Here is a 72,089-nt window from a genome sequence, read left to right on the forward strand (position 1 = left end):
GCATTTTTAATAATTTTTCTTTTGTAATTGAGATCTAATCTTACTGCACTGTTGTCAGAAAAGGTGACTGGAATGATTTCAATTTTTCTGAATTTACCAAGACTAGATTTATGGCCCAGGATGTGATCTATTCTGGAGAAGGTTCCGTGTGCACTTGAGAAAAAGGTGAAGTTGATTGTTTTGGGGCAAAACATCCTATAGATGTCAATTAGGTCTAGCTGGTCCATTGTGTCATTTAAAGTTTGTGTTTCCTTGTTAATTTTCTGTTTAGTTGATCTATCCATTATTGTGAGTGGAGTATTAAAGTCTCCCACTCTTATTGTGTTACTATTAATTTCCTCTTCCATACTCGTTAGCGTTTGCCTTACATATTGCAGTGCTCCTATGTTGGGTGTATATATATTTATAATTGTTATATCTTCTTTTTGGATTGATCCCTTGATCATTATGTAGTGTCCTTCTTTGTCTCTTTTAACAGTCTTTATTTTAAAGTCTATTTTGTCTGATATGAGTATTGCAACTCCTGCTTTCTTTTGGTCTCCATTTCCTTGAAATATTTTTTTCCAGCCCTTCACTTTCAGTCTGTATGTGTCCCTTGTTTTGAGGTGGGTCTTTTGTAGACAGCATATATAGGGGTCTTGCTTTTGTATCCATTCAGCCAGTCTTTGTCTTTTGGTTGGGGCATTCAACCCATTTACATTTAAGGTAATTATTGATAGGTATGGTCCTGTTTCCATTTACTTTGTTGTTTTGGGTTCACGTTTATACAACGTTTCTGTGTTTCCTGTCTAGAGAAGATTCTTTAGCATTTGTTGAAGAGCTGGTTTGGTGGTGCTGAATTCTCTTAGGTTTTGCTTGTCTGTAAAGCTTTTGATTTCTCCTCCATATCTGAATGAGATCCTTGCTGGGTACAGTAATATAGGTTGTAGGTTATTCTCTTTCACTACTCTAAGTATGTCCTGCCATTCCCTTCTGGCCTGAAGGGTTTCTATTGATAGATCAGCTGTTATCCTTATGGCAATCCCTTTGTGTCTTATTTGTTGCTTCTCCCTTGCTGTTTTTAATATTTGTTCTTTGTGTTTGATCTTTGTTAATTTGATTAATATGTGCCTTGTGGTGTTTTGCCTTGGGTTTATCCTGTTTGGGACTCTCTGCGTTTTTTGGACTTGGGTGGCTATATCCTTCCCCATTTTAGGGAAGTTTTCAACTATTATCTCCTCAGGTACTTTCTCATGGCCTTCCTTTTTGTCTTCTTCTGGGACTCCTATGATCGAATGTTGGGGTGTTTCACATTGTCCCAGAGGTCCCTGAGGTTGTCCTCATTTCTTTTGATTCTTTTTTTCTTTTCACCTCTCTGCTTCATTTATTTCCACCATTTTATCATCTACCTCACTTATCCTATCTTCTGTCTGCATTATTCTACTCATGGTTCCCTCTAGAGTGTTTTTGATCTCATTTATTGCATTATTCATTTTTAATTGACTCTTTTTTATTTCTTCTAGGTCCTTGTTAAACATTTCTTGCACTTCTCAATCTTTGTCTCCAGGCTATTTATCTGTAACTCCATTTTGTTTTCAACAGTTTGGATCATTTTTATTATCATTACTCTAAATTCTTTTTCAGGTAGATTCCCTATCTCCTCCTCTTTTGTTTGACTTGGTGGGAATTTTTTCATGTTCCTTTACCTGTTGGGTATTTCTCTGCCTTTTCATCTTGTTAGATTGCTGTGTCTGGAGTGGGCTTTCTGTATTCTGGTGGTCTGTGGTTCCTTTTTATTGTGGAGGTTTCACCCAGTGGGTGGGGTTGGACGATTGGCTTGTCAAGGTTTCCTGGTTAGGGAAGCTTGTGTCGGTGTTCTGGTGCATGGAACTGGATTTCTTCTCTCTGGAGTGCAATGGAGTGTCCAGTAGTGAGTTTTGAGATGGGTCTATGTGTTAGGTGTGACTGGGCAGCCTGTATGTTGACACTCAGGGCTGTGTTCCTGCATTGCTGGAGAATTTGCGTGGTATGTCTTGCTCTGAAACTTACTGGCTCTTGGGTGGTGGTTGGTTTCAGTGTAGGTATGGAGGCTTTTGGACGGTCTCTTATTACTTAATGTTCCATGTAGTCAGGAGTTTTCTGGTGTTCTCAGGTTTTGGGCTTAAGTCTCCTGCCTCTGGATTTCAGTTTTATTCTTCCAGTAGTCTCAAGACTTCTCCAACTATACAGCACTGATAATAAAACTTCTAGGTTAATGGTGAAAAGATTCTCCACCGTGAGGGACACCCAGAGAGGTTCACAGAGTTACATGAAAAAGAGGAGAGGGAGGAGGGAGATAGAGATGAGCAGGAGGAGAAAAAGGGGGACTCAAGAGGAGAGAGACAGATCTACGCAGTTATCTGTTCCCAGAGTGTTCTCCGTAGCCCAGACACACCCAAAGATTCACAGAATTGGATTGGGAAGAGAAGGGGTAGGGAGGAAATAGAGGTCTTCTGAGGTAGAAAACAGAGAGTAAAAAGTGGGAGAGAGTAATCAACACACTCCTGAATAGAAATGGGAACTGAATATTGGATTCTTAAATGTCCAAAATTTATATCACATACTGAAAAACAAAGATTAAAAATCTAGCATAGAGGTTAGACTCTTTAAAATACAATATTAAAAACAAAAACAAAAACACCAAAAAAAAAAATTAGAAATATATATGAAGTTCAGTTTAAAAATAGGGCTTCTCTCCTTTTTTTTTTGCAAGGTTATAGTGAAATGAAAATGAAAATTATGGAATAATAGAGGAGTATTAGAGGACTTTAAAAGAAAATAAGAGAGAAAAACAAGAAAAAGAAAAAAAGCAAAAAAGAAAAAAAAACAAGAAAAAAATTTTTTTTCCTAATTAAAAAATCATAAAAATATATGAAAATGAAAGTTAAGGAGTAATGGGGGAGTAATAGGGAATTTTAAAAGAAAATAAAAGAGAAAAAAATAAAAAGAAAAGGAAAGAAAAAAAATTAGGAATATCTCTGGAGCTGCTGTGGTCAGTGTGGGTTCAGTTCAGTTTCAGATAGCTCTTCATTCCAGCTTACACTTCTCGACATCTACAGGCCCCTTCCGATGTAGTCGGTGTTACCTACAGGGATTTTAATCTGTTGCACCGGTCCTTTCTGAAGCGGTTCCCTTTGTTTATTTGGCTTCTGTTTGCCGTCTCTTCGGAGTCTAATTTCCGCCCTGACACAGGCGGGCGGAGGTGATCTCTTATTTAGGTTCGCTAGTTCAGTTCAGTCCTGCTACGGGGAGGGCGGGGCGCTGCAGACAGATATCGCTGTGTGTGGGTAGCACTCACCGTGTTCCGGCCACACTGGGTTTGCCCCTGCTCACGGGTGTCTGTGCTTTCCCCGTCTACACTGCTCAGGCTCCCGGCTGCTCTATAGGGAGCGTGCCCTGCGTTGCGTGCGGTTCCAGTTTTCGGGTACTCCACAAAAGCGTGGCTCAGGCAGCCAGGAGCTTGACAGGCGCACTCTCCCCAGGTGCGGTGCACCCTCTCCCCTCTGCAGCCCCAGCCTCAGTTTCTGCGCGCGCCTGTCGGGTGCCAGCGGCTTGTGTTTGTTCTCAGGAGCTGGCCTCTAGCCGCGACCCTCCCGGCGGCGGATGTCGACCATCCAGAATCTCAGGGAGTCTTTGGATAGAAACTGGAGGCCTGTTTGCAGTGTGGGAGGGGATGCCGTCTCTGGGGCCGAGTTTGCCCCTTTCCCCTCCCCCCTGCCTCCTGCCTCCGGCGGGGATGGGCCAGTCTGCCGCAGGCTAGCTCTTCTCTGGAGTTTCTCAGTCCCTTTGTTTTGCGAACGGCCGGCAGTGTGTTTGGCCCGGTCAGTTTTCTCCCTTGCTATCCCACAGTTTAAAAGAGCTCCGTCCGATTGCTCTCAGGGCCTTTGGGCCTTGTCCTTACCCTAAGCAATGCCTCTGCCCCTCTCCGTTCCGCCCCCACTTGCTGGTGGTGGATGCGGGCGTCTGGGGTACTTTTCTGCTGGGAGTTGCTTTTAGGCACGTAATCTGTGGGCCTTATTTAATTTTTCCTCCCAGTTAGGTTGCCCTCCAAGATTCGAAAACTTCCCCCAGACCCGCCAGTGCGAGGGTTTCCTGGTGTTTGGAAACTTCCTCTATTAAGACTCCCTTCCCGGGACAGGTCTCCATCCCTAGCTCTTGTTGTCTCTCTTTTTATCTTTTATATTTTGCCTACCTCCTTTCAAAGACAATGGGTTGCTTTTCCGGGCACCTGATGTCCTCTGCTAGTGATGATATATGATGTGTTTTTACAACAGAAAAAGATACAAGAAAAGTTACATAGCTGATGGAAAGCTGGTGTTCAGTAACGATAAATCAAAGAAGGAAGGATATGTCATTTGAAAATAGTAAAAATGTAAGAGCATTGTTTTCAGTGGGATCTATTTCCTCTCCTTCCACCAGAGAATAGGAAATGGTCAACTGTTGGAGGAATACAGTGGGACAATGTATATGGGAGATGTAGTAAAAATCTCTAAGGTTAGAGAGTATAGCAGAGTCACCCCATTATGTTCTAGATTGACACAGGAAACTGCACATTTGACTAGCTTATTCAGGTATGGAATCATAAACAAAATGATTCCTGCTAAATTTCAGCAATTAGTTAATACCAATGCCTGCTTATTTAACTTCTATGCAGAGTACATCATGAGAAATGCTGGGTTGGAAGAAGCACAAGCTGGAATCAAGATTGCTGGGAGAAATATCAATAACCTCAGATATGCAGATGACACCACCCTTATGGCAGAAAGTGAAGAAGAACTAAAGAGCCTCTTGATGAAAGTGAAAGAGGAGAGTGAAAATGTTGGCTTAAAGTTCAACATTTAGAAAACTAAGATCATGGCATCTGGTCCCATCAGTTCTTGGCAAATAGATGGGGAAACAGTGGAAGCAGTGGCTGACTTTATTGTTTTGGGCTCCAAAATCACTGCAGATGGTGACTGCAGCCATGAAATTAAATACACTTACTCCTTGGAAGGAAAGTTATGACCAACCTAAATAGCATATTCAAAAGCAGAGCCATTACTTTGCCAACAAAGGTCTGTCTAGTCAAGGCTATGGTTTTTCCAGTGGTCATGTGAGGATGTGAGAGTTGGACTGTGAAGAAACTGAGTGCCGAAAAGTTGATGCTTTTGAGCTGTCGTGGTTGGAGAAGACTCTTGAGAGTCCCTTGGACTGCAAGGAGATCCAACCAGTCCATCCTAAAGGAGATCAGTCCTGGGTGTTCATTGGAAGGACTGATGCTGAAGCTGAAACTCCAATACTTTGGCCACTTCATGCGAAGAGTTGACTCATTGGAAAAGACCCTGATGCTGGGAGGGATTGGGGGCAGGAGGAGAAGGGGACAACAGAGGATGAGATGGCTGGATGGCATCACTGACTCGATGGACATGAGTTTGAGTAAACTCTGGGAGTTGGTGATGGACAGGGAGGCCTGGCATGCTGTGATTCATGGGGTCGCAAAGAGTTGGACACGACTGAGCGACTGAACTGAACTGAACTGAATGCCTTCTAAGAAAAAATTTAAATATTATAAGTTTAGATGTGGTTTCAGAGACGATAAATACACCTTAACCATTGAAGAATTCATCATTTGACTATAGATTATCACTTTGCATGACCTGCTCACTCATTAGCATATAGCTGTACTGCTTAAGTATCAATTTTTGGTGTAAGTCTCAGTACTTCATTGTAAAATCAAATATATTTTATCCTTTCTTCCTCCGCATTCCTATGGTATTATCAAACTATGTCTGTTTATCTACTAAAAGGAACTTTTCTCTGGAACCATGACTGTTTTCTAATGCCAGAGAATAAGTTTAACAAGAGAGCAAACGTGACTTCGAATTGGATCTATTCTTTATGCTCTAACCTCTATGTCCGGTTGCTTGTGCCTATTAATGTGAGCTCTGTACCTCTGTAAAAGAATGTTGCCTGAAGAACAGCCCTTTCTCAAGGACTGCCGGCCGGTTTTGGTCTTTAACGCCACAGCAGTTTTCATAGGTATGGAGATTAAAAGTTACAAAACAGAAAGTAACAATAGTCTTGTTGGAGGTTTCGAGGAGCATTATGATCAGACCCATGCAGACAGCGAGTGCAAAAACAAAGAATTGTCACATGGTCTCTGAGTTCTGGCCAGCACCAAGAAGTCTTCAGCAAACAGCCATAGCTGCTCCACTTTTTGCATAAAAGAAGTCTCATATCCAATTAGGGCAAGAGGCTTCTCTCAGACATTAGTCCTCCATCTTCTCAAACAGTTCATTTTCCAAAGTCACTATTCCTTGCTCCAACACTTCATCTCTTGATTTATTGGCCTGTTGTATAGTGAACAGTACAAGCTTATACTCAGTATCATGATTACATGGATATATACTAAAGGAATAAATGAATGTTTGATGTAGTTTAGTCTTCACATTCTTGGCTTCCCAGGTGGCACTAAAGGTAAAGAACCCACCTGTCAATGCAGGTTAGACATAAGAGATGTGGGTTCGAACCCTGGGTCAGGAAGATCCCCTGGAGGAGGGCTTGGCAAGCCACTCCAGTATTCTTGCCTGGAGAATTCCATGGACAGAGGAGTCTGGGAAGCTGTAGTCCATAGGATCACAAAGAGTGGTACATGACTGAAGCAACTTATCACATATGCATGCTTCTTATTTGCACTGGGGAGGAAATCACATTGCAAAAATTAAAGTCTTCTGAACACCAACGGAACCTCCTGATTAACACAAGACCAAATACAAACTCTTCTAAACAGTCAATGCATTCTCTAGCTTGTTTCAGAATGAATTATACCAATATTCAAAACATTTTCAACATGACAATGAGAAAAAAGTACTGCAGAGATTTTGTGTCTGTGTGTGTGTTTAAGGTTCAAAAATTTCCACTGCAACAGAATTAGGCCAGTTAACTTTGTGCACGGGAAATACTTACTATAAATATCTTCCTAGATACTTTTAAGTATTTGCAGTTATGGTCAATAAGTGTGTCAGCTAACAGAGTCCTAATTTAACATTTGTCTAAAGTTCAATCACTAAAATGTGTATCAACATTGCTAAAAATAACTTTTACAATATAAAATTGCTTTTATTTTGATGATAACACTGTAACGGCAGAAAGTTAAGAGGAACAAAAGAGCCTCTTAATGAGGGTGAAGAGTGGAAAAAGTTGGTTTGAAACTCAACATTCTAAAAACTAAGATCATGGCATCCAGTCCCATCACTTCATGGCAAATAAGGGGGAAAAGTGGAAACAGTGACAGATTTTCTTTTCTTGGACTCCAAAATCACTGCAGACAGTGACTTCAGCCATGAAATTAAAAGACACTTGCTCCTTGGAAGGGAAGCTGTAACAAACTGAGACAGCATGTTAAAAATCTGAGACATCACTTTGCTAGCACAGGTCCATGTCACCAAAGCTATGGTTTTTCCAGTAGTCATGTAAGATGTGAAAGATGGATCATAGATAAGGTTGAGCAGAGAAGCATTGATGCTTTCGAGCTGCGGTGCTGGACAAGAATCTTGAGAGTCCCTTGGACTTCAAAGAGATCTAACCAGGCAATCCTAAAGGAGATCAACCCTGAATATACATTGGAAGGACTGATGCTGAAGCTGAAGCCCCAATACTTTGGCCACTGTATGCAAAGAGCTGTGTCTTTGGGAAAGACCCTGATGATGGGAAATATTGAGAGCAGGAAGAGAAGTGGGCAACAGAGGGTGAGATGCTTAGATAGCATTGCTCAGTATGAGCAAACTCTGGGAGATGGTGAAAGACAAGGAAACCGGGCATGGTTGCAGAGTCGGACACAACAACAAGGGAAAATATAAAGAGTTTTTGTTTGTTTTTAAAAATTTTGACTTTGAATGCTAGACTCAACAAAATTATCAAGCTGTCAATAGACTTAATAAAGTATGCTACATAACATCTTTCCTGGAAAAAAAAAATCATCATTTGATACACTTCCTTCTTCTTGGTAACACTTCTTCACTTGCCCAGCAGGACACTGGCCTCTGTGGTTTTCCTTCACCTCAATGGTGTTGTATCCACAGTATTTTTTGTTGATCCCTTCAATTCTCCCCAATTTTGCAGTATTGGGGGTACCACCAGGGTTAAGTCTAATGCCACTTGTCCATCAACATTCTCTCTCTTAATAATCTCATTTAGTTCCTTAATTTTATATGCTATTGAAGTGAAGTGAAGTGAAAGTCACCCAGTCATGTCTGACTCTTTGCAACCCCAGACTGTAGCCAGCCAGGCTCCTCTGTCCATGGAATTCTCCAGTCTAGAATACTGGAGTGGGTAGTCGCTCCCTTCTCCAGGGAATCTTCTCAACCCAGGATTGAACCCAGGTCTCCCGCATTGCAGGCAGATTCTTTACCATCTGAGCCACAAGGGAAGCCCAGAATACTGAAGTGGGTAGTTTATCCCTTCTCCAGTGGATTTTCCCGACTCAAGAATTGAACTGAGATTTCCTGCATTGCAGGAGGATTCTTTACCAGTTGAGCTATATTAATCCCCATAAACTCACCTGTAGCCCAGAGCTTTCTCTCTAATTGCATTGAGTTACATCCTAGGAATCTGGAGTTGGATATCTAATGGATATCTTGATTTCATTCATCCAAAATGGAGGTGTTAACGTATCTCCAAAACTGCTTTATCCAAAGTCTTTCCACATTTCACTTGATAAGTCTCCCTTTCTCCTGCTCCATAAAATCTGGAGTCACTCTCAGCTGTCCATTATCTCTCATATCCCACACCAGTCTGTCAGCAAATGTTAATTTCGTCTTCAAAATACACCCATAACCCAGGTACCTCTGATGATCCCCAAGGCTATCACACTGCTTGGAACCTCCATCATCTCCTCCTTATTTTATTATTATTGCATCCTAAATTTCATCTTGATTCTTTTTTGTTGTTGTTTGTTTGGTCCATGCCACATACCATGTGGGATCTTAGTTCCCTAGAAGGGATGGAACCCCTGTCCTTGCAGTGGGACTGCAGAGTATTAACCACTGGACCCCCAGGGAAGTCCCTAGAGAAGGGAAACCCTACAAATCAAATTTCCCCAGACTTAAGCCCAAATTTGCCCTCCACGGTCCTTTGTCAACACAGAAACCAAACTGATCCTCTAAAACTAAAATACAAGCCAGATCAAGTTCTTCCTCTGTTCTTAAGCCCCACAGGGGTTTTCCATTTTCTTCAGAGGAAAAGCCGAAGTCCTTACAATGACCTACAGGTATCATATGGTCTCACCTGGTCACCTTGCCGTGTCATTTACTCAGCTCCAGTGGTTTTCACCTTCTCACTGTTTCTGGAACATACCAGCCATACTTTTATTTTCATTGGCTCATCCTTCTCCCCAGAACTCTCTTTCATAGGGGGATATTGCCTAACTCTCTTATCTTTTTGATATTCTGTGGGCTAAATCTCTCACCCACTCCTAGTCTTTGCTTACTATGTCTGATCTTCACCATTTTATTTAAGACAACACTCCACACCTCTATCCTTCACATCCTTCACCTTTTCTTACCTTTTTATCTCTCCTTCGTACTTATTTGGGGAAGGAAATGGCAACGCACTCCAGTACTCTTGCCTGGAAAATTCCATGGATGGAGGAGCCTTGTAGGCTACAGTCCATGGTGTCACAAAGAGTTGGACATGACTGAGCAACTTCACTTTCACTTTCATGCTTATTACCTTTTACACATTTACTTATTTTTATTCTTTATTGTTACTCTGTTTGAGAATGTAAACTCTATGAAACCTGGGATCATCCTGTATTCTCTTCACTGATGTATCCCAAGAGACAAAAATATTGGTGGAAATTGTACGTCAATAACTATTCAATGAATAATTGCTTCTGAACTTCAATGGAACACAAGTATAGAGTAAGAGTATCTAAAGAAATGTTGTTCTAAAATATATGTGGGACATGTGGGGACAAAATTATGGTGGGGAGCTTTGCCCTGGCACACATTATACTTGTGAGGTTCACTTGATTAAATATTCACTAGGATATAACAGACTAAACAAATATTAGGGCCGATTTATGAGCTTTGTGAATTGTGCACCTCATAGAACACATAATTTCTTTAAAAAAATACAGAGTTAAATATTTTGTAATTATTTTAGAAATTACTAAAACAGTTTAAATAAAAATCTCAGTAGTTGGAAGAAAGAAAAATCACTTCTCTAAATATTTCTTGAACTGAGAAGAATTTCAAATGATAGCTACAGAGTATTTATATAAAAAAATGATTGTGTCAGCATAATCTAAATGTGTATCTTGTGGCCCAAGTCCTACCCAGAACAAACACCACTGTCTCAAATGCTTTCATTATTGATGAGCAAGCTAAATTTTTAAGAGATCTACACACTTATTTAGGATCACACAGTTCAGGTGGCTGGATTAGGACTTGAACATACTTATCTTCTCATTTCGCTGAGCAAAAGTCAGTAAAGAGACAAGGTTTGTTGAAAGGGAAGTTTGCTTTATTTCAGAGGCCAGCTACCAGGGAGCAGGGGTGGGGATGGGGAGACTCCTATTCAAAGGCTGACTCCTTGTTACTGACAATCAGGGACAAGGGCTTTTATAGATTGAGGGGAAGGTACTACATGTAGGAACAGTGCAGTCAGCTCTGATGGTCATCATGAAATTGGTCACTGACAGTCTGACCAGTGTCACCTTGATTGTTTCAAGGACCATTAATCTTCAATTCCAGGGTTGGATTGTTTCCATTTCCTTGAGGCCATTTTTCAGAACTGTGCCAGCTTACGTCATGACTACAGTCTGTTCCTCATGTAGTTAACTTCTCCACTTGGGGTTTCAGGATATGTAACACAGCTCACAGCATATGGCTTGGAATAATATCTACAGCCTTGGTGGAAGAACTAAGGGTTCTGGGAGGGGAGGACAATAGGGCCCTGCTCCATTTCAGTCTTGCTTATAAGCTTAGACGCTGACTTCCAACAGCAAGCCTCCCAAGAACTTCTCAGTGTAGGTTGAAGCAACACTGGCTTTCATGATCTAGCAAGAGATGTTATGTTGGTTGAAAACATATTCAAGGACAGTGGGCACAGACCTCTGTTCTCAATGGCAAATGTCAAAGAAACTGGAGGTTACATTTTTAAATTGATGCTAAAATTTAAGGAAACAAGTCACTATCCATAATGCAGGACATTCTACAATAAAATTGACGTAGACTCCTTAATACATGAATTCCAAGGTAAATGAGCAAGAGTAGGGGGACAATTCTTTAATAAAACACACCAAAGTTATGTTGGAGACAAGTAAACAAGAATCCAAATGGATTCACTTGTGCTAAGCACCATGTCACTAAACCAAGATTTAATTACAGTTTATTCCTAGGTTTCTTTTAAACAGTGACAGTAACCAAACGCGAAGTGTAAACTTTGATCAGCTCCTGCATTGAGGAGCAAAGGGGTTCTAAAAAACCTTTTGGAAGGACTTGGATGTAAAATATATGTTAGAATATATATTAAAATATTTTGATTTCCTTAGATTTATTTACATATGCAACTTACTAATCACCACATTCAGAAAAAAAGGTAATAGAAAGCAAGTGAGAAGAGGTAAAGGCTATACGGGTAAACTGTAATAATTGTTGGATCTAGGTGAGGAAAACAGTGGTATTGAACAAACTGTTCTTGAAGCTTTTTGTGCATGTGAAACTGCTTTTATTGTTGCACGATAGTCACAAGGTGGCGATAGACTCACTTATGAGTTCGTACAGGAACACTCCTGTGAAAGAGTCCAGAAAGAAATATTTCTCAACATAACATCCTCAAATGCTGGCTCTTAGAGGATAAATGTGAAAATCTCAGAAGGCAAAACTCATTGAGAAAATTCACACCTTATTTGAATAGTTAACATTCAAATAAGTGCTGAAAAGTGGAAGAAACCCTAAAGTAGGAAGAAGCAAGGACTGATAACTTGCTTCAGGGAAAACCTAGCCTCTAGTCCTGGCTTCATCAACGTCTCATTCTGTGACCTTACTCAAGTCGGGAATGAGTAGCTGTCACGTGTATCATGAGGAATATATCTGAAGAAAAACTTGGAGAGCGATTTCTGTTAGAATTGGAATTGCCTTTAAAAATTATGCTTATTAGAGGACTTTGCTTAGAAACTTTTAGCCACGTAGCAGTTACCTAATTCTTATTGTAGAACAATGACAATTTCCCATGAAACACAGAGGGTAAATCCGAAGCACATTCTGATTATGTGGCCTTCAAAGTTTATTTCAAAAGGACCCTTATAGATTGTGTTGATAGAGAGTGCAGTTGGATCCATATACCTGGGTGGGTGTATTTGGGTCCTAACCCTGTTAGTGGCCCGCCTCCTGTGCTCACGTCCTCAGTTGTGTCAGACTCTTTTCAGCTTCATGGAATGTAGCCTCCAGGCACTGCTGTCCGCAGAAATTTTGCAGGCAAGAATACTGGGGTGGGTTGCCATTTCCTCCTCCAGGGGATCTTCCTGACCCAGGGATCAAACCCACATCTCTTGCATCTTCTGCATTGGCAGGTGGATTCTTTATCACTACCACCACATGGAAAGCCTCAGGTCACCTCCTAAATGCTGACACATCATTCTATGCTGCTTATATTATTACTTGAAAAATGGTCCTTTCAGAAAACCGCTCTTGTAACTCAGTCATCCTGAGGTTTCGCGTAATCAGTCACACATATACGAGTAACACAGACTTTGAACTAACCCCAGTCCAGTAACCATCTTACTCCGATTGCACGAGAAACCTCAAGCAGGAATCATCTAGAAGAGCTCACTCACTAAACAAATCCCATCTGATGTGTTTGTTGTTCAGGAAATACTTACTGAACATCTACTATGTGCCAAAACTGTGCATTGACTTACAACACTACAAAGGTACTTGATCTCATGGAGCTCAAATAGCAATATGGTAATAAAATAATAACAATGGTAAAATGAGATATAAATAAAATATCAAATTTCATATGTTATGAAGGAAATAAATAAACTGTGCAAAAGGACAAAACAGATTAACCTCTTCTTATTGATATACAATTTTTTTTCTTTTTTTACTTTGTTTGGTTTTGCTTTGTTGGAAGGGAACAAGCACAGTTACACACACACACACACACACACACACAAAACCAAACCCAGTAAGCGCACAAGAGGACAGAATGGAGTTTATCAAACACCTGCAGATGCAGACCAACCGCTGTCAAGGGGTGAATTAAAAACTATGCCCATTACTCCTGGTTACTTTAGTTGCTTCATGAGTTTCTAGATGTTTAGAATTTAAAACTTTTTAATAATTATCTTGTGCTTTTGGATTTTCTTTTTTTTATTTATTTTTATTAGTTGGAGGCTAATTACAATATTGTAGTGGTTTTTGTCATACATTGACATGAATCAGCCATGGATTTACATGTATTCCCCATCCCGATCCCCGCTCCCACCTCCCTCTCTACCCGATTCCTCTGAGTCTTCCCAGTGCACCATCCCCAAGCACTTGTATCATGCATCCAACCTGGGCTGGTGATCTGTTTCACCCTAGATAATATACATGTTTAGATGCTGTTCTCTCAAAACATCCCACCCTCACCTCCCACAGAGTCCAAAAGTCTGTTCTGTACATCTGTGTCTCTTTTTCTGTTTTGCATATAGGGTTATCATTATCATCTTTCTAAATTCCATATATATGTGTTAGTATACTGTAATGGTCTTTATCTTTCTGGCTTACTTCACCTAGCAATCCCACTTCTGGGCATACACACCTAGGAAACCAGATCTGAAAGAGACACATGCACCCCAATGTTCATCACAGTACTTTTGGATTTTCCTTCCCAACACTGCTTGGTATGAAAGTAAAAACTTATCCTTGTTTATTCATATCTGCATTTTAAAGGAACAGAATTTGATTGGTGGCTACTAACACATCATGGATTGGAAAAAATGGCTTAAAAAAAGCTAGACTAATGCACTATGTTTTATTTTTAATTTTTCCCAGTATAATTTTCTCCATGATAATTGATTTAAAAAAAAAATCGAAATACAGTTACTTTACAATGCTGTTTTAGTTTCCAGTGTACAGCAAAGGGATATACAGCAGGTCCTTGCTATTTATTTTACACATAATAGTGTATATATGTTAACCATGATACCTGCTTTCACACACACTCTATATATTGAGGAGCTCTGTCAGTGGGTAGAACAGGAAGGTAAAATAGTGGGAAATGAATTTCAAATTCAAGCACATGGCATAGAAAATAAACAGAAGATATGTCACTGGTCCAGTCTCAAGGATGATTCAGTGCAACATAAATAGACCATTGTTATGCCCTTACTCTTGTAATTGAATCATAGACTTCCCTTCATTGTTCTATCATATTTGTCCAACTTTAGCCAGGAGAGAAGCAGAGCCAGTCTTACAATCATAAAGAAGATTAATTATATCATAGCAAAGAAGAAACTAAATCCTGTTTTAGAAAAGTGGGGAGAAAAAGTTTAAAAATGGTGAGAACCAGAGAGATTTGAGGGAAAGTTCAGAAAGAAATGAACATTCAATTCATGCTTTCTACAGTTCCTAGGCTTTTTCTAGGCAAAGAATAAAAGGATTATATGAAAGGAGTCTGTCACACATATGGGACAAAAGTGAAATCCTAAAACATCAGGATGTGTTTGGAGAGTGGTCCGGAGCCTGCATCTGAAGCATGGGCTTCACAGAGGAAGTGTAGATGGCCAATCCTGAGTGACATAATAGGTTGACATGACTTGGCTTTGTAGTGAGTTTATTGTCAGGAAACGTTGACTCAAATACTGCAAATTAAAAAAAAAAATTCTCTTATCTGATATTTTTTAATCTGTCTAGAATATGGTTAGACTTGCCTTCCTCCTGGAATTGCATCTTTATAGTTGAGTTTCAGAGATGACCTCAGCCTTATCATATCCAAGAATGAATTCATGTGATTATCTAATAGTGTAATAGCAAATGACAGTGCAAGGACCTAACTTCTTGGGCTTAGTTTCATTGTAAAAGGTTTGTACAGATGTGTGCTTTAGGGGTGCTTGATTTTAGATCTCAGAAGTATAGGAGAATGAAGTTAGCTTTACCCTGATCTGCTTTAGAAGGTTGCTTTGAACGTCATTCCAAGGAGGTAGGAATGTATATTGTCAATTGTGGGAACATATTTTCTAAAGTATCTGTTCTTTACAGATCTTTTCCCCCAAAGTATCAAACATTTCAAACATCTCACTTTTTATCATATATTACTTTGTAATGATACTCTTGTCTAGAAACTTTTCTAAAAACTTATTGATATTCCCTACGTAATTGGCACAAAATGAATTATACTTTGAATTTTTGATGTGTTCAAAATATTATATTAATAATTATTATAAATCAACATGCATGGAAAGCAGAAATTAAAATTTTATTTCGGTCATTATACTATTATTTGAATTATATGATTCAGGTTGGCACTGACTTACTGGAGTAAGTAGATATCTATTTTTTAGGAATTTTATTATGCATCTCCTTAAAGGATAAATTCAATATTACCATTTATTTGATTTCCATAGAAAATTTGGCATGTGTGTTTTTTTTTAAGCTGAATACTCAAGAGATCTATCAGAATAGATTCTGTAGATTCTCTTCTGTAATAGATTCTCTTCTGTAACTTTAGCTTCCCCAACTGTGGAGTTGGAAAAAAAAAATCACATTTTCCACGATAGCAATGAAAATTTTGATTACATATTTCCTATAGCATGAACCACAGAAAGAAGCAAACATAGAAGAAAAATCAAAAAGCATTGAAGAGAAAATCATAATTCAAAAAGATACATGCAGTACAATGTGTGTAGCAGCACTATTTGCAACAGCCAGGACACAGAAACAACCTAAATGTTCATCAACAGAATTGTGAATGAAGAAGATGGGGTACATATTTACAACAGACTATTACTCAGTCATATAAAGGAATAAAGTTGGATTGCTTGTAGAGACATGGATGGACCTAGAGACTGTCATACAGAGTGAAGTAAGTCAGAAAGAGAAAAATAAATATTGTATATTAATGCATACATGTGGAATCTAGAAAAATGGTACAGATGATCTTATTTGCAAAGCAGAAATAGAGACACAGACATAGAGAACAAACGTGTGGACACCAAAGGAGAAAGGGGTTGGTGGGAGGAAATGAGGGATTTGATTGACATATATACACTATTGATACTACATATAAAATAGATAACTAATGAGGATATACAGTATGGCAGGGTCCCCAACATTGTGGATCTAATGCCTGATGATCTGATGTAAAATCAGGTGGAGTTGATATGATAATATAGAAGTAAATAAACAAATGTACAATAAATATCATGCACTTGAATCATCCTGAAACATATCCCCCTCCCTGGTTGGTAGAAAAATTGTCTTCCCGAAATTTGTACCTGGTCGCAAAAAGGTAAAGGACAGTGCATAGCACGTGGAACAGTAATTAACGCACTGTTTAGGACGGAAGTCCTAAAGGGAGGGATATATATATATATATATGTACGGTGGGTTCATTTTGGTGTGCAGTAAAAAGTAACACTGTACAAAAAGATCATCATGCCCCAGATAACCAAGATGGTGTGATCACTCACCTAGAGCCAGTCATCCTGGAATGTGAAGTCAAGTGGGCTTTAGGAAGCATTGCTGTGAACAAAGCTAGTGGAGGTGATGGATTTCCAGCTGAGCTATTTCAAATCCTAAAAATGATGCTGTGAAAGTGCTGCACTCAATATGCCAGCAAATTTGGAAAACTCAGCAGTGGCCACAGGACTGGAAAAGGTCCATTTTCATTCCAATCCCAAAGAAAGGCAATGCCAAAGAATGCTCAAACTATCACACAATTGCACTCATCTCACACACTAGCAAAGTAATGCTCAAAATTCTCCAAGCCAGATTTCAACAGCACGTGAGCCAAGAACATCCAGATATTCAAGCTGTATTTAGAAAAGGCAGAGGAACCAGAGATCAAATTGCCAACATCTGTTGCATTATTGAAAAAGCAAGAGAATTGCAGATTCTACATCTACTTCTGCTTTATTGACTATGCCAAAGCCTTTGACTGTGTGGATCACAACAAACTGGAAAATTCTTCAAGAGATGGGAATACCAGACCACCTGACCTGCCTCCTGAGAAATCTGTATGCAGGTCAAGAAGCAACAGTTAGAACTGGACATGGAACAATGGACTGGTTCCAAATTGGGAAAGGAGTACGTCAAGGCTGTATATTGTCACCCTGCTTATTTAACTTATGTACAGAGTACATCATGTGAAATGCTGAGCTGGATGAAGCACAAGCTGGAATCAAGATTGCAAGAAGAAATATCAATAACCTCAGATATGCAGATGACATCACTCTTATGGCAAAAAGTGAAGAAGAACTAAAGAGCCTCTTGATGAAAGTGAAAGAGGAGAGTGAAAAAGTTGACTTAAAATTCAACATTCAGAAAACAAAGATTATGGCATCCAGTTCCATCACTTCATGGCAAATAGATGGGGAAACAATGGAGGCAGTAAGAGACTTTATTTTCTTGGGCTCACAAATCACTGTGGATGGTGACTGCAGCCATGAAATTAAAAGACTTGTGCTCCTTGGAAGAAAAGCTATGATGAACCTTGAAAGCATGTGAAAAAGCAGAGATGTTACTTTGCCAACAAAGGTCTGTCTAGTCAAAGCTATGGTTTTCCCAGTAGTCATGTATGGATGTGAGAGTTGGACCATAAAGAAAGCTGAGAGCCGAAGAACTGATGCTTTCGAACTGTGGTGTTGGAGAAGACTCTTGAGAGTCTCTTAGACTGCAAGGAGATCAAACCAGTCAATCCTAAAGGTAATCAGTCCTGAATATTCATTGGAAGGACTGAGGCTGAAGCTGAGGTCACAATACTTTGGCCACCTGATACAAAAAACTGACTTACGGAAAAGACCCTGATGCTGGGAAAGATTGAAAGCAGGAGGAGAAGGGGACGACAGAGGATGAGATGGCTGGATGGCATCACTGACTCGATGGACATGAGTTTGAGTAAACTCCAGGAGTTGGTGATGGACAGGGAAGCCTGGTGTGCTGCAGTCCATGGGGTTGCAAAGAGTCGGACACAACTGAGCAACTGAACTGAACTGAGAAACTAACACAACATTATAAAGCAATTATGCTCCAATAAAATTTAATTTAAAAAAAAGCAGGGATAAAATTAAAATGAAAAGGACTTTGCAATGATGGGGAAGAGTTCAATTCCCTTCCCGAAATTACTTTAGTATTAGGTCTCTGATATAAGAGTCCAGAGAATGCATTTTAATCAATGCTCGGCCACAAAACATAAAAGCAAAAAATAGAGGCTGTGGAAGAAGCAGAAGACTTTAGATATGTTGACTAAAACTTTTTGGAGGTGAGATAAGGCACAGAGGGGGATGGATGAAAGCTCCCCAATTAGAAATCATTCCCCTTAGCTGGTTTGGGCTTTTATCCATAGTGCATCACTGTCTCTTAAAATTAGACTTTTTATTAGAATATAATTATTTTACAATGCTGTGTTAGCATCTGCTGTACAATGAAGTGAATCAGCTATAAGTATACATATATATCCTCTCCCTCCTGAGCCTCCCGCCTACCTCCCTCCCCATCAGACTCCTCTAGGTCATCACAGAGCACCGAGCTGAGTTCCCTGTGCTATATAGCAGCTTCCCACTAGCTATCTATTTTACACATGGTAGTGTATATATGTCAAAGGTAACACACCCGTCAGAATGACCACCATGAAAAAATCTACAAGCAAGAAATGCTGGAAAAGATGTGGAGGAAAGGGGACCCTTCTGCACTATTGGTGGGAACTTAAATTGATACAGCCACTATGGAGAACAGTATATGGCAGTTCCTTAAAAAACTGAAAAATAGAACTACCATATGATCCAGTGATCCGACTCCTGAGCACATGCCCTGAGACATCTTTTCTTTAGGTATATGTTTTTTCAGTTATGGAATGAGGAGGCTAGATATGGACTTTTGTAAAATTCACAAAAATTAGAATTCTCAGTGTGTGTTCACTTTGTACCACAAAATGTGCATGGAGCCACTATGACAATATATACAGCTAAAATGACAGAGATCTGAAATGGAAATTATAGAGATGGAGGGGGATGGCAGGTCAACTGGAAGAACATATTACTTTATATCTGGCAGTTTTAGTTCTTTTTGGCAGATCCATCTATTTTCTGAAGCACAGGTATCAGAAATAAATTGTGTCTTTGATATGCAAACGCAGTTGTCTTCTTTAACATCACCATAAACTGGTAATCTGCGGAGCAAAAGAAAAGACTCTCTTTAGTGTTTGTGACTTTCTCACATAATTCTCCTCATCTGGCCAGTATTTTCTGTAACTTTTAGGAAACAACGAGATGCTCAGTTATTAAGCATTGGGTAAGTAAATGGACTGAGGAGCCTGGTAGGCTACAGTCCATGGGGTCGCAAAGAGTCAGACATGACTGAGCGACCTCACTTTCAAGTAAACAGTCTAATGGCAGAAAGTGAAGAGGAACTAAAAAGCATCTGAAAGAGGGTGAAAGAGGAGAGTGAAAAAGTTGGCTTGAAACTCAACATTCAAAAGTTAAGATTTTAGCATCCAGTTCCATCACTTCATGGCAAATAGCAGGGCAAAAAATGCAAGCAGTGACAGATTTTGTTTTCTTGGGCTCCAAAATCTTTGCAGACAATGAGTGAAGACCTGAAATTAAAAGACACTTGCTTCAGGTAATGGCTACCCACTCCATTATTCTTGTCTGGAGAATTCCATTTCCATGGACAGAGAAACCTGGCAGGATACACCCATAGAGTGGGAAAGACTCAGATAGGACTGAGGGACTAACACTTTCACTTTCACTTTTTTCCCCTTATTCTTGGAAGGAAAGCTATGACAAACCTAGACATTCATTGTATTCAAAAGCAAAGACATCATTTTGCCAGCAAATGTCAGTATAGTCACTGCTATGGTTTTTTCTTTTCTTTTTTTTTTGGGGGGGTTTTAAAAATTGTTTTATTTGGGAAAAGTGCGTCTTACAAAAGGGAAGCTGCAAAATACAGAGACCTCTGCAACAATTACTGTTTTGTTTTTATCTTTTTTTCTTTAAGTGAAAAGAACGAGTGATATCCGAGGCATCAGAGCAGTAGATGGACATATCCGGGGCACCTCCAAGTTATTTTCAGGAAATAGCAACAAAACGCAAAGCTAAAATTTCCGATCGAGGAATTCTTCTAACAATTTAACATTAGCTTATCTTGTGGAAACCACCCTCTGTTTCCCCTTTTAGTGGAAAAGCCTGACTTACTATACTGCCAACCAATGACTCCATTATACAGGAAACAGCTTAGAACGTAGTTTTGAATCCCACTGTCTAGCTGCAAAGCTCGGGGATGGAATGAGGCAAATACCCACAAAAAAGGAACACAAAAACCTGACCAAAAACGCCTCAAATGAGGACAAAGGTTTGTCAGAAAGTGCCTGGACTGAGAAGTCTAGGAGATCATACAACATTAAACACAACTGTGGACCCATGCCCTAGGTTGTGTTAATACATGGGATAACCAGAAAGTTTGCACTTCTATGGCTAAGCCCATTTCTCTATTTATACAGACAGAGCTATCACTGCTCTATTAACAGCTACCAATAAACTGCTTTGTCCTTTAAGATCTATTTGCCACACGAGGCTGAAACCACTAAACCAAGTTTTTTTGCTAAGGCTACAAACACTGCATCTATGCAGGGATGGGAAGCTTGTCACACACTCACACTCACATATCCCAAGTCCATGAGCCTTGGGGAGTCAGCTTCCAACTCTAAATTATTTTCTTCCACTCCCATCTCTTTATATGTGTTCTTTCACAATTTTCCTATCACGCTAAAGACGGTAAAAACCTCAAATACATTCACACCTGGTTCTGGTTACCCAGTAGTATTATTACTTGTGTGCAATGAGACAAAGACCAAAACCACAGGCCGAGTGCACAGGGCGGGGATGAAGGACAGGGACCAGACAGAAAAACACACATGTGCAGGTTTTACCAGAAACCAAGTACCCGCCTCCCAAGTCTACAGCAGGAGGAGGCTACTTGCTACAGTTCAGATCCTTCACCCATCACCCCGCTTCCTGGACCCCCAAAGCAGGGGCCAGTGTGGGTACTTCTGAACCTGGGGCCCTCCAAAATAAGTCCTGGAAATCCAGGTATGCTCCCCTCGAACTGTGTGGATCTGGTGGTAAAACGTGACGCGACAAACCTACACTAACTGTCTGACAGTTAAATTCATGTTACAAAAAAACTAACTTTCAGATTTATTTTTGTAACTTTTTCAAACAGAGAAAACAACATACTCCTTGGGGAAAGGTGAGGGGGTGAGAAGACAGGCCCTGGGTAAAAATGATTACGACAGCACCTGGAGTTGAGAGGCCTGCCTAGGAGAGCGGCCTGGGCACGGCCGCCACCCGCCGAGGCCCACTGCCGTCTTAGGCTCGGCAGACCAGTTCACACGCCCCGCCGAGCTGCTATAGATCCAAGTCATAAAAATCTTCCAGCTCATCGTGAAACAAGTCCCACTCGTCTTCAGAGTCTGTCAGGTCGTCGTCCCCACCTGCAGCCAAAAGCATAAGCAACATCTCGCCCAGCTCAAAGGTGACAACCTCCTCTTCGTCGTCAAAAGGGTTGCTGTTCTCTCGTTCCTCGATGAGCTCCCAGAAGTGGTTCCTTTGTTGGGCCCGGTATCTGCTTGATGTTCCCACTTTCTGTCTCTGTGGCTCCTCTCTATGGCCATCAGGGTACGCATGCTTGTAAAAACAGTTCCCTCCAAATGGGCAGCTCCCACGGCCTTCATCAAAATACCTGCATGCCTTGTTGCTCATTGCCTCCTTGTATTTCTGAATGAGTTTCTGCTTCTCTTCTTTCTCCTCCACCCAGTACTCACTTGGAATGACAAAGTTAGATGTGATCCGGCATTCTGGGCAGGACTTTATGATCTTGCTCTCAAATTGCTTAGCACTCCTCCACTTGCGAATACACTTGAGACAGTAGGTGTGGTTGCAGTTGGAAAGAATCCCGAAGCGGCGCTCGCTGGGGCTGGCTTTCTCGTAGACCACCTCCATGCAGATGCCACACACCATGTCCTTGCTGCGCTGCACCGCGAACGAGAGCTCCATGTCCTTCTCGTGGGCCTCGATGCAGGATTTTATATGCTGTGACCTCTGGGCGGCATCCACGGGATGGAGGACCTGCAGCCCGCACATGTCACATGCGTCCCCGTGCAGATACGCGCAGTTCTCCCCGTAGCGGCACTCCCCCACCGCAGCATAGGGGCAGAGCTGCTTCTTGGTCTCCACTGCGCTTTGCTCCTTCTCTGCGTCTTCCCTGGTCACTGAGCCCTGCAGCGGGGCTTCAGTGGAAGAAGGGGCAGTCCGGCCACAGTAGGGCTGCCCTGGAACAAACTCGATGGCATTCACCCAGTCTTCTGAACCAGCTCCTACAGTTGCAAAGTTTGAATTTCTTGACTCAGCTTCGCCCATATTCATATCAACAGTCGGTCCAACTGATGAGAGACTCGAGGAAGCAGCAAGGGATGACTTTGCAGTTAGATCTGTCGCAGTTGCTTCTTCCTGTTTCAGCGGCTTGCTATGTTCATATCTGCAGCGGTCTCCATAAATACAGTACCCTCGTTGAAAATACTTGCACACTACACCATATGGACTGTCAGAGAGGTCGTGTGAGTAGCGACAGTTATCTCCTTCCTTACAAACCCCATGCATGAAATACCTCTTAGTGTTCCTCCTCTCCGTTGAGTCCAAGCTCGATCTGCTTGCTGACGACAGGCTAATAAACTGAGGTGTAGAGGCCAGGAATAGGAAAGTATCACCTGTGGACCGACGTGGTAGCAGACTAGGTCCCTGAAACACCATCCTCTGGTTTTTTCATTACTCATGTACTGATGTGAAATTTATACCATAAAAAGACTAAGTGCTGAAGAATTGATGCTTTCAAATCGTGGTGCTGGAGAAGATTTTTGAGAGTCCCTTGGACTGCATGCAAATCAAGCCAGTCAATTCTAAAAGAAATCAACCCTGAATATTCCTTGGAAGGACTGATGCTGAAGCTTTGGAAGGACTGATGCTCCAATACTTTGGCCACCTGATGGGAAAAGCTAACTCATTGGAAAAGACCCTGATGCTGGGAAAGACTGAGGGCAAAAGGAGAAGGGGGAGGCAGAGGATGAGATGGTTAGATAGTGTCACTGACTCAAATGGACATGAATTTGGGCAAACTGGGAGATACTGGAAGACAGAGAAACCAGGGGAACTGCAGTCCATGGGGGTCATGAAGAGTTGGGCATGACTTAGCAACTGAACAATAATAACTACACAGTCAGTCACAGATATAAACTTTTAATAGCAAGCTAATATAAACATCTGGAACTTGCAAGTTCATCTTCACTGGAAGAGAAGCATTCTAAATGGAAATTTCATCATGATATATACAAAATGAAGCTTTGAAAATTGGAAACTGAATCTCCTATTAACATGTCACATGAAAAAGTTCTTGTTTTCACTGAACTTTAATTTTTCTAAATACTTAGGATATAACCACCTAGTACTTGGGGAGGCATTGAGAGGATAACTATAAAAGTGTGATCAGGCTTAAACAGAGTATGTGCTCAGGAAATGTAGTAAGTACGCAGATAGATACACAGGGTGTCGGAATTTGAATGTGGCCAGAAAAGGAGGCTCAGTTCATGTTGTATGTAGTAGAAGGTTCCTTGTTCCCCATTCCAAACAGTTCACGAGTGTCTATTGTGATACATGTTCTATTAGCTCCAGAGACGCAGGAGTTTTGTGGCTCATTGCAGGTGGGATGTGAGTAGCAGTCAAAGAACGGGGTGGCAATGAAAACTGGCGTGCCAGGAGCGGGTATGCGCAAGACGTTCACCTGCTTGTCCTAAATTGAAAGTCAAGTGGTACGGTGGGCAGGGATCCATCACAGATTTTCTTTGTTCCATTTCTTCATAAAGCCCCTTGGCCCTGAGAAGTCAACCTGCTTCCCTCCTAGTGCCTGACACTCTAGTCACTAGTCTATCAGTATTTCTTTCAAGCGAGTAATAGCAAAAGTCCCCTGTATTTTATCTCTTTCACCCTTCTGGTCCCACTTTTCAAATTTCAAGATAACTTTTTAAATGCTCATTTGACCAAGCCCTTTTTCAAAAGACCCTCAGTGACTTCCCAGGCCTTCTTTGACCAGATCTCTGCCTAGTTCTTTAGTGTTGTCTTCTTTAATCCCCAAAGCGGTGAAAAAAATTATTACTGCTTGTGTTTTTCATTACCTGAAAACCAGGGTAGAGAACTAAATAAAAGCAGAGTCTAATGGCTACTCTTTCTACTATCATATGATACCTTTCAGGTTTGCCTGATCACTGTCTTAATCAAAGCATCCTTTCAGTCTTCAGAATAGAATAGAATGCTAATTGAATTTAGTTCATCAACTTTGCCTATATTTCTCACATAGACACTTCAGAGATTTCCAATTTTATCATAAACCTTAATAAAATAAACATAACAGCCCAATAAGAAAAATACCCATGCAGAAACCAAAATTAACCTTTTCTATGTTCAAAAAAATAGAAATAAGTTAATATCAGAGTTGCATTTATATGTAAATAAAGTATATAATATAATCCCTGGAAAACAAATAAAAAATCAGAATAGATCTTATTTAACAAAATATATTTGCCTTTTCATACATTTATTCTTGTCCAGAGCCCTTTATTTTAAAGTGATATTCATTTTAAAGTACTGTATTTAAAAATATTATATTTTAGAACATAGGTGAAACAACATAAAAATTTGCTAATTAAAGCAACATGTCTCTCAATTTTTTGTAATTTTCTACATAACAAATTATTACTCTATTTTAGACAAATTTTTACCTGCTCCTGTGTCTTAAATTTTAACATCTTATTTTTTTGAATGATAAAAAAAATCCATTTTAACTGAACTTCATACAAATGTAAATAAATCATTCACAGACTCAAAAATCATAACAGGATATTATCTGTTCTGAAAAGCTCATCAAAATTTCTTTATAGAGCCTGGGCTCTGCAAGAAGAGAGGCCACTACAATGAGAAGCCCACACACTACAACTAGAGAGTAGCCCCTACTCACTGCAACTAGAGAAAAGCCTGAGCAGCAATGAAGACCCAGCACAGTCAAAAATAAATAAATAAAATTAAAAAAAAAAAGAAATAGCAAATAGCTCTTTTGCGGCTTATGCTGTTTCATTGCATCTCCTCAAACAACTGTCTTTCTACACCACTGACTAAAATAGGTTACAATATTTGTCACAAGTTGGTCAATTCTCTCAAAGGCCTGGATTCCACAATCTGATATTTACTATAATTTTTTCTTCTCTTATTCATTATTTCAATGCTGGATGTGGCCTACTAAGGTTTTTGGTCCCACAGTTAGAAAAGTTCTACTTAAGTCCTTTGTATTTAATAATATTGGCACAAAAATTCTTTGCCCAATAGTGTCCAGCTAGAAATTTATTTATTTTTAAATTTTGTTATTTAAAAATCTTTTTTTGGTGTCCCTCTCAAGAGAGTTGGTCTATCCCCTGTTTCCTAAAACTTCACTGCAAGTAAAAATACACATTGTGACAAAGAGTTGATGTCTTTTCATATATGGAAATTTTCAATAAACATCAAAAATCATTCTTCTTCTCAGACTATACTGCTTCTTTTGAAAATTTCTAAACTAAATTAAAACTATAAATCTCAGTCTTCAATAGCAATGTTACTATCTTGCCTTGCAAACCTGATACAAATTGAATATTCAAATTAGCTTATCAAATACTCACATATTAGAATTTAAAAAGGATCCATTTATCCACTTCCAGTTCTTCTCTGATAATGTAAGATTTAATCCAATCCAAAAGAGAATTGCTTTTTTGTTTATCAGGTTTTGTATGAGTCTCTATAAATGAAACAGAAGAAATGACTGAATTTGAAACCATTTTTTTTTTTTTCATTTTTATACGGAATTTTTTTTTTTTGTTTTTTTACTAGTTGGAGGCTAATTACTTTACAATATTGTAGTGGTTTTGTCATACATTGACAAGAATCAACCATGGATTTACATGTATTCCCCATCCCTATCCCCCCTCCCACCTCCCTCTCGACCCGATCCCTCTGGGTCTTCCCAGTACACCAGGCCCGAGCACTTGTCTCATGCGTCCAGCCTGGGCTGGTGATCTGTTTCACCCTAGATAAGATACATGTTTCGATGCTGTTCTCTCGAAACATCCCACCCTCACCTTCTCCCACAGAGTCCACAAGTCTGTTCTACACATCTGTGTCTCTTTTTCTGTTTTGCATATAGGGTTATCATTACCATCTTTCTAAATTCCATATATATGTGTTAGTATACTGTAATGGTCTTTTCTGTATAATGGGCTCCAGTTTCATCCATCTCATTAGAACTGATTCAAATGAATTCTTTTTAATGGCTGAGTAATAGTCCATGGTGTATATGTACCACAGCTTCCTTATTCATTAGTCTGCTGATGGGCATCTAGGTTGCTTCCATGTCCTGGCTATTATAAACAGTGCTGCGATGAACATTGGGGTGCACGTGTCTCTTTCAGATCTGGTTTCCTTGGTGTGTATGCCCAGAAGTGGGATTGCTGGGTCATATGGCAGTTCTATTTCCAGTTTTTAAAGAAATCTCCACACTATTCTCCATAGTGGCTGTACTAGTTTGCATTCCCACCAACAGTGTAAGAGGGTTCCCTTTTCTCCACACCCTCTCCAGCATTTATTGCTTGTACACTTTTGGATAGCAGCCATCCTGACTGGCGTGTAATGGTACCTCATTGTGGTTTTGATTTGCATTTCTCTGATAATGAGTGATGTTGAGCATCTTTTCATGTGTTTTTTAGCCATCTGTATGTCTTCTTTGGAGAAATGTCTGTTTAGTTCTTTGGCCCATTTTTTGATTGGGTCATTTATTTTCTGGAGTTGAGCTGGAGGAGTTGCTTGTATATTTTTGAGATTAATCCTTTGTCTGTTGCTTCGTTTGTTATTCTTTTCTCCCAATCTGAGGGTTGTCTTTTCACCTTGCTTATAGTTTCCTTTGTTGTGCAAAAGTTTTTAAGTTTCATTAGGTCCCATTTGTTTATTTTTGCTTTTATTTCTAATATTCTGGGATGTGGGTCATAGAGGATCCTGCTGTGATTTATGTCGGAGAGTGTTTTGCCTATGTTCTCCTCTAGGAGTTTTATAGTTTCTGGACTTACATTTAGATCTTTAATCCATTTTGAGCTTATTTTTGTGTATGGTGTTAGAAAGTGTTCTAGTTTTATTCTTTTACAAGTGGTTGACCAGTTTTCCCAGCACCACTTGTTAAAGAGGTTGTCTTTTTTCCATTGTATATCCTTGCCTCCTTTGTCGAAGATAAGGTGACCATAGGTTCGTGGATTCATCTCTGGGCTTTCTATTCTGTTCCATTGATCTATATTTCTGTCTTTGTGCCAGTACCATACTGTCTTGATGACTGTGGCTTTGTAGTATAGTCTGAAGTCAGGCAGTTTGATTCCTCCTGTTCCATTCTTCTTTCTCAAGATTGCTTTGGCTATTCGAGGCTTTTTGTATTTCCATACAAATTGTGAAATTATTTGTTCTAGTTCTGTGAAAAATACCTTTGGTAGCTTGATAGGGATTGCATTGAATCTATAGATTGCTTTGGGTAGTATAGCCATCTTGACAATATTGATTCTTCCAATCCATGAACACGTGAATCCGTTTTCTCTATTCCTGGTTTGCATTCTTCTATTCATCCTCTGAAACCCAGTTCAAGTATCATTTCCTCTATGAAGCCTTTCCTGATACCCCATTGGAGTTAATTATTCCTTACTTGTGATGTTTCTATCCCATTCATTTATATATCCAAATATTTATATTTTTGTATTTATTAAATAATATTTATTTTGCTTATATTTCCATTTAGTCTCTCAGATTGTGACCTCCTTGAAGTCAAGGTTAATACTTCCATCTTCATAGAACCCTCAAGACTAGAGCACAAAAATCTTGATATGATTAGAAGCCAGTGCTGAGTTGTATTAAAGTATTTTACTTATTAATAATTATTTACCAGTTCTTCCTGATCTTGAATAAGCAGTAGACTGGATTCTCTTGTGGAACAGTCAGCTAGACTATCACTCCAAGATTTGGAAGTTTCATGAAAATACAAACATTTATTTTGGATTTTTTGCCAGTGCATTGGGCATGTTAACAGAACTGGTCTCTCTAAAGTAAGAAAGAAGACAGAAAATAAAAATAAAGTAAGAAAGAGGAAGAAAAGAAATGAATGTTATATTTCTAACCTATCCCCGCCCCACTAACAATAACCACACATACACAGTTCAGTTCAGTTCAGTCGCTCAGTCGTGTCCAACTCTTTGTGACCCCATGGACTGCAGCATGCCAGGCCTTCCTGTCCATCACCAACTCCCGGAGTTTACTCAAACTCATGCCCATTGAGTTGGTGATGCCATCCAACCATCTCATCCTTTGTCGCTCCCTTCTTCTCCTACTTTCAAACTTTCCTAGCATCAGGGTCTTTTCAAATGAGTCAGCTCTTCACATCAGGTGGTGAAAATATTGGAGTTTCAGCTTCAACATCAGTCCTTCCAATGACTATTCAGGACTGATTTCTTTTAGGATGGACTGGTTGGATGTCATACAAGTCATTATAAACTCAGTAAAGTCCTTGATCATCATTGTGAGAACAATTCATGAATTTAATATAACTGAGGGTTTTGAGACCACTGTTCACTCTGCTATTAAGATTTGAAAATTAGTGACCAGCTAAAACACTGACAGACAGAATAACTTGTTCAATTCCACACAAGCCGGTGGTGATAGAGCCAAAACTCTTTTTGAGATTCCTTAAATTCCTTATCATTGCTCTTCCTACTCCATGGACAACTATATCAAACTCTCTTAAAAAAAAGTCTACTTGAAACAACATGTAAAATGAAAAAGAATTCATACCCACAATTAATTGGAAATATCATGGAGAAAAGTTATTAGGAAGCTTCTAACTGCTAAATTAGATATTTGCCTAATAATGAGATTTATTGGATAGAATTTTTTGAGGGATATTCTCAGTTTCTTAAAATTTCTCTTCTGTACAAATGTGTATAATAAATGATCACATTCTGCTACAGTCTCTCAACAACAGAGTATTAACACACACTGCTTAGTAAGTATAAGGACAAGATCAATATCGTAATGATTAATACAATACATATTAAAGAATTCATTTCATGTTTGTGTTCCAGTCATTAGCTTCAGTCAAAGGTTAGCTGCCTGACATATTAAAATCACCAAATATCTCACTTAATGTATATTTTACTTTATAGCTTGGATTTTGACTAATAATTATTGACTCTCCTAGCTGGAGTACTCATAAGTCAGTATTATCTGGTAGTTAAGATCATAGGATCTGACGATAGACCACTGAAGTACAATTCTCCCTTAGCACATGTATGATCCCAAATGAGTTGCTTAACTTTTCCATGCCTCAGCTTTGTCAAATATAAAACCATAGTGATAAAACTAATCTTAACATATGGGTTGTAATGAGCCTTAATGAAAATAATACAATGATAACTATCAAATTTTAGATGTTAGTCTTAGAAAATTCAAGCCACAAGATATACCTGTTGCTTCCTTCCTGTTCTCTTGAGCATCCATGCTGGTTTTTTCTATTGGTGTGTTTTGTCTTATGAATATCACTGGTAAATAAAGAAACACCGTTAAGATAAAATGCTGAAAGGTGCAATGAAATGGATATGCTATATTTATCACTTCAGGAAATTGTCATCTCTGTACTATCTCAACAAGCTTGAAATGAGCAGAAGATAAGAGCAATAGCAATGTAGTAGCAATGGGTCTGCTTAGAAGACAAAATAAACAAACACATAAGTAAACACAGAGAAACATTGAGTTACTTGCATCTAATATATAAGTAATCTGGAGAAGGGAATGGCAACCCACTACAGTATTCTTGCCTGGAGAATCCCATGAACAGAGGAGCCTGGAGGACTATGGTCCTTAAGATCTCAAAGAGTCAGACATAACTGAAGTGACTTAGCATTCACACACACACTATATAAGTAAACTCCCAGGTGTTACTTAAGTTCTTAAATTGCTTACACTCCTATCTACATGTTCCATTTTCAGAAAGAGTGTAATTGTGTCTGTCAATGGGAGACATTGCCTAGGACAATCTGGACTTTAGTAGGCACCTAAGAAACTGTATGGATGTCTCAGGAAGTCCAGTGGTTAAGACTTCACCTTCCAATGCAGAGGATGCTGGTTCAATCCCTGGTTGGGGAGCTAAGATCCTGGGACCAAAAAACAAAAACAAAACAAAACAAAACAAAAAAAACCCCAGAACATAAAAACAGCAGAAGCAGTATTGTAACAAATTCAATAAAGACTTTAAAAATGGTCCACATTAAAAAAAAAAAAAAAGAAAGAAAGAAAGAAAAGAAACTCTAAGCAATTGTAATCTTATTTTCTTTGTTATTATCAAGATTTTATCATAATTGCAATTTTAAGAAAAGTTCTTGGAGCACATGTAAATCCCCTATGAAGATTCTCAGAACAATTAGAAAGAAAAATATGAAAGCCTAGGGTTTGCAAAGTGGATATGGGCTGGGCACTATTAGAGCACTGTTTCGTAACTGTTTTTATTTCATGAGTCTGCTAAGTGTGGGGTGGCCAAAGCTGTTAACATACTTTACTATTTATGGAAGAAAGAGAATAAGTAGAACAAGAAATAAGTGATCTTGCATCACTTACCTGAAACACTCAATCCAATCACAGTCAAGGCAAGAAGTACAATCACAGCACAACCAAATTTCAGGGCAAAGTTATGCCAATGTGGACCCTGACAATGATCTGAGACATTAAGAAAACATGCTTGGTTAACTCAGTTGAGTTCATCTGGTACAAAAAGCAAAGGCTATTTGGATCACATAAGAAAGATCTAGATTCTGGTTGGGGGTTAGGGGCAGGAAAGAACATTTATCAGTTATCATAAAGTAGGGTCCTAGGGACTTTCCTGGTGGTCCAGTGGTGAGGAATCTGCCTGCCAATGCAGGGGACACAGGTTCAACCCCTGATCCAGGAAGATCCCACCTGCCGTGGCAGGGTAACTAAGCCTGTGGGCCGCAAGTATTGAAACTCAAGCACCCTAGAGCCCGTGCTCCACAACAAGAGGAGCCACTGCAATGAGAAGCAACTAGAGAGTGGCTCTCACTCACCACGACTAGAGAAAGCCCACGGAGCAACAAAGATCCAGCATAGCCAAAAATAAATAAAAATTAATTAATCGATTTTAAAAAATGTTTCAGAGCGACCTGCAAGTCCATTTATTTATACTTTAGTTGTTTACACTCCCCCAGGTGACTGAGTTGTGTCCCAGTTTTCAGCCAACTACTAATGATCTCTCCTGTTAAGACGCTGACATCTGTAGAAGAGTTAGCTCCTTCTAAAACATCCTTGTGAAGATTGAACTTAAGATAGCTAAATGTGATAAAAGATTAAGGTAGGAAACAGAATGGATTAAATTTCAGATAGTGACACCTGGATAATCATCTGGAGGAGGGAGATAAAAGATAACACCTAATTTTGTTGATTTGGTTCTTCTCCCTTTGTTTCTTAAAGAGTCTTGCTAACGGTTTGTCAATTTTGTTTATTTTTTCAAAAAACCAGCTTTTAGCTTTGTTGATTTTTGCTATGGTCGCTTTTGTTTCTTTTACATTTTTTCTGCCCTAATTTTTAAGATTTCTTTCCTTCTACTAACCCTGGGGTTCTTCATTTCTTCCTTTTCTAGTTGCTTTAGGTATAGAGTTAGGTTATTTTTTTGACTTTTTTCTTGTTTCTTGAGGTAAGCCTGTAATGCTATGAACCTTCCCCTTAGCACTGCTTTTACAGTGTCCCATAGGTTTTGGGTTGTTGTGTTTTCATTTTCATTCATTTCTATGCATATTTTGATTTCTTTTTTGATTTCTTCTCATGATTTGTTGGTTATTCAGAAGCATGTTATTTAGCCTCCATATGTTTGAATTTTTAATAGTTTTTTTTTTTTTTCCCTGTAATTGAGATCTAATCTTACTGCATTGTGGTCAGAAAAGATGACTGGAATGATTTCAATTTTTTTGAATTTCCCAAGGCTAGATTTATGACCCAGGATGTGATCTATTCTGGAGAAGCTTCCATGTGCACTTGCGAAAAATGTGAAATTGATTGTTTTGGGTAAAATATCCTATAGATGTCAATTAGGTCTAGCTGGTCCATTGTGTCCTTTAAAGTTTGTGTTTCCTTGTTAATTTTCTGTTTAGTTGATCTATCCATAGGTGTGAGTGGGGTATTAAAAGTCTCCCACTATTATTGTGTTACTGTTAATTTCCCCTTTCATACTTGTTAGCATTTGCCTTACATATTGAGGTGCTCCTATGTTGGGTGCACATATATTTATAATTGTTATATCTTCTTCTTGGATTGATCCTTTGATCATTATGTAGTGTCCTTCTTTGTCTCTTTTCACAGCCTTTATTTTAAAGTCTATTTTATCTGATATGAGTATTGCAACTCCTGCTTTCTTTTGGTCTCCGTTTGCGTGAAATATTTTTTTCCAGCCCTTCACTTTCAGTCTGTATGTGTCCCTTGTTTTGAGGTGGGTCTCTTGTAGACAGCATATATAGGGGTCTTGCTTTTGTATGCATTCAGCCAGTCTTTGTCTTTTGGTTGGGGCATTCAACCCGTTTACATTTAAAGGTAATTATTGATAGGTATGGTCCCGTTGCCATTTACTTTGTTATTTTGGGTTCACGTTTATACAACCTTTCTGTGTTTCCTGTCTAGAGAAGATCCTTTAGCATTTGTTGAAGAGCTGGTTTGGTAGTGTTGAATGAAAATGGAGAGATCACAACAGACAACACTGAAATACAAAGGATCATAAGAGACTATTACCAGCAGTTCTATGCCAATAAAATGGACAACTTGGAAGAAATGGGCAAATTCCTAGAAAAGTACAATTTTCCAAAACTGAACCACGAAGAAATAGAAGATATTAACAGACCCATCACAAGCAAGGAAATTGAAACTATAATCAGAAATCTTCCAGCAAACAAAAGCCCAGGACCAGATGAATTCTAACAAAATTCTTCAGAGCTGAATTCTACCAAAAATTTAGAGAAGAGCTAACACCTATCTTACTCAAACTCTTCCAGAAACTTGCAAAAGAAGGTAAACTTCCAAGCTCATTCCATGAAGCCATCATCACCCTAATTCCAAAACCAGACAAAGATGCCACAAAAAAGAAAACTACAGGCCAATATCACTGATGAACATAGATGCAAAAATCCTTAACAAAATTCTAGCAAACAGAATCCAACAGCATATTTAAAAAATCATACATCATGACCAAGTGGGCTTAATCCCAGGAATGCAAGGATTCTTTAATATCTGAAAATCAATCAATGTTAACAAATTAGCAAATTGAAAGATGAAAAACATATGATTATCTCAATAGATGCAGAAAAAGCCTTTGACAAAATTCAACATCCACTTATGATTAAAACTCTCCAAAAAGCAGGAATAGAAGAGACATACCTCAACATAATAAAAGCTATATATGACAAATCCACAGCAAGCATTACCCTCAATGGTGAAAAATTGAAAGCATTTCCCCTAAAATCAGGAACAAGACAAGGGTGCCCACTCCCACCACTACTATTCAACATAGTTTTGGAAGTTTTGGCTACAGCAATCAGAGCAGAAAAAGAAATAAAAGGAATCCAGATAAGAAAAGAAGAAGTGAAACTCTCACTGTTTGCAGATGACATGATCCTCTACATAGAAAACCATAAAGATTCTACCAGATAATTACTAGAGCTAATCCACAAATATAGTAAAGTTGCAGGATATAAAATTAACACACAGAAATCCCTTGCATTCCTATACACTAACAATGAGAAAACGGAAAGAGAAATTAAGGAAACAATACCATTCACCATTGCAACAAAAAGAATAAAATACTTAGGGGTATATCTACCTAAAGAAACAAAAGACCTCTACATAGAAAACTATAAAACACTGATGAAAGAAATCAAAGAGGACACAAACAGATGGAGAAATATACTGTGTTCATGGATTGGAAGAATCAATATTGTCAAAATGACTATACTATCCAAAGCAATCTATAGATTCAATGCAATCCCTATCAAGCTACCAACAGTATTTTTCACAGAACTAGAACAAATAATTTCACAATTTGTATGGAAATAAAAAAACCTCGAATAGCCAAAACAATCTTGAAAAAGTAGAATGGAACTGGAGGAATCAACCTGCCTGACTTCAGGCTCTACTACAAAGCCACAGTCATCAAGACAGTATGGTACTGGCACAAAGACAGAAATATAGATCAATGGAACAAAATAGAAAGCCCAGAGATAAATCCATGTACCTATGGACACCTTATCTTCAACAAAGGAGGCAAGGATATACAATGGAACAAAAGACAACCTCTTTAACAAGTGGTGCTGGGAAAACTGGTCAACCACTTGTAAAAGAATGAAACTAGAACACTTTCTAACACCATACACAAAAATAAGCTCAAAATGAATTAAAGATCTAAATGTAAGGCCAGAAACTATAAAACTCCTAGAGGAGAACATAGGCAAAACACTCTCCGACATAATTCGCAGCAGGATTCTCTATGACCCACATCCCAGAATATTAGAAATAAAAGCAAAAATAAACAAATGGGATCTAATTAAACCTAAAAGCTTTTGCACAACAAAGGAAACTATAAGCAACGTGAAAAGACAGCCTTAAGAATGGGAGAAAATAATAGCAAATGAAGAAACAAAGGATTAATCTCAATAATATACAAGCAACTCCTCCAGCTCAATTCCAGGAAAATAAATGACCCAATCAACAAATGGACCAAAGAACCAAACAGACATTTCTCCAAAGAAGACATACAGATGGCTAAAAAACACATGAAAAGATGCTCAACATCACTCATTATCAGAGAAATGCAAATCAAAACCACAATGAGGTACCGTTACACGCCAGTCAGGATGGCTGCTATCCAAAAGTGTATAAGCAATAAATGCTGGAGAGGTTGTGGAGAAAAGGGGACCCTCTTACACTGTTGGTGGGAATGCAAACTAGTACAGCCACTATGGAGAATAGTGTGGAAATTTCTTTAAAAACTGGAAATAGAACTGCCATATGACCCAGCAATCCCACTTCTGGGCATACACACCAAGGAAACCAGATCTGAAAGAGACACGTGTACTGCAATGTTCATCACAGCACTGTTTATAATAGCCAGGACATGGAAGCAACCTAGATGCCCATCAGCAGACGAATGGATAAGGAAGCTGTGGTACATATACACCATGGAATATTACTTAGCCATTAAAAAGAATTCATTTGAATCAGTTCTAATGAGATGGATGAAACTGGAGCCCATTATACAGAGTGAAGTAAGCCAGAAAGATAAAGCACCATTACAGTATACTAACACATATATATGGAATTTAGAAAGATGGTAATGATAACCCTATATGCAAAACAGAAAAAGAGACACAGATGTACAGAACAGACTTTTGGACTCTGTGGGAGAAGGCGAGGGTGGGATGTTTCAAGAGAACAGCATCAAAACAGGTATATTATCCAGGGTGAAACAGATCACCAGCCCAGGTTGGATGCATGAGACAAGTGCTCGGGCTTGGTGCACTGGGAAGACCCAGAGGGATCGGGTGGAGGGGGAGGTGGGAGGGGGGATCGGGATGGGGAATACATGTAACTCCATGGCTGATTCATGTCAATGTATGACAAAAAACATTACAATACTGTAAAGTAATTAGCCTCCAACTAATAAAAATAGATGAAAAAAAAAAAAAATAAAAAAAATAAAATCGCAAAAAAAAAAAAAAAAAAAGAAATCAACTTAGTAGGTCACAACTCACATCTCTGGTTTACCTGAATGCCTTTGAGATAATCACTATTCTACAGTTCCCACAGCCTGAACAGTTCAGCCAAAGAGGTCAGGGGTGGTTTCACAATAGTTGTAATACCAGGCCAATGTGGGGAGACAGAATGTCAGTTGCCATTTCAATAAACAAGAGATGCTGTGACCATAAAGCTATCAGCCAGGGCAGCTACCCTGATGGTGAAGCCTGAGTGGAATTCAGAGTGAAGAAAAACAGGATACTATGGGGAACACATGTAAATCCATGGCTGATTCATATCAATGTATGGCAAAAACCATTACAATATTGTGAAGTAATGAGCCTCCAACTAATATAAATAAATGAAAAAAATAAGTAAAAAAAAAGTGTTATTTGGTTTAAAACACAGCAGTTTAAAATTTGATCCTTTAATTACAATCTGATATGATATTCAATGTAAATAATTTTCTAGTAGTAATTGTCCAGTAATTAAAAAAAAAAAAAACAAAGGCCCATAACAGTCATAGTTAGAGCTATTATTAAATCATGTTACTATTATATTCTTGATTTGCTCAGTTTTGTGAAAATTCAGTTAGTCACTAGTTATTTGCATAGAATATTACACATCAGTGTGAGGCAAGCCAAAGTTCAAACAGACAGGTATGTATAAAAACAGCTGAATAAACAGTTATTGTTTTTGTTCTGAAAAAAAAAAAACAAAACAAAACTTATTTTCAGCATTATTAAAAAAAAAAAAAAAAAGAGGCTGCCTTCCCAGCTATGGTCCTTGGTAAAACCACCAAATACAAAATTCTCAACTTGTAGGTTATGCATTTTTTGCAGTCAAGTGTTTTGTAACCACATATTTTGTTCTGACTTTATTCTGCTTTGTTTCTCAGAATTACTTTTATAACGATATTTTTAGGAATAATGATTATGAGCAGCATAGACACATTTTCTGACCCCATTGATTTGGGATCTTAGATCATAACTTTTGAGGAAAATCTTGCTTTTTATAAATTCATCCTCCCACATCTCCTTTCAACACCATCCTCCTTTCTCTCCACTTTTGCTAGATTTGAATAGGGAACAGAAAGCTTTGCTGTTTCCTATCAAAAAAATAACTACAGCTTGACCAAACTGCCATTGTAGTTATCAAAATTCTCCAATTTTCTATAACTCCCCCCATTTGAAGGGTATTGGGAAACTATTTGATAACCCTAAGACTTTTCAGTCTTCAATTTAGAATGTTGATGATTGAATAGTTTGAAATTATCCCATGTCATCTTGAAAGCATGCAGCGCATCTGTTAAGCACACAATGGAATGAATATCAGGTGGGATAAAAATTGCAATATTAGTAAATTTGGTTTGACATCAGAAGGCAGTACTATATTATGATAATTTCATACATTTTCTACTTAGTTTCTAGTTTCTTTTCAGCCATGGAATCCGTCACCTGTTACCTCATGTTAGAATCCTCATCTCCTTCACTCAGAATACTAGCTCATCTGACACACAGAAAATTGCCAAATTCAACAAGTATCAAATAGGTTTATCAATGATATTCTCCTGTGTCTTGTGGCTTATCTCCTTCTAAACTGATAACATTTTTCAATTTAAAAATCATCATTTTGTGAGTATATTCACATCTTTGATCCTGAATATAATTTTCTTTTGGAACATTTTTTCCTTCCCTTTGAAGAGTGGAAGATGTTCATCATTAACTTCTTTAACACTGTATTAATTAGCAAAGTGTTAATCGTTAACACTTTGTATTCCAAAAGAAATGCCATGGGTGGGAATGCATTGGAACTTAATCACAGTATTTTACAGAGAGATTTGAAATAAAGTAGGTTTCTATTACAACGAGGTAACAGAATATTTCTAAAAATATTTCTTTGTTAAAAAACAAAAACAAAAAAGGGACTTCCTGGCTGGTCCAGTGGTTAAGACTCCATGCTTCCACTGCAGGGAGCACAGGTTTGATCCTGGTTGGGGAACTAAGATCCTGCACCCCACATGGGATGGCAAAAAATAAAAACAAAAATAGAAAAACTCCTTTTATTTACAAATAAAATAAAAAATACTCCTTTCGTCCATACCTGTAAAGTATTTATTCACATTATTTTAGCCAAGGCTCAGTAACAGGAATGATGTTCACTTTTCACAAAAGTATCTTCATAAAAAAGAAATCTATAAGGTACATACTTTTTTCCACACCTGTGATTACCTACAGACAGGCGATGCTATATCAACTTAATATTAATACATGACTACTGCTTATCTTCAAAATCATGATTTAAAGCTGCAAATTTACAGGAAGAGCTAACTATTGGAAGATATACTAATGCCAAGAGGAAAATTAAAGCCACTTACTCTGAAGAAGAGATGGGGGTGATGACCTTTCAACGCCAGAATTCCTGGGTAAGTTTAAATCAGCATATACCAACTGACTCTCCATTGCAAACAGAAGAATGTGGTACTATACTCCTATAAAAGGAAAAACTCCAAGTTCTATGAGGCAAGATCAGCTGACAGAAGTGACCAGTTTAAAAAGTTTCGTTGTCTCTCTTAGATCAGCACCTACCCACACTGCTAGTTGTGGGTTTTGTTTATAAATTAGTGAGAAAAATCCACTTACTGGGTGTCCAGTGTACTTATACATGTAATATTAGGTTGGCCAAAAAGTTTGTTCAAGTTTTCCATAACATGGAAAATGTCAAAGGAACTTTTTGGCCAACTCAATATCTACTTTGTTTAGTTAATTGGCCTGTTGTTTGACAATATTCTGGAAAGATTGTTTGTTGTCTTTGTAACTATCTTTTTTCAACAATTTTTTCTGGGCCAGACCAGAGTGAAGGAAATGAAGTACTCTGATTCGGCTCCAAAAAACAACAGCAACAAACCAAGAATCAAGATAAACCATATTTAATGCAAGTTTGCAAAAAGTAAACACTAACACACAAAAAAAACTGTAGGACACTTTTCAAAAAATCTCAGATCTTCCTGAAATATTTGTGTTCCTGTTTTTTTTTTTCCCCATTTATTTTTATTAGTTGGAGGCTAATTACTTTACAACATTGCAGTGGTTTTTGTCATATATTGAAATGAATTAGCCATGGATTTACATGTATTCCCCATCCCGGTCCCCCCTCCCACCTCCCTCTCCACCCGTGTGTTCCTGTTAAGAGCTGCAAAATGTGGGGGAAAGAGCTGTAAATGTGGAAAAGGTCACTGAGTAATACAACAGAGAAAGCAAAGAGCCAAGGATCCAGACTATTCTTACTTACAGGACAGAAGACCCTTATGCAATCACTATTGTATGCTTATAAAATGGACTTCCCAGGTGGTTCAGTAGTAAAGAATCTGCCGGCCAAAGCAGGAGATGTAAGAGACATGGGTTCCATCCCTGGGTCAAGAAGAGCCTCTGGAGAAGGGAATGGCTACTTACTCCATTATTCTTGCCTGGACCACCCCATGGACCAGAGGAATCTGGTGGGTTACAGTCCATTAGATCACAAAACATCAGACACAACTGAGTGACTAGCATATCTCAACATAATAAAGACCATTTATGAAAAGCCCATGGCACAATCAATGGTGAAAAAAAATAAAAGCTTTTTTTCTGAGGGCAAGAACAAGCAAGGATGTCTGTTCTCACCACTCGTATTAAACATAGGTATGGAAGTTCTAGCCAAACCAATTAGACATGGAAAAGAAGTGAAGTCATCCAAGTTGAAAAAAGAGAAGTAAAATTACATCTGTTCAGAGAAGACATAACCTTAATGTGTAGAAAACCATCAAGACTCCAGACTCACACACTCACAAACTGTTAGACTAATAAATGAATTTGTCTAAGTTTCAGAATAAAAAGTCAATACACAGAAATCAGTTGCTATATACCGATTAATGATTTGGAAAGAAAATGAAATTCATTGGCAACAGTATCAAAAAGAATAAAATACTTTGGAAAAAACTAATTAAAACTTGTACTGAATACTGTAGAATGTTGCTGAAAGAAATTAAAGAAGACATAACTAAACGAAGAGACATCCCATGTTTGTGACTTGGAAGATTAATACTGTTAGCATATGTATACTAGAACTACCATATGACCCAGCAATTCCATTCCTGGGTGCATGTCATTAAAAAAATGAAAACACTAATTTGAAAAGATACATGCCCCTCAATGTTTGTAGCAGTATTACTTATACAATTGCCAAGATATGGAATAAACCTATGTCTAGGGCTTCCCAGGTGGTGCCATTGTAAAGAATCTGCCTGCCAATTCAGGAGACATAAGAGATGTGGGTTGGATCCTTGGTTTGGGAAGATCCCCTGGAGAAGGGCATGGCAACCCGCTCCATTCTTCTTGCCTGGAGAATCCCCATGGACAGCAGAGATTGGCAGGCTACAGTCAATAGGGTCACAAAGAGTAGGACACGACTGAGCACTCACGCATGCACGCATGTAAAGAAATGGAGTATTGACTGCTACAGTGAAACTTGCGTCGCTGCTCCTAAAACCCAAGTGTTTTTTGCTTTATGGGTTTTTGTTGTTGTTGTTGTTGTTGTTGTCTGGTTGGTTGGTTGGTTTTTGTTTTGGGGTTGCTTTTTGTTGTTTAAAAAAATCTGAGTTCATTTAATAACAGTTCCTACCAGGGGGCGCTGCTGGCCTTTCTCTTTTATATCCTTAAACCTTCTGTATATTGAAATCAGAAAGCTCATGTTATTGGTAAATGCTTCAGTCCACATTATTTCATTTGATACATTAATATCTGCCTTATTCAGGCACTGAGTTTTTTTTTTAATTTATGGATGAGTAAGGAGCAAGATGACCATCTGTTTCCTACCTCAAAACCCGGGCTCCTTTTGCAAACTACCGCACCACATTTTGCTCCTGTAATACCTATAAAACCAAGTTATACAGAGGGAAAAAAAGATAAAATAAATTTTGCTCAAGACTGGCCATTGTACTGCAAACAGTAGCTCTGCTCCTGGGTAGGTTGTCTGTCTAAATTAGAGTGGATGAAACCAATCTTTACTGTGTTGCTTATTGTGCCAGGGTACCTCTGAACAAGATTGATATATATGTATACGGTGACCTGTACAGCCTTGATATTTTCCTAACTTTGTGTACACTTTGTGCTTAGTTGTTCAGTCATGTCTCACTCTTTTGTGATGCTTTGGACCGCAGACTGCCAGGCTCTTCTGTCCATGAGGATTCTCCAGGCAAGAACACTGGAGAGGGTTGCCATGCCCTCCTTCAGGGATCTTCCCAACCCAGGGATCTAACCCAGGTCTCCTGCATTGAACAAGGATTCTTTACTGTCTGAGTCACCAAGGAAGCCCATGGATAATGGAGTGGGTAGCCTGTCGCTTCTCCAGAGGATCTTCCTGACCCAGAAATTGAACTGGAGTCTCCTGCATTGCAGGCAAAGTCTTCACCAGCTGAGCTATCAGGGAAGCCCCTTGTTTAAGCTCTAGACAGGTGTTTGCCTAAGTCAACAGATACCTTCTCCAGGAGACCTTCCCCACCCAGGGATTGAACCTACAGTTCCTGCAGTGGCAGGTGGACTCTTCACCAAAGCACCACCCGGGAAGCCAAACTCTACAGATGGATATTACCATCAGATTAATTACATTATTTGCAGCTGAAGATGGAGAAGCACTATGGTGGTGGTAGTTTAGTTGCTAAGTGGGTCTCAGTTGCAGCATGCAGGGGCTTTTTGTGTGGCACGGCTACTCTCTTAGTTGCAGCCTGAGGGTTTATTTGCCCCACAGCATATGGGATCTTAATTCCCTGACCAGGGACTGAGCCTGCTTTCTCTGCATTGGTGGCTGAATTCTTAACCACTAAACTACCAGGGAAGTCCCAATTATATTTACCCTTCAGCAAGGGTAGATAGATGGTTAAAAATTGTTTCAAAGGTTACTGTGGTCATAGCAAAGCAAAAGTAGAGATTTCAGCCTCTCTTTTTCTCTTGATGGTTTAGTGCTTTCATTTGTTCAGCATTCTCTCCAGTGGTTTCTAGGTGCCTTTTTCAGACTTGCACTTTAAGTTTAAAGGATTCTGACAGCAAATAATCTTGACCCTTAACTCATGTCACACAGAACACACTAGAACTTTGGATATGTCACATCTTTGACTTCCAGTTCTAGTTTAAGGATGAGAGCAGGTTCCTAGGCCACTGAGCTAAAAACAGTGATAATGCTGACTGCTCTTTTAATTAAGAGACTCCATTTTAGGTTTATGAAAAAAAAAAAAAGTTTTCATTTCAGAAAAAAGCAGAAATGTAGAGAGTCCCCACAGGCATTTCTTCCTCATACACAGCTTCCCTTGTTTTAAACACATTATATTAGTTTGTTTTATTGGATACAGCTTATGAGCAAATTGTTATACAATATTATGAACTGAAGTCCATAGACCACATTAGGGTTTACTCTTTATGTTCCATATGCTATGGCAAGCCTGGGCTTTCCTGTTGGCTCAGATAGTAAAGAATCCACCTGCAAGGCAGGAGGCTGGGGTTCAATTCTGGGTCAGGAAGATCCTCTAGAGAAGGGAATGGCTATCCTCTCCAGTATTCTTGCCAGGAGAACTCCTTGGACAGAGAAGCCTGGTGGCCTACAGTCCACGGGGCCGCAAAAAGTCGGACACGACTGAGCAACTAACACTTTCACTTTCATAATGACATGAATTTGATAGGGATAGAGTAAAGGGACAAAGTAGGTAATTAAATGGTTAATCCCACTGGGGATTGTAAGTAAAAAAGTATGAGAATGGGAAACCCCTGTAAGTTAATGATTGTTTAAGAAAGCAGGTTTGCTTAACTACAAAGCCAAGCAGAATTGTTTAACAACAAAACCTTGCAAAACAGAAGCAGGTAATATCTCTCAAAACAATAAAACAATGATGGCAAGAGGCCCACATTCTACCTAGTGAGCTCAGTAAGTTAATGACCCCTAGGACAAGCTCTCTGCACATATAAAAGAACAATAAAATAGAAAGGTGACATTGAAAGTGAAAGACCCTCATGGTACTGAAACTTGAAACAATTTTTCCATAGTGCCATGACTGTCCTGGCTTAACCACGCAGGGACAAGAAAACTCTCCAGCCGGATGTGAAGGCAGAGCTGATGATGGAAGCTTGATATCTACTCAAGAATGAGGAAAAAAGTGGTATTTTCCCCCTCCCTATTTTTCCAGTTTCCTTTAATATAAAACTATAGCCCACTAAGTTCTCAGGCACAGCACCCTCTCATCCACCCACTTGTTGGTGTCACAAATCTCCTATTCTAATAAATCCTTTTTTTTTTCATTTATTTTTATTAGCTGGAGGCTAATTACTTTACAATATTGTAGTGGTTTTTGTCATACATTGACATGAGTCAGCCAAGGATTTACACGTATTCTAATAAATCAATTCTTATCTATCACTTTGCCTCTCACTGGATTCTTTCTGTGCTCAGACATAAAGAACCAGAGCTCTTGAGAATGTCCCAAAACGCCACCTAGTGGTTTTAAATCCATCATTACAGAACTACAGAGTATAGTTTCATTGCCTTAAAAATCCCCTGGCCTCCTCCTATTCATTCCCCCCAATCTCTCCACCTTGGCCCTTCAGACATATCTCTTCAACATCTCCATAGTTCTGCCTTTACCCGAATGTCAAATTGTTGAAATTTTACAGTATGTAGCTTTTTCATATTGCCTTCTTTCAATTAATAACTTGCATAAAATATTCTTTTTATGTTTTTTTTTCACTTGAGAACTTTTCTTAAAGTTCCTGAACATTATGCCATTGTTGGGAGAGTCTACAGTGCGTTTAACCATTTATATATTAACAGGCATCTTGGTTGCTTCCAAGTTTTGGCAATCATAAATAAAGCTGCTATAAATACAGCTGCTATAAACACACCTGTGTAAGTGTGCATAAACATTAGTTTTCAACTCATTTCTGTAAATGCCAAAAAGTGAGACTGTTGGATCATCTGGCAAGTATATTAATTTCATAAGAAACTGACAAACTGTCTTCTAAAGGTCATCTGCTTTTTATTGTCACCACTGGGTGAAACTTCTAAGTCATTTCAAGGATCAAAATAATTCACCAGGAAAAAAAAATTGTTCATCAAAGACGGATTTCTGCCATTACTGTCTCGTTTTAAGAATGTTTGTAAACTCTGTTCCAACTGGACCAATCTCACTGTAGCAGATCCTCAGGGTTGAAATCTTATCACCTCACGAAAGTCCAGAAAAGGGTAATGTAGACAGGTGATGATATATTTGCTGTTGCTGTTTAGTCACTAACTCCCATCCAACTCTTTTGTGACTCCATGGGCTGTAGCCCACCAGGCTCCTCTGTCTATGGGATTTCCCCAGCAAGAATACTGGGCTGGGCTGCCATTTTCTTCACCAAGGCATCTTCCTGGACTGGGGATTGAACCTGCCTCTCCTGCATTGTCAGGTAGGTTTCATCACAGAGCCACCAGGGAAGCCTGATGATGTATTTAAGATCTTTCAAAAATAAAAATGGAGTAACTCTGGTTCACACATACAAAATGTAGCCAGATGGCCTTAGGTGGAGGTAGTTTCAGATGCATTCTTGCATCTGAGAACTTGCATATGCATTACTGAGTACTTAAACTTTCTGAATTATATCAAACTCAAGACCATCACCAGACATTTTCAAAATAGTATCTGCAGGCAGTGCCAGGTGCAAACATAGTTTCAAAGTGCCTCCCTTCTACACCTGCAACTGTGTAACCATTTTGAACCCCAAACAACTCCTGTTTAAACAAGCATTCTTATTTCTTCCCAACTCTAATCCTAATTTCTGACAATTTGTATAACCTTGTAGTTTTTGGCCGTTATAACCTTTCCTCATTTTGTAGCCTCAGAACATAATAGCCTGGGGTTTTGATCTGTGTATGATCTCCTGAGAACAGTGGTGCTAAGAAGCCACAAACAGCCTTTTAGAGTAGGTTTGTGTGTGTGGGTGGGGGGTTTCTATTCTCAGAGGTCTTGGTTACCACAGGTTGAACCTCAAAGAGACAGCACCTTATCCCCATCTCTGCTAGGCCAGGGAGACTCTCAAGCTATGGAGATTTATACAGACTTTCTCCTATTCTGCTAGGAAGGGACCCAGCGGGGAAGACAGCCTGAGCAGAGGGCTGTCCTCTTAGATCCACTGTTAGTCCACCAGGTCCCCATCAGGCGTTTGGCAGGTTGGAAAGGACCCAAAGGCCCTTCAACGGCAGGCATCCTGTTTACAAGCTTTCTGACTTCCTTTTCTGCCTCAACATCCTGAGAAACAGAAAGTGGGGCATAACAATAGGGTGAGTGCGGAAGGTGGAGGGTGGTGGGGAGGGAGGGTTATCTAGTACCATCTGTTCTGTGGGCCTAATTTTCCAAACCCTGCATCCGGGGTCTCGCTTAGACCGTAGCAGACGGTTGAGACCTGGATGTGGGAGACAGCCGCGGATGGAGAGGGATGTGGTCGCCCCACAGGGAAGCTGGAGGCGCTGGGAGAGGGCAGCAGTCGCAGCCCTTAGACACCGCCTCCCCATTTGGCCATCTCTGCTCCAGAGCAAAGTCATAGTGAAAGAGGAACCGCTACCGAGAGGAGAAGAGAAAGAAGAAACTGCCTTCTTGGTCTCAAGCAGGTTGCAAATTCTCCAGGGCTGTTTCAATAGGGGGTGAACATGTGGCCTGGTTGGGTGATTTGAAAAAATTTGACTTGATTTCTCCCCAGATGGCTGTGCGCCTAAGCTGCCCTCTTCATAGGAGTTTGCAAAATTTTAGTGGGTGACTGGGAGATTCCTTAGGGTAAGCTCTGTGGTCTAGGGATTAAGGGCTTTGAAAGGCTGAGAGAAGGCGGCAGGCGTTCTTAGTGACCTGATTCAGGGTCTTTCCCCTTTTTATGTCTCCGTCTGCCTCACTCCCAGGATTGTATCTTAATGAAAAGTTGAGATGCCTTTGGAACTGGCCTGAATTCCCCTCCTTTCCAGAAACACAAAGGTCCCAGTGTTCTTGGGGAGACTTGTCTTTCAGCTTTGTCTGAAGAGCCTTAAGCTCCCTCTGGCAGAATAAGAGTGTTAAAAAAAAAAAAAAGTTCCCTTCCTGGTGTCATGCAGGTTAAATGTGTCACCATTTTCATAATATATTGCCTTTATTAACTGAAATTTCAGAAACACAGACCTGGTTGAGAAGAAGACGCAGTTTTGGCTGGATTGTTAGAGCCCCAGCTTGGAGACACAGATGCAGGAAGCTCCGAGTTGTGATTGACACATTAAAAGAAAAGGAGGAAGTTTATTTATTTGTTTTTTTAAATGGGAGAAGCCATGGGTTCATTACAGAACTTGTTACTCAAGCATTAAAACTTCAGTTGACGAGAAGTGAAGTGTGTTAAGCAAGGATTAGTTACACGGACACCGGAAAGGGAGGCAGGGAGATCTTGAGGGAGACAACAAGATTTCTCGGGGTACCTCGAGGCCACAGGGATCGGCAGGTGTTGCTCTGTCCTTTTGTGTGGTACAATACAAATTTACAAAGAAGTTCTAGTTCTTGAATTCTGAAATCGGACCCTCGCCTTCCAGCTCCATTTTCGTATGCTGAGCACTTCATTATAATGTTCACTCTATTGTAATTTAAATTTGTCATTGCTTTTAGCTCTGTCAGGTTTTCGGTGGTACTATAAACTGTAATCTTTTAAAATGTCCCTCTCTTGACTAGACACCAGAGAAGACACTAACCTTGCCTCACCCATTCTGGAAAATCCATCCAGACCTCTCCCACACAAGACCCAGGTGCCTGCTTCATCCTCTTCATCAGAATTTGCAGAGCTTTTGTTTCTCAGCACCTACCATAGTAGTAAACAGTCTGCAGATATATGGTGACTGGATAAGAAATGATTAGTAATGCAAAAAATATGGAAAAAATGAGTCTGCCACTCTGACTAGATACGTTACACAGCTGCTACAATATATAACCTAAATTTCATTGATAGCACAGTGTATATTTACTTATCACTCATGTAGCTGTGAAATATAGGCGTTTCTAATTAGAACGCAGCTTTCTCCCACATGGAAATTCAGGGACATAGGTTTCTTTTATCTTGAGGCTGTGCCACCTCTAAGATCTCCTTGTTTTTTTTTTTTTTTTTTTGCTTGTTTTTCATGAACAGAGAAAGACAAAGGTTTTTGTGAAGACATGTCTGAGCTTGGGTGGCCTCAACCTGCAGGGACTTGAAACAGGACTTTGGTTTCTGGCCAGAGATTGAAGTCAGGCCGAGTGCTGAATCTTGGCCATTAGGATTCATTTCCAGAAAATGAATTTCCACAGAGAAACCAAAACTAGTGAAACAAGTGAAACATTAATTAGGAGGGAAAAGAGTACATGTGAATAGGCACACACTGGCAAGCACAGAGTGTCAGGTCCTTGTGGTCCTTTGAATCACTTTTATGAGATTTTCTTATGGGTTGCCTTTTGCCAAACATCTTGCTTTGGCCAATTCTGAGTCCTTGTTTGGTATATATCAGTGTCCACCCGTGTGTGTACCCACATTTCTTGGCCAAGTTGGGTTCTAGTGAAGAGGCCTGTGGGCAGGTTGACATTACTCCCTTTTTGATCTACAAAGAGCCTTGCTATGGGTGTATTCTTGGAAAGGTCCTCTGGACCTTGAGCATGAGAAAAGTACTATCTCATATCTGGGCAGGGCTTAGCTCCTCCTCCTCTTTGTCTCGGGATATCTGTCCACAGGGGACAAAGTCCAGCTGTAGAGCCTGGAGTCCATTTAGCTCCTGCCTCATGTTCATTTCCAACAGCACAAGAGATGACTCTAAACATGGCCACCTGATGTGAAGAGCTGACTCATTGGAAAAGACCCTGATGCTGGGAAAGATTGAAGGCAGGAGGAGAAGGGGATGACAGAGGATGAGATGGTTGGATGGCATCACTGACTCAATGGACATGAGTTTGAGCAAGCTCCAGGAGATGGTGAAGGACAGGGAAGCCTGGCGTGCTGCAGTCCATGGGGTCGCAAAGAGTTGGACATGACTGAGTGACTGAACAACAACATGTATATTTTTGGAAGGTCTGCACCCAGTGACATAGTGACACAATGTTGTTCAGTGGCTAATTCATGTCCAACTCTTTGTGACCCTGGAGGACTATAGCACACCAGGCTCCTCTGTCCTCCATTATCTTCCAGAGTTTGCTCAGATTCATGTTCATTGAGTCAGTGATACTATCTGACCATCTTATCCTCTGGTACCCCTTTCTCCTTTTGCCTTCTGAAAAGACCCATCCATCATCAGGGTCCTTTCCAATGAGTTTAAGTTCTTCACATCAGGTGGCCACAGCATTGTAGCTTCAGCAACAGTCCTTCCAATGAATGTTCAGGACTGATTTCCTTTAGTATTGACTGGTTTGATCTCCTTGCCATCCAAGGTACTCTCAAGAGTCTTATTGAACACTGCAGTTCAAAAGCATCAATTCTTTGGCACTCAGCTTTCTTTATAGTCCAACTCTCACATCCATATATGACTCAACTGGAAAAACCACAGCTTTGACTAGATGGACCTTTGTTGGCAAAGTAATGTCTCTGCTTTTTAATATGCTGTCTAGGTTGGTCATAGCTTTTCTTCCAAGGAGCAAGCGTCTTTTAATTTCATGGCTGCAGTCACTATCTGCAATGATTTTGGAGCTCAAGAAAATAAAGTCTGCCACCATTTCCATTGTTTCCCCATCTATTTGCCATGAAGTTATGTGACTGGATACCGTAATCTTAGATTTTTGAATGTTGAGTTTTAAGCCAGCTTTTTCACTTTCAGTTTTATCAGCATGCTGTTTTGCAGTGAGAGGTGGAGTCTGAACTGGGAGGGTGGTGGACTGGTTTAGCTCAAATGTTAGCAGAATTTCCTTTCAGTTCATGTTTCCTGCTTTGAAACTACCGAGAAAAAGCACCACCAAAATGACAGAGACGTCTTTAAAAATCTTAGAGACAGGCCCTACCTGTAGAGAGGACAGGAAGGCGTGGAGATCTGGTAAGGTAAAATTGATACACTTTGACAAAACAGGAGTTGGGGAAGGGAATTCTTATACTACTGACCACGACAGCAGAGGAGAAATTGTGCTTCCGAAGTATCAGTACTTCACAGTTAACCTCCATAGAAGGAGAGATGTTTTGAGGGACTAGAGGTGGGTGAGAGGGAAGGTGTGTAATTGTTAGTTATTCTGCTTCTGGATATGTTACTTAAATATTACTGCACAGTGAATTATGTTATAGGAGGTTAAGAGAAAAATGGTCTTTGGGTTTTGTTTTTAATTAGTCTTTGTATTTTCTCCAGGTTGCTGGCTACTTGCATTCTGGCAACTCACATTATATTGTTAAATAATAGATGGTCATATTCCAGAGGTGATGGCAAACAGACACCAACAATTTTGTAATACATATACTAAAAAAAGTTACCCATACCTCTTATATAGCACAGGGAACTCTGCTCAATATTATGTAACAACCTAAATGGGAAAAGAATTTGAAAAAGAATAGATACATGTATATGTTAAAAAAAATTAACCATGACACCTATTCTGTAGTCTGTTTGAGACTAATAATAATATATTTGGAATCTGTTATTTGTTAGACACAGAGCTACAAAGACAAATTGTATTTAGACCCTGACTTTAGGGCTGCATCATCTCAGGGACAGACAAATGAGTTACTACAATTTGATGTGATTTGTACTACAAGGTATTTAATGAAACCTAGGGAATTCATGATGGCTTTACTTGTGAAGTGACTTTTGATCAGGGCTTTGAATGAGTTGTCACATTTTCTGGAAGAAATATGAGTAAAAGTCACAATTTTGTGTTAAAAAAAAATCTATACAAGTATAAAAGTATATTTTCTTACCCTTGGGCACAAAACTGTCCTGAAAAATTTTCTTTTGGAATTAAGGGTAAATGTGATTTTCAGTGATATCATTAAGTGTTTTAGATGAAATCTGTTGAGGCTCCTTTATGTGTTCAAAGGACTTTCCCTTTGTCTCTCCCTCTGGCTTTCTCCAGCATTCCCAAGTTGTTCAGTGGGTAAAAAGAATCTGCCTGCAATTCAGGAGATGCAGGTTTGATCCCTGGGTGGGAAGATCCCCTGGAGGAGGGCATGGCATCCCACCCCAGTATTCTTGCCTGGAGAATCCCATGGACAGTGGAGACTGACGGTCTATAGACCATGGGGTCACAAGGTCAGACACGACGGAAGTGACTGAATAAGCATGCGCTGTCTCTCTCTTGCTTTATGTCTCTCTCTGTCTCGTGGGCTCTGGTGTACTTCTGTGTTCTCTCTCTTTTTTCATTCTCTGGACTTTTGATTATAGCACATCTTCAGCTAAGCTTTATATCATCCTATTTAGAATACATTACCAAAGTAGTTTACATAATGTGTCTTACTAGAAATTTTCAGAAGCGATCATAAAAATGACATGAGCATCTCTCTCTCTTTTTTTTAATAGTCTTACAATTTATTTTTTTTTTTCTTTTTCCATTTATTTTTATTAGTTGGAGGCTAATTACTTTACATCATTACAGTAGTTTTTGTCATACATTGAAATGAATTAGCCATGGATTTACATGTATTCCCCATCCCAGTCCCCCCTCCCACCTCCCTCTCCACCCGATCCCTCTGGGTCTTCCCAGTCCACCAGGCCCGAGCACTTGTCTCATGCACCCAACCTGGGCTGGTGATCTGTTTCACCCTAAATAATATACATGTTTCAATGCTGTTCTCTTGAAACATCCCACCCTCGCCTTCTCCCAGAGTCCACAAGTCTGTTCTATACATCTGAGTCTCTTTTTCTGTTTTGCATATAGGGTTATCGTTACCATCTTTCTAAAGTCCATATATATGTGTTAGTATACTGTAATGGTCTTTATCTTTCTGGCTTACTTCGCTCTGTATAATGGGCTCCAGTTTCATCCATCTCATTAGAACTGATTCAAATGAATTCTTTTTAATGGCTGAGTAATATTCCATGGTGTATATGTACCACAGCTTCCTCATCCATTCGTCTGCTGATGGGCATCTGGGTTGCTTCCATGTCCTGGCTATTATAAATAGTGCTGCGATGAACATTGGGGTGCATGTGTCGACATGAGCATCTCTTAAACAAAACCATTTTAGTCAAATTAAGGGATTTCCTGGTGGCTCAGATAGTATAGAGTCTGCCTGCAATGTGGGAAACCTAAGTTTGATCCCTAGGTTGGGAAGATTCCCTGGAGAAGGAAATGGCAACCCACTCCAGTATTCTTGCCTGGAAAATCCCCTGGAGGAGGACACCAGGCTCTGCTGTTCATGGGATTCTCCAGGCAAGAATACTAGAGTGGGTTGCCATGTCCTCCTCCAGGGGATCTTCTGGACTCAGGGATCAAACCCACATCTCTAATGTCTCCTGCATTGGCAGGCAGGTTCTTTACTACTAGTGCAACTTGGGAGCTGAGAATTAATTTCTTATTGTTCTTTAAAGAGACTTTGTTTGATAAAATCATGAATAATTATTGATTTTTTAAAAGTTACCTGCAAAAACTGGGACTGCTGGTGTATAGATCCTTTGTAATTTATTTATTTCTATTTTTAAAAATTTCAATCTTTGGTAGCTTAAAAGCAGATGTAGAGTTTGAAAGTAGGAATTGGACCTAAACCTATCCACCAGCAAATTCTTTAGCATTTTTAGTTTATAGTAAATTTGATGATAAAGAGAAAGAACGTAGCTTATGCATGTTTGTTCTTTAGTCCAGTAGAAAGAATACTTTTTATAGCTTTTACTGAGCTTCTATTTTCTGCTAAAAATATGCATTTCCTTCTTTCTTCTTCCATTCTCCCCTCTCCCTGAACTTTACCTTTTATCTGGGACAATGGGATATTTAAGTTCCTGAAACACAGGATTCATGCTTAATGAAAACAAAAGTTCTTGCCAAGTGTTAATGGCAAGCCACGTAGGTGAAACTACTTGAGCAGTGCAAAGGTGATATCTATTTTTTTGAAAATTTAAACTGTCCCTGTAAGTTAACTAAGTTTTCTAGGACATGAAACTAAAAGTTAAAACCAGTAGACCAGTAATATGGTTCATTTCTCTGTTCTTCTGTAAGATAATTCCTATTATCACTTTTTAAGCTAGCGATTTGAAGGTTTTTGTGTTGAGTATAATATAAGAGGCTTATGAATTTAGAGGGAGACAGAAAGAGAATGCACCTTAGGAGAGTGTCAGGGAGGAAGAAAATTTCCTCTGCTCTTCTTAATTAAATTAACATGAGACAGGTAGCAAGGGAAAATCAAACAAAAGTTGAATAACATGTTTACGTGGGACAGACCCAGGAAAACTGAGTAACTGGCCAAAATGGCTAGAAACTTCACCTTAAATGCCATCTCCAGCTAAACACGAAAGATGTTAGGGGTAGTAGTTTGGGACTTCAAAGGGAAGGGAGGTAACTGAGATTGAAATGGAAAACCAAATGTTTGGTGAGTAAAGGTTTGCAGTGCTGTGCAGAGATAGTGATCTTTAGGGACACAGTGAACTCTGATCTCCAGGCCCTGCTCAATGTCCCTCACAAACTCAACCCCTGTTCTTTGCAGATATTTCTGGTGGCAGCTGTATTCTGGGGACAGATGCTACCTAAATTCTTTTAGGCAGTTAGGCGGAGGACCAAAGTTTCTTCTTGAGTTTTTCATGGGCTTTGATGGTTTTCAGCCCAGAATAATCTACATCCCAAGGAGACATTCCTGAGGTGGCAAATTTTATTCCCCTACCAAAAGAAGTAGAAGAGAAGTAAATATGCAAGAAAGAAAAGTGGAACATGAAGCAAGGGAGGATGTTGGGAGCAAGAAGTAAGGAAATAAAAGAGAAGAAAAAGAGGGGACTTTTAGAAGATCCAAAGGGGGCAAATAGAGATTCAGTGGAGAGATATAAGGGGAGATATTCATCTCACTTTTCTAACAATGAAAAAAATTATGGAAGTCATAACATATTGAGTTTCTAAGAGGGTTGTGCTTTAAGGTACAGACAGAAAGCTCGAAGGTTGAGATTTTTATATGAAGTCCAAATCCAAATGTCATTGTATAGCATTTAAATAAGCCAATCCTGTATTCTTTCCCCTGTCTAGCATTTAAACTGAGCCCCGCCCCACCATCATTGTAAAAGATGCACGTGAAGTGAGAGAAATGTAGTGGTTAAAGAAAGTCAGCAGAAATTTTTAAAAAATATGACTGACATTCAGTAAAATTCATTCTTTCTTTTTCAAAAATATTCATTTTATTTGGTATTTCAAAAAATCATATTTTTCTGTAGCTAATTTATGAATGTTGATCTTTAGTTGACATTCAGAAGATAAGATTCCACCCAGCAATCCCACTACTGGGCATATACCCTGAGAAAATCACAAAAAGACACATGCACCCCAATGCTCACTCCAGCATTATTTAGATTAGCCAGGATATGGAAGCAACCTAGATGTTCATTGACAGATGAATGGATAAAGAAATTGCAGCACATATATACAGTGAAATATTACTCAGTCATGAAAAGGAATGAATCTGAGTCAGTAGAAGTAAAGTGGATGAACCTCTAGAGCCTGTTACACAGAGTGAACTGTCAGAAAGAGAAAGATTAATATCATATATTAATACATATGTATGAAATCTAGAAAGATAGTACTGATGAGCCTATGTGCAGGGCAGCAAAGGAGACACAGACATAAAGAACAGACTTTTGGACACAGTAGGAGAAGGAGAGGGTGTGATGATTTGAGAGAATAGCATTGAAACATATACATTAGCATATGTAAAATAGATAGCCAGTGGGAGTTTGACATATGATACAGGAAACCAAAAGCTGGTACTCAGTGGTAACCTTGAGGGATGGAGTGGGGAGGGAGGGGGGATGGGGGAGCTTAGGAGGGAAGGGGCATGTTTGCCTATGGCCAATTCATGTTGATGTATTGCAGAGGCCATAACAGTATTGTAAAGTAATTATGCTCCAATTAATTTAAGTAAATAAAAAAGCAAGCATCATATATTAATGCATATATATGGAATCTAGAAAAATGAATGTATTTGCAGGGCAGGAATGGAGACGCAGACATAGAGAATGGACTTATGGACATAGCAGGGGAAGGTGAGTAGGACAAACCGAAAGAGTAGCATGGACATATATACACTACCATCTGCAAAATGGATAGCTAGTGGGAAGCTCAGGGAGCTTACTTCAGTCAGGGCTCTGTGATGATCTAGAGGGGTGGGATGGGAGGGTGGGAGGAGGCTCAACAGGGAGGGGCTCTATGTATACTTATAGCTGATTCATGCTGTTGTGTAGCAGAAACCAGCACAACACTATAAAACAACTATCCTTCAATTAAAAATAAACTTAAAAAAATAAAAGTCATTCTTTGGTGTACACTTCTAGTTTTGACAAATACATATAGTTGTGTAGCCACATCACAATAATTATAAAGAACAGTTCCGCCCACATCCACACCTTTGTAAACATTGCTTTCCTCTCTGTCCATCCTTTGATAAAAACTGATCTGTTATCTTTTCTTATACTCTTGCTTTAGAAGAATGTCAACGGAGTCTGACCTTTTTCACTAAGCGTTGTGCCTTTGAAATTCATCCATATTGTACTGTGTTATCAATAGCATAGTGTTAAGAAGGAGGGATATTATTTACAAGGACTCCTGCAATAGGAAAAGTGCTCTGAAAAAGGTTCTTATTTTATAATTAGATCAAGAAGTGGCTTGGACCCTTGGGGAAGAGAGCATGAAGTGTAAAGAGTAGGTGATATCCTGAAGTTAGCAGCTGCCACTTGTGTGCCGGGGACACGAACTCATGATCACACATGAGCTGTGATGCATCTCACTTCTCTTTTTAGAACTTGTTTACGTTTTCAGGCAAACCAGAGTTTGGGGGTCTTGGGGGGAGAGCGAGCCTCACTAAAATTTAACAAGCCATAGAAAAATAAGAAATGAGCGATTGTGAATATGAAGTCAAGTTTTTCTTTTCTCCTAGTACTAAGTGGTATTAGTTTATCTTTCTATCAGCTGAAGGATATTTGAATTGTTGCCAATTTTGGTGATGATGAATAAAAAGGTAAAGTGAAAGCCACTCAGTCGTGTCAGACTCTTTGTGACCTCACGGTCTATACAGTCCATGAAATTCTGCAGCCCAGAATACTGGAGTGGGTAGCCTTTCCTTTCTCCAGGGGGTCTTCCCAAGCCAGGGATCGAGTCCAGGTCTTCCGCATTTACAGGCGGATTCTTTACCAGCTGAGTCACGAGGGAAGCCCAATAATGAATAAAGTTAACATAAATATTCAAGTCTATATTTTCGTGTAAATGGAAGTTTTCATTCCTCTTGTATAGACCCCAAGGGATTCTTGCATTGCTAGGGCATATGGTAAGGATATGTTCACCACACCTAACTGCCAAGCTATTTTCCAAAGTGGCTATACAGTTGTATTTCCAACAGTTCATGAGAATTCCATTTGTATCTTTTTTTCCCTATCACTTAGTTTTGCTATTTTATTTGCCACTCTGATGCACATATTGTGGCAGCTCACTGTATTTTATTATTTTTATAATTAAATATATAATATAATTAATATATAATTATATATATATATAAATATAATGTATTTAATTATTTTTCCCAACTGCTTATGTTGGTTTCTTGATTCATGGCAGCCAGCAGGGAAGTCACAGGAGCTGCCTAGGGCTGCTAGAGCCACCAGTCACTGGAGTGAAAGGAGGCCTTAGTTCCCAGAAGCCTGCTGGTGTCACAGGAGTCACTTGGCTCACTGGAGCTGGCAGGCACCGGGGAGAGGGGGGCCTCGGTTGCTGAGTTTGCAGGGAGTCATACAGGGCTGCAGGAGTCAGACTGATGGGAAAAGCAGATCTGGAATGTGTAGTGAAGGCAGGTGCTATTTTACTCCCCTTTTCCCACGGGGAATGGGTCTCTGTGCTGGACTGCCCAGTCCTGAAGGAAGGGTTTGGGGGGCCTGGACCCCAGGAGTTCATCAGGAGCCAAATGTCTCAGGAGCCCCACCTGGAGCTGCTGGAATTGGCAGGTGCAGCGGAGAGACAGGAGCCTGGCTCCTAGGAGCCCACAGGAAGCCCCGGGGTGGAAGCTGTCTGAGCCTGCATTGTCTGCTGGGATTGCTGGAGGGCAAGAAGCTGGGATGAGGCAGGGGTGGGTGTGCCTGGAATCCTTGGCTCTGGGGAAGGTATTTTCATGTGCAGATAATTTTCAAATTAATATTTCTACTGGGAGGAGAGTGGATATGACTTCTAGAAGCACTTTCACTTCTTTCTAATCTTTTTGCCTTTTTTACTTTTGCTTTATTTACTTTTCTTGCCTTATTGGCACTCATAGAACCTCTAGTAAAATGGTAAATTGGATTGGTGAGAGCAGGCATCCTTGCCTTGTTCCTGATCTTTGGAGGAAGGCCTTCACTTTTTCACCATTAAGTATCATATTAGCGGCACTATTTCTATGAAAAGTGAAAGTTCAGTTCATAATTTGTTGGGCTTTGTTATTTTGGATGACTGTTATGTTTTTCCACATTCTATGTCATACTTATTGACATGGTCATATCCATTTCTTTCTTTCTTTCTTTTTTCATTTATTTTTATTAGTTGGAGGCTAATTATAATACTGTAGTGGTTTTTGTCATACATTGAAATGAATCAGCCATGGATTTACATGTATTCCCCATCCCGATCCCCCCTCCCACCTCCCTCTCTACCCGATTCCTCTGGGTCTTCCCAGTGCACCAGGCCCGAGCACTTGTCTCATGCATCCAGCCTGGGCTGGTGATCTGTTTCACCCTAGATAATATACATGTTTCGATGCTGTTCTCTCGAAACATCCCACCCTTGCCTTCTCCCACAGAGTCCAAAATTCTGTTCTGTACATTTCTTTTCTCTTATTCTGTTAATATGACGAATTAAAGTGATTAATTTTCTAATGGTCCTCTCAGAACTTCTAACCAAATTTGTTATTTATGGAGGTAAATCTGAATTGTTTGTATGTTTTTATTTCTTTCTGATTTCTGCTCTTTTCATTTCTTACTCTCTTATTAGCTCTTCTTCCAATAACTGGAAGACTCTCCAGGGAAAACAGCTTCAGTTTCTCTTACCTCTAGTTGCTTTTGGACGTGGCCATCTCTCCTGGACATGGACCTTTTGTGAGGGAGTTTGGCAATAGGGGAAGTGAGGTACAGCTGACTTTATGTGTTGATTCTGTGATAAATTTGAGTTTTTCTTCCTAATACCTCCATGAGATTGAGATTATGACATTTGTAATTACAGGTAAAGATCTCCAAAAGAAAGGCCTAGCAATTACATCTCCTGTTACACCTGCCAAACTTTACTGCTGCATCGTGATTATCATTGTGCTTATAGCTCTAAATGTGGTGTTACTTTTCACTCTTGTGGCAGGTGAGTTACCTGTTCTTCAAGCCATATGATGTTGTTTGCACATTCACATTGTAAATAAATATTTATTGAGCTCTATTATGTTCCAGGGTGTGTGAAATGCTTGAGGTGTATCAGTGAACAAAATACTCCTATTCTATTAATAGCAGGAAGATGCAGATGTTATAGTATAGGGTAATAGGTTGAGATAAATGTAAATGTCCAGGGCAAGCCTCCTTGAGAAAACGACTGTTCAGCAAACTATTGAAGGAAATGAAGGAGCCATTGGGCATGTGGGGAAAGCATTGCAGATGGCAGGAACAAGTAGAATGAAAGGAGGAAGCTCCTGGCAGGTTTGGGGAACAGCACGGAGGCTTCTACACTTGAAGCAAGGTGAGAATGAGGAAGAATAATGAGCTGGGGGTCAGGGAGGTCACAGCCTAATGAGTCAGGTAAAGACTTTGGCTTTTAATCTGAGTTCATTGGGGGATAGCAAGAAGAGGGAAATTGTAGGAGAGGAATGCCATGATCTGAATTTCATTGTAGAATAATATTTTGACTGCTACATTGAGAATCATGTAATGTGTATATTTATTAACATAATAGTTTTCATAGAACATTCTATTCTAAGGCAAATCCTCAATATAATAAAATCACTTGGGAAAAGCAACTGCCACTAGTTTGTACTCAGCAAGTGATCACAGATCTCAATATTCCATTTTCCCAGAAACCAAAAACAAAAAACGACCTCAAAAGACTTGTTGTTTTGGCAAGCAGTTAAGTGCAATCACATTTCCAAGTATTGAGTAACAGTTGGTGTTTTATAAATGACTAAGGCTGATAACATTCTAAGAGGCATTAGAAATGCACTGGAGAATATGTTCCTGGAAGTAAAATAAGATGAGAGAAAATTATGTAATGGATGGTGCCAAAATACATATAAAGGAAAACTATTCATTTGGAAAAACAGACAAATCTGGGCTTGGGAAACATTTCTAAGAATCTGTCTACCTGTAGAAAGTAGCCCCAGTTCACATTTTGAGAAAAGCAAAAGATTATTAGCCAAGGCCATAAAAGTACAAGAGTGTAGTTGCTCTTTGGCCATGCTTTTTTTCCAACCCCTCATTTTGGAATTGAGTTATACTGTACTTCCATAGACATGTACACACATGTGTATATACATATGTAAAAAAAGACTGACCTCAGGATGGTAAGTGGAAAAGTAGATAAAAGGGATAAGAAAATTTATTTGATATGCTGCAGTGTTTCTGTCCAACTTTTAGTGAGAAGCAGAAAGCCAGACCCACATGTTCTGTATGTCGCTTGCCCAAAAGGATGGATTGGATTTGGGTATAAGTGTTTTTATTTTTCGGAAGACTCAAAGAATTGGACATTCAGTCAGACATTCTGTACTTCACTGGGAGCTGTTCTTGTTCAGTTTGAAACGGAGGAGGAGCTGGTAAGGTATATTTTTGGATCATGTTCTTTGTTAAATACTTAGCCCCTGATAAGGATGTAGGCTGCACAGGGTGACAGCTGAAAAAAGAGGAAGAACCCCATTCCAGGCAGACCTGGGGGCTTGGAGTGCATATTAGTGCCTGATATTTCTTGGGTATGTCCTCTGCCTGGAACCGTGTGAGACAATTTAGACACGTTCTCTGATGTAATCCTCATGGTTAACCTTAAAATTAGATATATTGTTCCCGTTGTAAAAACAAAGTTTGGTAATCATGTAATTTATCATCCAAATTGGGACATTTTGGGGAGTGAAAGTGACAATATTATGTTGGCATGTTGGAAGTGACAATATTATGTTGGAACCACAGGCATAACCTGGGACTTTCCCAGTCAAATTGGGATGTGTGATCAATTTAATATAATTTAGGATCAGAGATGCTTGAGTGACTTAAGCTGAGAACTGGGGACTAGACTTCTCCCTTCAGTGTCTAAGCTTCTCAGTTATATCAGGCTGTCATCCAAAGAGAGAAGGCTGGGGGGAAGAGGACTCAAGGGTAAAATGAAGGAGACATGTCTTTTTGCTTTCTGTGTTTTATAATAGAACTTTCTGAAAAGATACAAAGACTCTTCCGACAATTGGATTGGCCTTAGCAGAGAATCATCAAATCATCCTTGGAAGTGGACAGACAACTCTAAATATAATGCCTCGTAAGTTTTTAGGCTGCCTTCTATTGTATGAATATGTAGTTATGGGTGTGAGTTGTATTTATGGGAATGTAAATGTAATATCATGGAAGGTTTCCTGCACTATGATGTAATAAATAGAAATCCTTTGTATGCTCTTCTGTTTATTAGCAGTGCCTTTGGGAAAAGTTTATATAGCATGTTTTCAGTTGAAATCTTTAGCATGATGATGACATTAGACATAGTTCTGCTTTCACTCACTGACTTAAACTGTGCTGAAATCTGTATTTAGAATGTAGAGAGAACAGCTGAGGTACTCTGGGGTCCTATAGTCTTGGAAAGCCACTGAAGAATGGGTATCCATAGACCCTCAGTCCACTCTGCCAGCTGCTGTGTTTATTCCTAAAAGGAAGGTTGTCAGGGACCCAGAGGGAATCCCTCCTGTGATAATTTATCTCTGGAAGAAACTTAGTAACACATCTTGGGTTGTGAACACTTCAGTGGGGAGGTCTTAACTGTAACCATTACACTGGAGCAGACAGAATAAAAAGGGGCAATCATTTCCCTCAATCAAAGCCAAGTCCATTTAAGAATTTACTAGTAAGTACATACTTTTATTTTCACACATGTACGAAACAGGTCAGGAGAACACTGAAAATCATCTTCATTTAAGGCCAATGAAAATAATCAATAAATGATCAAAAATAAAAGAATAGAAAAGAGTTTTATTTCAGCCAAGCTGAGGACTAGCCTGGAAGGAAGCCTACCTCCCAGATCACTCTGAGAAACTGCTTCAGAGAAACAGGGTTTCTAGCCCAGTTTTACATTTTTTCAGGAGAGAGAACATTAAACAAGTCAGGGTCACATTCCTTCAAGATTTCAAATGAAAGAAAGAACAGACCAGCACATACAGAACAGGTCAGTACGGCCTTGGCACCTGGGAAGGGAGTCTTATCATTGAAGGAGGGCCAGCACTAGTGTCCCCAGAAGACAGACATTTAACCTTTATTTTTCTTTTTCTTTTTTTTTCTTTTTTCTTCCATTTATTTTTATTAGTTGGAGGCTAATTACTTTACAACATTGCAGTAGTTTTTGTCATACATTGAAATGAATTAGCCATGGATTTACATGTATTCCCCATCCCGGTCCCCCTCCCACCTCCCTCTCCACCCGATCCCTCTGGGTAACCTTTATTTTTAACATGGACATTCTTTACTTCTGGTCAATGTGCCCTTTTCTTTAGTAATTAAAGCAAAAGTACAATATATGCTTGATAGGCCACAAACAGGGTTTTACAGATGGCCTAAAATTAAAGTTAACTCATGTATAAGCCAGAATGACTTCCCTATATCTCAATATGTGAAAATTTCTTTTATCTCTATCTATGGCAGCAGTTCATTTGGCCACAACAGCAAGCACTAAATAACTAGTAAACAGCATAACTGGATTTGGGATGGGCAATGATAATCTTCTGATATTCAGGTAGGGAGTTAGAGAATATAAAAGGAACTAAATACAGAAATGATGTATATGTACTAAGAAGCCATATGAAGACAGATTTTTACTTTTTTCTGGTTCACATTAAAAATACCTGGAGTGGGGGTGTGGAAGAATATGAGGAGGAAGGAATGCAGATGTCTAACCTATGCTTTTTAATATTTTTGTGTTTGGTTTCAGATTTGTCATCACAGGAACTGGGGAATGTGCCTACCTGAATGACATTAGAATTAGTAGTTCCAGGGTATACGCAAATAGAAAATGGATTTGCAGCAAGACAAATAGTAATGTCTTCATACCTTTAAGTACTTCAAGGCCTTTTTAGGGAATTTCACACACCATTTCCAGGAGATGCATTGTAAGTTGCTATATATAGTTGCTGCTGTATTGCCTGATCTGCTGAAAATTTATCATCAAAATTCACTTATAGTATTTGTTAGCAGTGAAGAAGTAAGCTATTCTTGAATGATATAGGGATTTGGAAGAACATAATTCTAAGTGTTAAATAATGTATGTGCTAAGTTGCTTCAGTCGTATCGGACTCTTTGTGACCCTATAGACAGTACCCCACCAGGCTCTTCTGTCCATGAGATTCTCCAGGCAAGAATGCTAGAGTAGGTTTTCATGTCCTCCTCCAGGGGTTAAATAATATGAGTTGATACTTATATTTGAACCTGATAACTGTGAATGGATAGAGAAGCCTGACGTGCTGCCGTCCATGGTGTCGCAAAGATTTGGACATGACTCAGTGACCGAACAACAAAATATGAATGAATTCATCTTTTGTTAGACAGATAGCACTGTTCTGTGCACACATGGGACCACAAAAATAACTACGATAGCCGAAACCATGCAAAATGATAATGAGAAATTTATAACTGGCTAACACATTCAAAATCCTCTTAGTATCGGTTATAAATATATAGGGAAATTCTCAAAAGCACTAAGACTTAGGACTTCCTGGTGGTCCAGTGGCTAAGACTCCATGCTCCCAATGCAAGGGGCCTGGGTTTGATCCCTGGTCAAGGAACTAGATCCCACATGCCACAACTAGAAAGTCCCATGTGCGGCAACTAAAGATTCCCGCATGCTGTACAACAAAATGAATCAGCTATACAGCACATGGAATCTTTAGTTGCCGCATGTGGGATTACACTCCAATGGAAAGAAAAAACAAAACGAAACACTTTTTACCACAAAGAGCAGAGAAAAGAATGAAAAAAAAAAAAAAAACAAGAAATCACAGAAGTTGGCAAAAAAAAAGAAAACAAAGATTCCACATGCTGCAAGGAAAATTGAAGATCCCATGTGCCATGACTAACATGTGGTGTAGCCAAATAAAATTTTTAAAAATTACCAAGACTAACATTACTTTTAGATTTTATATTTTAAAACAGTAGAATTAGAAACATTGGAAAAGTGCTTTTTACACTTATTCTCAGTGTTCATGTTTTTAATTACAGTGTGTTAAATAAATATATATATACACCAATTTTTTATTTAACTTTATTAGATTTAAAATATCCTGTTTTTATCCCACTTACATCACAAATAGTTAAATACTTCTACTAATGAAGGCTGTGATACCAAAATCTCAGAACTGTTTACATATTACTGAGTTTTAAGAAACAAAATGTTTAAAATTTTTATAGCATTAGCTACACTGTGCTCATGAGTGCCAAAAAGGATGAAATAGCAATTTATAATGCATTCTTGCTCTGTTATTGGGTTGGCCAAAAAGTGTGTTCCAGTTTTTCCATAACATGTTAAACATGGAAAAACCCAAATGAACGTTTTGGCCAATCCAATACTTCCATTTCTCCCATCTCACTTGTATATTTCTTGATTTCTTCTTTTGTAAAAAAAATTTTTTTTCATTTATTTTTATTAGTTGGAGGCTAATTACTTTACAATATTGTAGTGGTTTTTGCCATACATTGACATGAATCAGCCATGGATTTACATGTGTTCCCCATCCCGATCCCCCGTCCTGCCTATTTCAGGTATACAGCAGAGTGAATTAGCTATGCAGGTACATGTGTGCATTCTTTTATAGACTATTTTCCCTTTACAAATTCACACAATTTAGGGTGACATTCCCTGTGCAATATAGTAGGATCTTAACAGATATAGTATGTTCTACATTTTGTAGAGAGTTGTGTGTATACCTCAATCTCAATCTCCATATTTATCCCTCTCCACTCCTTTACCACCAGGTAACCATAAGTTTGATTTCTACATCTTTGACTATATTTCTGTTTCTTATATCAGTTCATTTGTACAGTTTTTTAGATTCCATGTATAGGCGATATCATATGATGTTTGTCTTATCAGTTTCCTCTTTTTGTGCAGTCACCCAGCCATGTCTGACCTTTTGTGACCCCATGGGCTGCAGAACTGAGAAGAAAATGGCAACACACTCCATTATTCTTGCCTGGAGAATCCCAATAGACAGAGGAGCCTGATGGGATTGCAAAGAGTTGGACACGACTGTAATGACTTAGCTTGGCATGGTAGGGACTGCAGAACACGAGACTTTGTAATTATTGTAATATGTGAAATTCTGACAAAGTCAGTTTTGTATGTAATTTTATATATTGTATAATTATATTTTTATACATGAGATTATGTGTTTGTTTTATTTTTTTCTTGTCTTACAATCATTTTGCCTCAGGTTTTCTAAGATTCCTAGACTATATCTAGCTCACTTCTATATTCTCAGAGACTAGTACAATGTCTCAAATACTGAATATGGTTTAAACATACCTGTGAATATATAATGCCTTCAAGACTATGAGATTCTGCTCTGTTTTCTTGGTTTCTGCTACTTTGTGATTAGCTTACAAATGATGTTTGAGTCAAATTGTGACCCTAACTGGCTTAGTATTCTTTTACAAACTAATTTTCAAGCCATGCGTTCCATCTTTTAGCTATGAGCTTTGTAAATTAAATAGCCACTCAAAGCAGAGTTTCTTCACATGAAAAATAAATACAATTACTAGTTTCACTGGATAGGCTGTTCTCTAGTTGCAGTATGGGGCTACTCTCTAGTTGTGGTGTGTGGGCTTCTCACTGCACTGGCTTCTCTTGTTGCAGAAAGTGGGCTCTAGGGCGCCAGGACTCAATAATTATGATGCACAGGATTTGTTGCCCCAAGGCGCATGGAATCCTCCCAGACTAGGGATCAATCCTGTGTCCCCTGTCTTGGCAGGTAGATTGTTAACCACTGGGCCACAAGGGAAGTCCAATTACTAGTTTTTTCCCCATCATTGCTCTGTGGAAATAAAATAAAAAATAACAGCAATTATTCTGGAATGTCTATGTGATGATAAGTCCATTGTCACTTTCCTACTGGAACTAGCAGAAAGTCAAGGAATGGAATGAATCAGTTTCTAACACATCAGTGGAAATCACTACTGATTGGATTAATCATTCAGACATCATGTAGGAACAAACTTGAAGAATTACAAAGAAACACATCCACATGCTTTGAGACTTACGCATTCTTCCTCTTTAAATTCATTCTGACTCATTCTTTATCTTATAACCAGAGGGATTATTCTAACCCAAAGTGTGATCTGGTCACCATTTGATTGAGCGTTGGACTGTGATGAAAGCTGAGTGCCGAATAAATGGATGCTTTTGATATCTCAAAGCTGACTGCAGAAGAATTAATGCTTTTTTTTTTTTTTGCTTATCTGTTTTTTATTTTTTCCATTTATTTTTATTAGTTGAAGGCTAATTACTTTACATCATTGCAGTGGTTTTTGTCATACATTGAAATGAATTAGCCATGGATTTACATGTATTCCCCATCCCGGTCCCCCCTCCCACCTCCCTCTCCACCCGATCCCTCTGGGTCTTCCCAGTGCGCCAGGCCCAGAAAGATAAAGACCATTACATTATACTAACACATATATATGAAATTTAGAAAGATGGTAACGATAACCCTATATGCAAAACAGAAAAAGAGACTCAGATGTATAGAACAGACTTGTGAACTCTGGGAGAAGGCGAGGGTGGGATGTTTCAAGAGAACAGCATCGAAACATGTATATTATCTAGGGTGAAACAGAATTAATGCTTTTGAACTGTGGTGTTGGAAAAGACTCTTGAGAGTTCCCTGGACTGCAAGGAGATCCAACCAGTCCATCCTAAAGGAGATCAATCCTGGGTGTTAATTGGATGGACTGATGCTGAAGCTGAAACTCCAGTACTTTGGCCACCTGATGCTAAGAGTTGACTCATTGGAAAAGACCCTGATGCTAGAAAGATTGAGGGCAGGAGGAGAAGGGGGCAACAGAGGATGAGATGGTTGGATGGCATCACCAACTCGATGGACATGAGTCTGGGTGAACTCCGGGAGCTGGTGATGGACAGGGAGGCCTGGCATGCTGCTGTTCATGGGGTCACAAAGAGTCGGACACGATTGAGCAACTGAACTGAATATGCATTTAAGTTTCCTCCATATCTTTTCATGGATTGATAGCTCATTTTTAAATACATCTGAATAATAATTTTTGTCTGACTGTTCCACAGTTTATACATTCACCCACTGAAACATGTCTTGACTGCTTCCAAATTTTGGTAATAATGAATAAAGTTGCTAAAAACATACTTGTGCAGGTTTTTATTTGTATAGACTTTTCCAACATCTTTGGACAAATACCAAGGAGTGCAGTTGCTAAATCATATGGCGCCAGTATATTTAGTTGTATAAGAAACCACCAAATTCTTTCCAAAGGGTTGGTATCATTTTGTCTTTCCCAATATATGAGAGTTGCTTGCGCTTTAAGCATTTGGTTTTGTCAGTGTTCCAGATTCTGATCTTAATAGGTATGCAGCCGTACCTCATGATTTTTCATTACTCTAATTGCATTTCCCTGATGGTATATGGTACAGAGCATTTTTTTTTCATGTGCTTATTTGCCATCTGTATATCTTTTTTGATGATGTATCTATTAAGATTGAGTTTTAAGAGCCCTTTGTATATATATTTTGGGTAGCCGTTATTTATTGGATGTGTCTTTTGCAAATATTTTCTCCCAGTCTGGTTTGCTTCTAATTCTCTTAATGCTGTTTTTTTCTAGAGTAAAAGTTTTTTTTTTAATTTTCATGAAGTCCAACTTATTATTTCTTTTTTTTCCATTTATTTTTATTAGTTGGAGGCTAATTACTTTACAATATTGTAGTGGTTTTTGTCATACATTGACATGAATCAGCCATGGATTTACAAGTATTCCCCATCCCGATCCCCCCTCCCACCTCCCTCTCCACCCAATTCCTCTGGGTCATCCCAGTGCACCAGGCCCGAGCACTTGTCTCATGCATCCAGCCTGGATTGGTGATCTGTTTCACCCTAGATAATATACATGTTTTGGTGCTGTTCTCTCGAAACATCCCACCCTTGCCTTCTCCCATAGAGTCCAAAATTCTGTTCTGTACATCTGTCTCCTTTTCTGTTTTGCATATAGGGTTATCGTTACCATATTTCTAAATTTCATATATATGCATTAGTATACTGTATTATTTCTTTAATGGATTGCATCTTTGATATTATAGCTAAAAAGAGATCATCATATGTTGGGAGCCGCCAGGATGAGAAAGGAACCTGCAAGGCAGCTCTTCCCCTCGAGGTTGTCCCGGGGGCCTGGTATGTCCCTTTCTTCCTTCTGTCTTACTGTTGTTGGGCTTTCTATTAATTTTTGGAAATGATAATATATAGTAATAAGGCCTCGCTGGAAAAGTCCAAGCCTTTTTGGAAATGCTCATGATTGCTCTGGCTCAGGACATGACCATAAACATCAAGTCATAAAAGAAAAGGCCACAGGTATAGTTTGGCTGCTTGCTTAAAAGATTATAATGTTCTAGAATAGAAAAGAGTAGAGGCATTTAGATTTAGAAGTAGATATACTGCTTCAGTTTACTTGCTCCTTGGTTGAGAGGGTTTTCATTATTGCTATTTCCTTGCTGCTATTTGTTCATTGTTTCCCTTTCTTTAAACAACATGGGATATTATGGGTATTTTTGTAAAATTAGAAAATGGGGTATATAGGATTTTAATAGAAGATTTATATTAACCAGTTTTACTGCCATTATCTTACTATTAATAGAGGTGTTTTGCTGCTTTAGAGGTGTTTTTGCTGTTTAATAGTTAATCGTTGTAAATTGAGATTTTGTGGTTTCAGGTAAAGAAAAATATCAGGTTTTTCTCATGGTACTATTTTCAGAAATGTCAAACATGTTACTGTAACCCTTCCCATGTATTGTTTTATTGTCCAAAGAATTTACACTATACCTGAGATTTATGAAACATTGTTTTTGTTAGAGTGAGAATGTTAGGCCATTGAAGCAAGAAGATTATGTACGGGATATTTAAGTATAAACCCTGCAATCGGAAACGTTCTAGATGAATGCTTAGGGGAAAAACATGGGGAAAAAATATTGACGGAAGCACAAACCAATATCTGATGTAATATGTGGTGACTTAAGGGGGAGGTAACATTCATTCTATAAAAACTGAGCTATCCTAAAAATAAAAAAAAAGCTACCTCTTCTACGCAACGTCTGTGTGTGTGTGTCTGTCTGTCTTCTCTCACCGACGCCGTTCATCCTGAGGGTTCCCCTGGATCCTGCTGGGGCTGGACCCCGGCAATCATACCCAAAGGCATGTAGGTTTTCTCTTATGTTATCTTCTAGTTTTATAGTTTTGCATTTTACTTTTAGGTCCATGATCAATTTTGAGTTATTTTTCATAAAGGATATTTGATCAATGTCTAGATAATTTCTGTGTATGTATATGTTCAATTGTTCAAATATCATTTGTTGAAAAGGCTGCTTTTTCTCCTTTCTATTGCCTTTTCTCTTTTGTCCAAGTTCAGTTGACTACGTTTATGAGGGTCTACTTCTGGTCGCTCTTTTCAGTCCTGTTGATTTCTTTGTCTTATTTGGTCACAGTATCTTGATTACTGTAGCTAGATAACTAGTCTTGACATTGAAGAGTCTGTTCTCAATTTTCTTCTCCTTCAATATTGGGTTGGCTATTATAGGTCTTTTGCCATATAAACTTTAGAATTACTTCGTAAAAATCCATAAAATAACTTTCTGTTCTTTTTATTGTGATTATATTGAATCTATAGATCACATTGGGAAGAACTGACATCTTGACAATATTGAGTTTTCCTATCTGTAAACATGGAATATCTCTTGATTTGTTTAGTTTTTCGATTCTGTTCATCCAAATTTTGTGCTTTTCCTCATATAGAACTTGTACACATATTTTTAGATTTTTACCTAAGCATTTCATTTTTAGGGTGCTAATATAAAGGGCATTTTGCTTTCAATTCTACATTTTTGCTTGTTAATTGTTAATGTAATGAAAAGCAACTGACTTTGGTATATTCTACTCCCACTCCTGGACAGAAGCCTAATATCATGCAACTCAAAGCCCCAACCCTCTATTCACTTGTGCTTACATGGTTGTTCTTTCTGGTATGACCATCCTCACAGTAGCATAAACTATTGTTGACTGAAAAATATACACAAGCTAAGAGTTGAGAATCATATTTTATTTGGCAGAATTATTGAGGACTATAGCCCATGGTTGGCAGCCTCTGAGGGACTGTTTCAAAAGGGTAAGGGAGGATCCCAGAATATGTAAGTGTTAGATGTTCAGTTGTCTGACTCTTTGTGACCCCGTGAACTGTAGCCTGCTAGGCTCCTCTGTCCATGGAAATTTTCCAGGCAAGAATACTGGAGTGGGTAGCTGTTCCCTTTCCCAGGGAATCTTCTGGACCCAGGGATCAAACCTGGTCTCCTGAATTGCAAGTAGATTCTTTATCATCTAAGTCACCAGGGAAGCCCAGAATATATGAGTTTTTGCTGAAAAAAAAAAAAGTATTTGAACATCAAAAGATTACCACTAACCATAAAAGAGGCATCTTAAATTAATAATAATTTTAGTGCTTTTCTATGAATGGGAAGATGCAAGAATCTGGACTCACTGAAATTATTCCTTTGATAGGCATTTTAACCATCTAGGACCAGTGTCCTGTTTTTCTCCTTCTTGAATTCCTATCAGGAGGCACTATTTTGGGCAGCTGTTGTGACTGATAAGAGTTATGGCCACAGCATCCTTTGTTTACTGAAATGGCACATGACATTCTTTGTCTACTCTAACCAGGATGTTCCTGTTCCTTGGGAAAATCCAAAGCTTTCATGGTTGCCTCCAGGAACTTGGACAAAGGCCAGACCACGGGCAAGAGACATGAGCAGACATCTCCCAGAAGGGACATAGTAAACATTTCCCAGAAAAGACATGAACAGATATTTCCCAGAAGAGAATATCCAGAGAGCAAAGACCAAGAATAGATGCTTATGGCCATTAATCACTATAGAAGTAAAAATTAAAGCCACATGATAAGTAGCAAAAACTTGCCAGAATTACAAAAAAAAAAAAAAAAAAAAGAAGAAGAAGAATGACAATGTAAAATTTTGATGAGGATGCAGAGAAACTGCATTGCTGATGGGAGTATAAAATATTACAGGTACTCAGTGAAATAGTTTGACAATTTTTTAAATTGTGATAAGAATACTTAACAGGAGACCTCTTCTCTTAACAAATTTTTAAATACATAACATAGCATTTTTATCTATAGGTACAACGTTATACAGTTCAGTCACTCAGACGTGTCTGACTCTTTGCTACCCCATGAAACCCAGCATGCCAGGCCTCCCTGTCCACCACCAGCTCCCAGAGTCTACCCAAACTCATGTCCATTGAGTCAGTGATGCCATCCAACCACCTCATCCTATGTTGTCCCCTTCTCCTCCTGTCCTCAATCCTTACCAATATCAGGGTCTTTTCCAGTGAGTCAGCTCTTGGCATCAGGTGGGCAAAATATTGGAGTTTCAGCTTCAACATCAGTACTTCCAATGAACACCAACTGATTTCCTTTAGCATGGACTGGTTGGATCTCCTTGCAGTCCAAGGGACTCTCAAGAGTCTTCTCCAACATCACAGTTCAAAAGCATTAATTCTTCTGCAGTCAGCTTTGAGATATCTAAAACTTATTCATCTTGCATAAATGAAATTTTTTTTGTATGTTTATTAGCAACTCCAAGTTTTCCTTCCCTCCAGTTTCTGGCAGCCACCATTCTGTCCTTGGCATCTATGAGTCTGATTATTGTAGATGCCTCAGGTATCTGGAATCATGCAGTGTTTGCCCTTCTATGACTGACTTATAGAACCCCTGGGGATTCTCCAGGCACAACTACTGGAGTGGGTTGCCATTTCTTACTCCAGGGATTCTTTCTGATCCAGGGGTTGAACTCATGTCTCTTGGGTCTCTAGCATTGGTAGGTAGATTCTTTACCATTGCACCTCCTGGGAAGTCATCTGGCTTTCTTTAATTAACAACAATCTGGGATATCTGGTTCTCTTTAATTAGCAACAATCATTTGATGTTCAGACTCCCTGCCCTTTGTTGTAAAGCTTCTATTTAACCAGGCTCCTTCCCTGCTCCTCAAAGCAGTTCTCTCAGGGTCACTTGAGATGCTGCCTCCAGGCTTGAAGTCCTAAAAATTCCCACCAAATAAAACATAACTCTCAACTTTTAGGTTGTGAATATTTCTCTAAGGTGACAGCAGGAGGCTCCTTTCCTTGTCTTTTTAGCAAGACTTATTATAACTAAATTTAATTGGGTACCCTTCTGCTCTACTCATTTCTTACCTGAACCCAACTTTCAAATCATTTAATTACACAACAGCTTGTCTAGCTTGTCGGTTCTTCCCATAGATCAAAGAAGTAGGAATGGAGAATAAGATGGCCAGGTCTCTTCTGTAGCTTCCCCTTAAGTGACTTCCCAAACAAACCACATGACTAACCAGTGATCAAGATAGAGGAGCAAGTCTAGAGGAAGATCAGGAGAAAACAGGCCTGTACTCAGTGGAGGATGGTGATGACTCTGATGCACCTCCTCAATGATTAACTGAGGTTATTCCCCCTTTTTCTTTGAGACTTTCACAGCTAGCAGCATCTTTGGAGGTGGTTCTAAGGGGACTGAGCCCACAGTCTTCCCAGATCATCGGCATTCCAATTAAAGACAGCTTGCCGCTGTACCAATGTCCATGAGTTTGACTTTGTAAGCAATGTGCAGTCACCCTCAATTCAGTTGGTAACTTGCTGAGAGAGCTCTTTTCTGCAAAGAAGTCTTTCCTGCCAAAAGATGCTTAAAAAAAAAAAAATAGATTAGATAAAGTCCCCCCCCCCCCCCAAAAAAAATACCCCTCTCAACCTTTCAAGCTCATAGGTAGTGCTAATGGTAAAGAACCTGCCTGCCAATGCAAGAGACATAAGAGACATGGGTTCAATCCCTGGGTCGGGAAGATCCCCTGGAGGAGGACATGGAAACCCACTCCAGTATTCTTGCCTGGAAAATCCCATGGACAGAGGAGCCTGGTGGGCTACAGTCCATTGGGTTACAAAGAGTCAGACATGGCTGAAGCCACTTAGCACATATGATCATATAGTCAGAATCTGCTACCTAATTTGCAAGTGCAAAATAAAAAGAATGGAGTTCTTTGTTTAAAATGTCATCAATAATTTCAAGATATTGCTGGTAGGGCATTAAGACAAGTATGAAACCCTTTTCAGCACAGAGAACTATGCTCCCGTGCGGGGGTCCAGCCTCCGCGGGTCCAGGAAACCCTCGGGATGAGCGGCGTCGGCGAATGGAAGGACTCAGGCAAACACACACACACACACACACACTGGCAGTGGATTAACTTCTTCTCTCTTTATTTTTTCTCTAACACCTTATATATCTTTTTTCTACTGGGGCCAAGATA

At 39.2% G+C, this 72,089-nt stretch overlaps 3 protein-coding genes across 6 annotated transcripts; 1 reads left to right on the top strand and 2 right to left on the bottom strand.

The window, feature by feature from the left end:
* Positions 1 to 13,362: 13,362 nt before the first annotated feature.
* On the bottom strand, positions 13,363 to 38,905 carry KLRB1 (killer cell lectin like receptor B1). 4 transcript variants are annotated; one of them, XM_070464041.1, is made up of 6 exons: positions 38,517 to 38,902; positions 30,971 to 31,069; positions 29,824 to 29,898; positions 28,251 to 28,405; positions 25,960 to 26,075; positions 13,363 to 19,371 (listed from the first exon to the last, which is right to left on the bottom strand). In XM_070464041.1, exons 1-6 carry the CDS (start codon positions 38,599 to 38,601, stop codon positions 19,239 to 19,241), a joined length of 663 nt encoding a protein of 220 aa, XP_070320142.1. In that variant the 5' UTR covers positions 38,602 to 38,902; the 3' UTR covers positions 13,363 to 19,238. The 4 variants fall into 4 exon arrangements, with proteins under 4 accessions (XP_070320142.1, XP_070320144.1, XP_070320143.1 ...); XM_070464044.1 differs by lacking the exon at positions 13,363 to 19,371 and adding an exon at positions 23,479 to 24,044 and having other exon boundaries at positions 38,517 to 38,905; XM_070464043.1 differs by lacking the exon at positions 30,971 to 31,069 and having other exon boundaries at positions 38,517 to 38,905.
* LOC110122431 (E3 ubiquitin-protein ligase makorin-1) lies at positions 21,389 to 22,903 on the bottom strand. The gene has a single exon (XM_020869938.2). The coding sequence runs from the start codon at positions 22,859 to 22,861 to the stop codon at positions 21,611 to 21,613; it is 1,251 nt and encodes a 416-aa protein (XP_020725597.2). The 5' UTR covers positions 22,862 to 22,903; the 3' UTR covers positions 21,389 to 21,610.
* A 6,799-nt stretch (positions 38,906 to 45,704) lies between the features above and the next one.
* LOC110143548 (C-type lectin domain family 2 member D11-like) lies at positions 45,705 to 63,864 on the top strand. Its single transcript, XM_070464013.1, has 7 exons — positions 45,705 to 45,805; positions 54,253 to 54,307; positions 57,498 to 57,626; positions 58,886 to 59,061; positions 59,662 to 59,768; positions 61,422 to 61,599; positions 63,594 to 63,864. Exons 2-6 carry the CDS (start codon positions 54,289 to 54,291, stop codon positions 61,564 to 61,566), a joined length of 576 nt encoding a protein of 191 aa, XP_070320114.1. The 5' UTR covers positions 45,705 to 45,805; positions 54,253 to 54,288; the 3' UTR covers positions 61,567 to 61,599; positions 63,594 to 63,864.
* Positions 63,865 to 72,089: the final 8,225 nt, after the last annotated feature.

This window comes from Odocoileus virginianus, unplaced genomic scaffold (assembly GCF_023699985.2).
Source record: "Odocoileus virginianus isolate 20LAN1187 ecotype Illinois unplaced genomic scaffold, Ovbor_1.2 Unplaced_Contig_11, whole genome shotgun sequence".
Classification (NCBI taxonomy): Eukaryota; Metazoa; Chordata; class Mammalia; order Artiodactyla; family Cervidae; genus Odocoileus; species Odocoileus virginianus.

Excerpts from the sequence above, each read along its gene's own strand:
- KLRB1 (XM_070464041.1), bottom strand. The coding sequence starts at position 38,601 with ATGGAGAGTCAGTTGGTATATGCTGATTTAAACTTACCCAGGAATTCT. Across the intron at positions 28,406-29,823 it reads GAACAGGAAGGAAGCAACAG|AGAGACCAGTTCTGTTAACA; the intron begins GTATATCTTGTG and ends TTCTTACTTTAG. Across the intron at positions 19,372-25,959 it reads TCCTTTTTAAATTCTAATAT|ATTACCAGTTTATGGTGATG; the intron begins GTGAGTATTTGA and ends TTTGCTCCGCAG.
- LOC110122431 (XM_020869938.2), bottom strand. The coding sequence starts at position 22,861 with ATGCATGGGGTTTGTAAGGAAGGAGATAACTGTCGCTACTCACACGAC.
- LOC110143548 (XM_070464013.1), top strand. Across the intron at positions 57,627-58,885 it reads ACTTTTCACTCTTGTGGCAG|TGAGAAGCAGAAAGCCAGAC; the intron begins GTGAGTTACCTG and ends TCCAACTTTTAG. Across the intron at positions 59,062-59,661 it reads TTGAAACGGAGGAGGAGCTG|AACTTTCTGAAAAGATACAA; the intron begins GTAAGGTATATT and ends GTTTTATAATAG.